Below are 72,089 nucleotides of genomic sequence, written 5' to 3' on the forward strand. Positions count from 1 at the left end.
AGTATCATATTAAGGTACTTGGAGCCCAAAGTGAACCGTTCCAATGATTCTTTAAGTTCTTTGATTTGAAATTTCAAAGTAGAATTTTCTTCCTCAAGTTGTTAAACTTGAGTTGAACTTCTACTTTGAATTTGTTCAGTCAAAGAACTTGGGTTAGTCTTTTCCTTAAGGGATGCTACCTATTTTTAGAGTGACTTGACCCAGACATTAGACTTGGCTAATTTACAAGTTAAATATGATATCATATTGTATAATTTTTCAACTAACGTAGGACTTACAGTGGGGTTTGAACCTTCTGAACTAGATGCGGATCTGTGGCTTGACTTGGACTCAAGTTTGTACTCAATCTTAGATTCGGGTTCGGATTCAGTCTCGGCTCCTTAAGTTTGTGTTGATAGTGCTTAGCTTGTTTGAGCTTGTTCTTCCTCGTTTGACTCTTTCAATAACTTGGACCATGTTGCTTTCAGAGCCTTGTAATCAAAATGATAGCTTTCTCTGCTGGGTGTGCATTAGTCTGCTCATGTAATTCAAACTCAGAAAATAACTTGTCTAATCTAATAGTTGAGATGTCCTTGGAAAATATGTAAGCATCTACCATAAATGCCCACAATGTTGTTCCTAGGAAAGGCATTGAAGGTATACCTGATAACATCATGATTTTCAACTTGCTAAGCAATCGCGTGAAGGTCGTTGAGAAGATCTTGGATTTGAGCATGGAGTTGGCTTGTCGATTCTCCTTCCTGTATTTTTATATTATATAATTTATTCAAAATTAAATCACATTTTGATACCTTGGTCTTGGAAGTTCCTTTGTGTAGCTCGATCAGCTTCTCCCTAGGTCCTTGGCGCTTTTGAATGATCCAATTCGATTCAGCTCTTCTTTGGTCAGATTGTATTAAAGAATCTGAGTTACCTTAGCATCGACCTCAACTTGTCTCTTAGTGGTGTTGTCCCATTTGTCGTAGGCGAATGGTACTCCATTTTCAGTGGGGAGTATGAATCCAGTTTAGATCACGATCCATATTTCCACCTGAGTCTTCAGGTGGTACTTCATTCGACACTTCCAGTAGTCGAAGTCCTCACTAGAGAAAAGAGACAGTCGTGTGATACTGTAGCCTTCTTGATGAGCCATAAAATAAATCTTGCACACGCAAAAATAAATGAGAAGAAATGTCTCAAGACTAGGTCTTGAATTAGTAGTGCGAGAGAAGAGAAATAAGAACAATGAGAATCGGCTCGAGTGGTGTTGCACTCATTTTGAGCAATTAAAAAAAGCTGAAACATTTGACAAAAGATGTGATTGTGTAGGATCGGTGCGTATGTAAGGTGGGGGGGGGGGGGGGGGGGGGGGGAAGCATGTGATTTTAAAAATCTATTTTTTTCATTTTAAAATCAAAGTGTATAGCAGAATAAAACAGAAACAGAAATGAAAATAATACAAATAAGACAAACATGAGGAGTTACTTGGTTCGGAGCCTTCGGCGACTCCTACTCCAAGACTCACGATCCCTCAGACCGTATCGATAGGTAATCTACTACAAACTTCTTCTGGAACTGCCGTAAGAGGGAGTCAAATACATGTACGAAAAATGGGAAAGTGTAACAATCACATTTTCCTTTTGCAAGTAAGAAAGATTTACAACAATATTAAATCGTTACCAACACTATAGAATCTGAATGTGCTTGTATGTCCATGTTGGTCCGCCGACAATGGTCGAATGTCTCGAGCAGTAGCATACAGGCAGAGCATAGTCGAAGCATCGTTTGAAGCTTGTAATTAAGTTGTTTTGAATGCTTGGCCAAACAGTCCTTTTAGCATTGAGGGCACCTCCAAGCTCAATGAGGTCGCCTCTAATAGTAAAAATAATCTCGAAAACTTCAGTATTGATAAGCTCCGCAGACTGTGCTCTTTATCGGCTCTAGGGCGTCTCCCATGCTCTTCGAGGCACCTCCGAAGCACTCTGAGGCATCTCCAACACTGTCTAGGGCGCCTCCCCACCGCGAGAACTTTATCCTCAAAGTTCATCCGTGTGAGGGCGCCTCCCCTGGATCTAGGGTGCCTCCACGCCACTCTGAAGTGCCTCCATGACCCTCCGAGGTGCCTCAAACACTGTTTATCTAAGGCTTAACTTGTTTTTTGCTCTTGCAAAAATATGTTAGACTTACAAAAAATATTTAACTTGCAAAACAAAGTTAGCACAATTTATAAGTATTATTAATTAGATCTTGTCTTCTCGAGACCAGGATATAGTCACGGTCTCAGCCTAGGTTTTCAAAATGGGCCTAAACTGGACATGCACCTAAAGTTTCTAATTGAGACTCATCCTCACTGAAACACTCTCTTCTAGTGACTTACCTTATTTACCATGCAAAATTACTTGACTTGCCTTTAACCCACCAGGTCTTCCCGCCAGTTGTCAAGTCCGCAGACCCAATTAAACTTTGGCCAGCTGGTAGGTCCCAACAGATCCAGTCGGACTTCCCGTCAAATATCGGGTCACTTCTTGACCTATCTAAACTTCTACACCAGCTATCAGTTCAAATAGACCTAGATGGATTTCAGCCTGGTCTCAGGTCCTTCAAATCTGTCAAGTCTTGTACACTTGGTAAAAAGGTTAGATCACACCACACCTAACTTTAATTCATTTGTTATTCATCAAAACTTAGGTTTGACCATTGGTGCTAACTACACTAACAGTCTCCTCCTTTTTGATGCATTGACAACTTGGATTAAAGTTAGAAAAAATATGCAAAAAGAAATAGCAATACAAAAATGATTTAAGAGAACTTAAATAATTTGGATTTGTGTTTTATTTTCTTGATCATTTTAGGGTTAAGATTTTCAGATTTATTTATTTTTCTTATTTAAACTCATACCCTCTTCATTTGACATTCATCAAAAAAAAAAATGCAACTAAGCAAAAGAAAGTATGAAACAAGTAAATAGATCAAGTAAGCATATCAAGCAATTAACTTTTCAAAAGTAAAATTTTTCAACAAAAAATTTACAGGTTTATTTCAAGGAGGATTTTTTCTAAAAAAATTCAAGAGAATTGTTAAGGTTTCATGGTAAATGGCAAAAATTTTGAAAGTAAATTTCAGAAGCATTTATAAGATTTGTCAAAGATACTTGACCAAAAATATCAAAAATTTGTAATCAATTTTAAATACAATTATTTTACAATATAAACTTTTCAAAAGTTTGTAAGCACTATAAAAAGCATTTGTTAAAATAATTTGTCAAGAATTTTTCACAACATTTTTAAAACAAAATAAATTTTCAAGAAATTTTAAAGCATCTTTTAAAGGAATTTTTTAACACATTTTCAAAGCAAGTTTTGAAAGTATTTGTAAAATATTTTTTAAAATAACTTCAAAGCAATTTTCAAACAAATAATTTTCAAAGCAATTTCAAAAATTTTGCAAGAATTTTACAAAATATTTTAAAAAAATTAAAGAAAATAATTTTAGAAACATTTTCAAAATATTTTTCAAACAATTTTTAAAAAAAATTTTCAAAGTACTTTTCAAGGCATAAATTATTTTTGCACAATTTTTTTAAAAAACACAACTCAAAAACTTTTCAAAAATAGTTGCAAGACTTTTAAAATATTGTGAAAACATATTTTGCAAGGGGTTTTCAAAGCAATTTTGAAAATAATTTTCAAACAAGCTAAGACAAATAATGGTTTTCAAAGTGATTTTAAACACACTCGGAAAATATTTTCCAAAACAATTTTTAAAAACAATTTTTTAAATTAATTTAAAGCAGTTTTGAAAATATATCCTCCCCTTAACCTGATATTACTTTAAAAACAATAGTCATCTAAAAATCATCCTTAAATGTTTAACCTGGAGTTACCAACTAGCTACCATAAGATAACAACATTCACTTGGTTAGTCAAGTTAAGTACCTTAATCCAGCTAGTTATTAACTAAGATGGATTACTTAACCTGGTCAATATATTTTTGATATTTAACACCCAGACTTATTTTTGATGCACTGATATAAGCATATGAAGTATAGGTAAAGTCCTAAGCATCTCACATCATTCTATATTTTTGTATACAAAAACATGATAACCCTAGTGTGCTTGTGAGATGTAGACTACCTAAGAACTATAAGTACAAGATTTCTAGGGGGGAAACTAGTCTAAGTCCATAACAAATTTTGAAAAACTAGACAAATTTGGAATTTTAAATAAAAAGTAAAAGTAGAAGTGACCTAGAAGTTGAAAATTGCTTGCAAGCAAGAATGAAGTAAGAGATTAAGTCCTAATCTATTGTGTACATTCCTAACTTTTAATAAGATATTCAAGGACGATCATAAGATTATCAAAAAAAAAGGTAACAATCATGCTTGTATACTCAATAAGTTAAGTAGATAAGTCAGGCAAACAATATGTACAACTACACCCATAAAATAATGTCTAATCGTCATCCGTAGGTGGAGGTGGGGGTTGATCAGTCACATGCAAAGCCCAAAGGATGGCCTTCATCTGCTAGTCTATTCGCCAAAATCCAGTAGTCATCTTGTCATGAAAACTAGTGAACTCGTCACGAAGAGTAGTGAACCCCTCAGAGGTTGACTGCTCGATCCGGGCGGAGGACTCCTCTAGTCTAGCAAGCGCTCCTCTACGGAAAGGACACATAAAGGATATTTTAGTTTGAAAATGGATATTTTAGTTTCCTATTATATGTAATTTTATTTAAGCATCGATTATGTGTGTGTATTGGAGTATCACCAAAAGGAGAACTTCAATATGCATTTAAAGTTCATATGAATATTATCTAAATTTTGTATTATGATTTGTGAATCAAAGCATTGAAGTATGAGCATTCTATATAATTTTGTAGCATTAACAACTGTTTCTCTTCATTCGCAAGTCTAGTCTATTACGAAGTTCAATGGGCTTAATTTTTCTGAATAGAGTGAACAAATCTAGTTCCATTTATGTATTTTGGATCTTGATTTGGCACTTCTTATAGATAAGTCTACTGCACTTACTAATACTAGCAGCACCGAATAAGTATCTTTCCATAAAGTTTGGGAAAGATCAAATAGACTTAGCTTGATGTTTATGCGAATGACTATAGCAAACATCATTAAGCCAACAATCCCTAAAATTGATGATGTTAAGGAATTTATGAAGTTGTAGAAAATTTATCTCAATTTGAGTCTGCTGATAAGTCACTTTGTGGGACATTAATGGGTATGTTGACCACCATGAAATTTGATGGCTCTCATACCATGGATGATCATATCACTCCGATGATGAATACTGCAGCAATATTGAATTCCGTGGGAATGAAATTGAGCGCGAGCTTCCTTGTACAGTCTATTATAAACTCCTTGCTTTCTGAGTATGGTCCATTCCAAATCAATTACAATACTATAAAGGATAAATGGAATGTGAAAAAATTGTAAAGTATGCTTATTCAAGAGGAAGCAAGACTTAAGAAACAAGGAGTTCACTCAATTAATTTCATGAGTCATCCTAATACCAAAAAGAAGTTGGTAAAGAAAATACAAAGGATAATAATGGACACTTAAAGTTAAATGTGTCATCTGTCCAAAATCAAAAGAATGGACAAAAGAATGATAAGTGTCATTTTTATCACAAGCCTGGACACTTTCATAATGATTGCCAAAAACGAAAGGCTTGGTTCGAAAAGAAAGGTAAACTCAATGCTTTTTGTATGTTTTGAATCAAATTTGGAAAAAGTTTCTTATAATACATGATGGATTGATTTTGGTTGTACTACTCATGTTTAAAATATGATACAGGGATTCCTTACGATCCAAACCCTAAAGCCAAATGAAAAGTTTATCTTTATGGGAAATCGAGTTAAAGCACTGGTTAAAGCAGTTGGAATTTATCATTTGATTTTAGACACTGGATATCATTTAGATATTTTCAAACTCTTTTATGTTCCTTCTCTTAGTAGAAATTTAATTTCTTTATCAAAACTTGATACAGTTGGATACTCATTTAAGTTTGAAAATGGATATTTCAGTTTGTTTAAGAATAATCACTCTATTGGTTCTGGTGTTTTTTATGATGGCTTATACAAATTAAATCTTAATAATTTGTTTGTTGAGACTCTACTGACCTTGTATCATAATGTTGGAACAAAACGTGGTCTAGTAGATGAAAGCTTAGCTTACTTGTTGCGTAAACATTTGGGGTCATATATCCAAAAAAATGGTTACAAAGATTAGTAAAGAATGAAATCCTTCATGATTTGGATTTTTGCTAATCTTGATATTTGTGTGGATTGTATTAAGGGGAAATATACAAAACACACAATTAAGAAAATAGCTACAAGGAACACACAACTTTTAGAAATTATACACACCGATATATGAGGATCTTTTGATGTTCCATCTTTTGGTGGAGACAAATATTTCATGACCTTTATCAATGATTATTCACGTTATGGTTATATCTATTTGTTGCATAAAAAATCTCAATCAGTGAATAAGAGGTATTATTAATGAGGTTGAGAGACAATTAGATAAAAAGGTGAAGATTATCATATCTAATATGAATGGTGAATATTATGGTAAGTTTGATAACTCAAGGTAATGCCTTGGTCCATTTGTTAAATATTTAGAACAACATGACATTTGTGCTCAATACACAATGCCTGGGACACTATAACAAAATGATGTTGTAGAAAGGCGTAATCGTACTCTAATGGATATGGTTAGGAATATGTTAAGTTATTCTCCTTTACTCTTATCATTGTAGATGTATGTTTTGCAAACCGTTATGTACTTGTTAAATAGGGTTCTTAGTAAGGCAGATCCAAAAAGTCCTTTTGAACTGTGGACTGGAAGGAAACCTAGTTTAAGGCACATATATATTTGGGGTTGTCTGACAAAAGTAAGAATTTATAATCCACATGAAATGAAACTAAACTGAAGAAAGGGTATAGATTCATTGTCCTAAACATTCTACAAAAATTGTTGAAAATGGGAATGCTAGGTTCATTGAGAATGGTGAAACTAATGAGAGTGTTAAACCATGTGATGTGAAAATTCAAGAAGTTAGGGTACAAATACCTTTGCCCATTACTTCTTCTCAAGTTGTTGTTCTTATGGTTATTGGACATTTTGACAACCTATAAGAACAACAAATGAATGATCAAATACTCTATGACGTTGTTCACAATGAACCTAATATTGATGAACCACAAGCAATAACATTAAGTGTAAGTACCTTGGGTTAGTTTTGATACCCTCAACTAGGTTAAGTTAGGTCCTATTGTGTTTAATCCTTATATCTAAGTGTGTAGGAGCTTAGGAACACAAAAAGTCAAGCGAAAGAGGTAACAAATGAGAAGGATGGCACGAGAATCGAGTCGATAAGTTCGGTGCATTCGAGAGACGAGAAGCTACAGAAGAGTACACAGTTGAGCAAGAAGGACGTACGTGGTGCTTCCAAGGAACGAGAACTCGGAGTAGAAGACTACTCTATGAGAAGGCCGGAGTTGGGTTTAGGTGAGCTTAACTCTGGAAGGCCAGAGGATCACCCAACTGACCAGAGAAGGAGCCAGCGATCGGAGAAGGTGCCGGACTGTCAGTTTGAGGTTGACTGCTCTGAGCGCTTGGACCACCAAGGTGCCTTATCGTAGCATCGTTGTTGTGGATCACTTTCGAGTCCAAGTTAGCAACAGTCCAAGCACCCAGACATCATGAAAAAAAAAATTCAATCTCGAAGCCGTTGAGTGAATATAGAGTTTGCCTCGCTGAGGGTGCCCAGAGAGGGTCCAGGCACCCAGAGTTGCCACATCAGCAAAGGGCTAGTTTCGACCAGTGAGCTATAAATAGAGCCCTAGTCTTCTTCATTAAGTATAACACTTACTGTAATCAAATTTCTATTATGTTCTTCAAGTTTTGTGCTTTCAACGTCTTGCACGAGGCTTCTCTGCCTCCAATTTGTGTCGAAAGAGTCTGCTAGTTGAGCTTCAGTTGCCTTGAATTAGCAACCTCCTTAGTTACAAACTAAATAAACACTTTTGTTTCATACTTATTTTTACGCATTTTAGTTGCATTTATTTAAAGTGTTTGTATTAACTTTAGTTGAAAGTTTCGAGAAGGGTGTTTTTATAATTTCAGGCAATTCACCCCCTCTTGCCGGCCGATCGAGACCAACAATTGGTATTAGAGTGAGGATGCTTCAGAAAGACTAATTGCCGACTGAAGCAAAGAAATCGATTACCAAACCAAGCCTCAACCCTCCAAAATTTGAGGGGGACTTCGCACACTAGAAACGCCGAATGGAGATATTCCTAAAAACTGATTTTAAAATAATTTTAATAATCGAGTATGGTTTTATAGTTCCCAAGGATCAACAAAGAGAAGAGAAAGAAGAAAACATTTGTATGAAGAAGGAACAAAGTGACTTCGTAGCCAATAGCAGAGCAGAATACCACTTTCTAAGTGTATTTCCGCCTCAAGAAGTCAACAGCATCAGAGGATACTCCTTGGCCAAAGAACTTTGGGATAAATTCCTAGAGTTCCACGAAGGCACATCTGAAGCGAAGTTTGCAAGACAGGATACTTTTCGTAGTAAGTTAAAAAACCTCCGCTTAGAAAAGGGTGAAATGGTGGCTCAACTACACGCGAAGATCAAGGAGTTGATCACGGGACTGATCAATCTCGGCGAAATGGTAACCAATCGAGACTCAGTTCGCTATGAGCTCAACGCCTTTCCCAGAACTCCAAAGTGAATCTCAATAATAGACTCCTACAATATATCTAGGACTTAGAGGTAAGTACCTTAGAAGAACTTTTTTTTTACTTTAAAATTATATGAATCTAGATGTGCAGGTATAAGAAAAGAACCGAGTCAGAATCTAGCACTAAGAGCCAATGAGAAGAACGAGGCAAAGTCGAACTCATATCTTGATGGAGACCAAGCACCCAAAGTTTTCATATAAGCAAATGGTTAGTTTTGACCAATGGACTATAAATAGAACCCTAATCTTCTTCATCAAGTACAATACTTACTGTAATTGAATTTCTATTATGTTCTTCAAGTTTTGCTCTTTCAACATGCTGTATGAGGCTTCTCTGCCTCTAACTTGTGTCGAAGAAGGAGTTTGTTAGTTGAGCTTCACTTGCCTTGGATTAGCAACTTTTTCGGTTGGAAAACAAGTAAACACTTTTGTCTCATACTTATTTTTATGTATTTTAGTTTCATTTATTAAAAGTGTTTGTATATTAACTTTAGTTGAAAGTTCCAAGAAGGGAGTTTTTGAAATTTCAAGCAATTTACCCCCCTCTTGTTGGTCAATTGAGACCAACATTAAGAAGATCTGAAAGGGAAAGAAAATCAGTAATTCTAAATGATTATGTTGTTTGTCTACAAGAGTCAGAATTTGATTTAAATATTGATGAAGATCCAACTTCATTTTCATAAGCCATGAAAAGTGTTAATTCTTCCAAGTGGTTTGACTCCATGATTGAAGAGTTGAAACCAATGGATCACATTAAAGTTTGAGATCTTGTTGAATTGCCTAAAGGGTCAAAGATAATTGGATGTAAATGGGTCTTTAAGACCAAACATGACTCTAATGGCAATATCGAATGATACAATTGTTGCCAAAGGTTTTACTCAGAAAGATAGAGTCGACTATAAAGAAACCTTTTCTCCTGTCTTAAAAAAGGACTCATTAAGAATCATTATGGCAATGGTAGCTTATTATGATTTAGAGCCACATCAAATAGATGTGAAATCTGCCTTTTTGATTGGAGATTTAGATGAAGTAATTTATATAGACCAACCTAAGGGTTTTTCAATTAAAGGAAAAGGATACATCGTGTGTAAGCTTAAGAAGTCAATATATGGACTTAAACAAGCTTCCTGACAATGGTATTTTATGTTCAATGATACTATAGTTTCCTTTGGATTTAAGGAAAACACTATAGATCTGTATATATATCTAAAGGTAAGTGGGAGTAAGTTTATTTATTTTTATTCAATATGATGGCGATATCTTGCTTGCTGCTAATGATCTTGTTTATTACATGAGACTAAGAAATTTCTCTTGGAGAACTTTGAAATGAAAGATATGGGTAAGACATCCTAAGTAATAGGTATTAAAATATTCCGTGATAGATCACAAGGAATGTTAGGGTTGTCTCAAAAATCATATATCACTAAAGTTCTAGAGAGATTTAGAATGGAAAAATGTTCTTCAAATATTATACTTATTCAAAAAGATGATAAATTGAGCCTTATGCAATACCCAAAGAATGAATTGGAATGCAAACAAATGGAACAAATTCCTTATGCTTCTATCCTTGGAAGCGTAATGTATGCTCAAACTTGTATCAGACCAAACAACAGTTTTGCTGTTGGAATGCTGGCAGGTATCAAAATAATCCAGGATTGGATTATTTGAAAGTTGTAAAGAAATTTTTGTGATATTTATAAGGGACGAAAGAATACATGCTCACTTATAGGAGATCTGATCATCTTGAGGTGATAGAATACTCAAATTCAGATTTTACTAGATGCTTGTTCCTATTAGCTGGAGAAATAATTTCATAGAAAAGTGCGAAGTAGTCAATCATTACTGTTTCAACTATGGAAGCTGAGTTTGTGGCATGCTTTGATGCCACCATTCATAGATTATGGTTGCGGAACTTCATTTCAAGACTTGGAATAGTCAACAGTATTGCCAAGCTGCTGAAAATTTATTGTGATAATGTCACAGCAGTCTTCTTCTAAGAACGATAAGTATTCAAAAGGGCTAAACACATGGAATAAAATACTTTGTCGTTAAAGAAGAAGTTTAGAAACAAAGAGTGTCAATTGAGCACATTAGCACCAACCTTATGATTGCGGATCCATTGACTAAAGGATTGCCACCAAAGATATTTAATGAACATGTCATAAGGATGGGCATTATGGAAAATTATTAATGACTTCATAATTAACTTTATGCTCTTTTGTATTTGATTCTCTGAGCTCTTTGAATGTTGTTTCTGATACATTAATGCATCCTGTTTTTCTATGTTAATGTATATACATGAATGAATTATGTAATTATTAATAGGATTTATATCTAATAAGAATATTATGGATGGATCATTATGTTATGTCTCATTTTAGTTCATGTTAAGTATAGAACTAATATTGTGATACATGGAAGGTGTTGGTTGATCCTAGGAATATCGTACCGGTTCCACTGTACAAAATTTTGTACAAGTGTCGAACCTTTCCTAACAACCTATTGTGTTCTTTAGAAATTAAATTCGAAATCGCAAATGGAACTTAACATTATTGATTCCAAATTTATCTTATCTGTTCTTAGTGATTTAGACTTGGATCGCAAACGATGCTTAACATTATTGATCCAAATCCACCCATGTTACAAATTCAATTAAATATTAATTTCAGAAATCGACTTCCAGGTTAAACATGGCGAGGCACTAGGCCTTCTTGGATATGGGAGCAACCACCACTTCCTAGACAAAGCCTTTCAATGAAATATAATATTTAATTTCCTTATATAACCCTAGGTTTAACCAAAAAGAACAATCGAACCATAAATTCGAAAAACAAAAAAACACAAACTCGAATCACAAATTCGAAACCTAGAATTATATGCCTCTTGTGTTTGGAATTCATACAAAGAAAACTAGTATGATGCGGAAGATAATTACTAATTATACCTTTCTTTGTAAGCAACAACCTCTTGATCTTCTACCTGTTGGAGTGTATACTAAAAGCCTAGCTTTTGTAAACATTTATTTGTTAAAATAAAAGAATCACATTGGTCAATATCTACATTTATTTATTAAATGTAATTGTTCAATTAATTTATATAGTAGACAACATGGAGTGTGGTGTCACACTCAGAAGATCATGTTGTCGGTTCTCTATAAATTATAAACAGTTGCTCGCGACTAAGATATAAAGGAACAAACTATCAGTATAGTCGTAGTGTAATTAAGTATTAGTTTATCTTGACTAATAAATTACACTGATACACTTTAAGTGTATTGAGTAGGATCATTTAGGTATGTTCTTTTTGTACTGACTTAGTAAAAGAACTAGACCTTAGTTATTATGGAAGTGTGTGCTCTTAATCCTAATATAATAACAAGCACATATATTTAATATTTATTTCTTTGACTTATCAAAGGGTGAGGTTTAGCTCGATAAATCAATATGCCCGATAAGTTGGGAAATGATATTACTTATAGTGTGTGTTGTTGATTATAGAAGGAATCTGTGTCCTAGTTATCTAGGTTGAGAATGTCCCCAAGAGGAGCTCATAAGGATTGTCATGTTAAACTCTACAGGTGGACCTAGTCCGACATGACAATAAAGTTGAGTGGTACTACTCTTGGAGCTAGATATTAATTAAGTGAGTTGTCAGTAACTTACTTAATTAGTGGACATTCGTAATCTTAAACACAGGGAGACTAACACACTCATGATAAGAAGGAGCCCATAATTTAATTTGGGATTGGTGTGGTAGTGCGGTAATAACTCTCTAGTGGAATGAGTTATTATCGATGAACTTGAGTTGTGTGTTTGGAGCGAACACGGGATACTCAAGCTCATCGGAAGGCCAAAACCAATTTCTCCTCTAGGTCCCTATCATAGCCTCATTATAACCTCAAGTCCATCCAAATGTAAGGCTCTTCTTGGTGTCCAAGAAGTGGGTCGGTCCAATGCTTGGTGACCAAGCAAGGGCCGGCCACATCCTCTCCTATAGGGGCCGACCCTTTGCTTGGTGACCAAGCATGAATGGGTCGACCACAATAATTCAAAAAAGGAGGGTTGTTTTGAATTTTTAAAATCTTCTCTTTGTAGAAAACTATAAGTTTTAAAAGAGAGATTTTAATTTTTAAAACTTTCCTTATTTGAATTAGGCCACATGTTTAAATAGAGAGTTTAAAAGATTTTAAAACTTTCCCTTTATAACCATCCTCATGGTTTAAAAAAAAAAGAAAAAGAAGTTTTAAAATTTAAATTTTCTATCACCATGTTAAAAAAGGAAATTTTATAAGAGAATTTTTAAATTTTAAAACATGGTTTTAATTTTTAGAACTTTCCTTTTTTAACTCTTACTTTAGGAAAGAGAGCTTGTAAAATTTTATAAGAATTTTTCTTGTAAAATTTTATTCTCTTGTGGGGGCCGGCTAACCTTGCTTGGTGCCCAAGCAAGGTGGCTGACCATATTAAAATAATAAAATCATCATCCAATTAATTTTGATGATTGATTCAATCAAGAGTAAAGAAAAGGAAAAATAAAAGGGAAAAGGAAAAATTAGAGGAAGATTTTAATTTTTGTAAAAATTCTTCCCTTATTTGCCTTGGGCAAGTAATATAAAAGAAGGGGTGAGGAGGCCTTATGTTATAACAATTCTTATTCTCTTGTTTGGAGACCTTGGTGTGGCCGGCCCTCTCCCTTTCTTCTCTCTTTTCCCTTTTGTTCTCTTCTCCTTGTGGTGGTGGTGGTGGTGGTGGCCGGATTTTACAAGAAGAGGAAGGAGGCTTTTGGGTGGTGTTCATCTTGGAGGATCGTCGCCCACACGACGTCCAAGGTGAGGCGAAGAATACGGCAGAAGATCTCAAGGTCATTAGCATACAAAGAGAAGGTATAATTAGCAATTGTTTTCCGAATCATGCTAGTTTTTCTCTTTGTAAGAATTCTAAATACAAGAGGCAATTAGATCTAGTTTTTTCGAATTTATTTTCGAGTTTGTGTTTTCTTCTTTTTCGAACTTGTGATTCGATTGTTCCTTTTGGTTAACCTAGAGTTATTTAAGGAAATAAATATTAGCTTTCCTTAAAAGGCTTTGCCTAGGCGGTGGTGGTTGCTCCCATATCCAAGAAGGCCATGTGCCTCGCCATGTAGTCCTGGAAGCCAATTTTGGAAATTAATATTTATGGAATTAATAACCTATGTAGATTTGAATCAATAGTGTTAAGTTCTGCTTGTAATTTAAATCTAAACCATTAAGAGCATATAAGTTAAATTTGGAATCAATGATGTTAAGTTCCGTCTGCGATTCCTAATTTAACTTCTAAATAACACAATAGGTTATTTAAGGAAAGGTTTGACACTTGTACAAAAATTTTTGTACAGTGGAACCGATACGATTTCCTAGAATTAACCAACAATTGGTATCAGAGCGAGGGTTTGCCTCTGTGTGTTTAGAATTCAAATAGGTTATGCACATGTCATACATAATTTAGGCAGGAAAATAGTAGGATGTGCTAACTCTTTGGTTGCAGGCTCCAACTATTATGGTTTATTGATATTGTGTGTGATTGGACCCTTGGACATGTCAAGGGCATTATTTGTGTGCATGATTGTATGTATAAAATACAGCAGGAGCTGTATTATTTTTTAGAATTTTATTTTTGTTCGATCTAGAATACATGTACATTCTCTCGTGGAATATAGGATCGATATATGTAAAGTTCTATTTTTGTCGCGGATCGGATTCTTGCGAGGCGTGGTACTTTTGGAGCACCAGAGGCGCAGCAGAATAAGAAGCAAGATGAATGCGACAACTCGACCCGATGGCGGTGGATAAAGATGGCAGCAGCTAGGGTTGGAGCATACTGAAGACAGTGATGGAAAAGGCCATAATAGTTGGAAAATTAATTTCCAAATTTATTACTTTTATTTACTATGATGTTTATATGCATGTGATGTATGCTAGGATAGGTTAAAAATCCTCATTTTTAAATAACTAAGTGAGAGAGGGATTTTAATAAATCCCATGGTCTCCATTACTGATTTGTAAGTGATGCAACAAGCCTGCGTGTTGGCTCTGAGTGCCTCCCTCCACAACAGATAGGTTTGTTGCGGATCACTAGATCAAACTTTCTTTTATGGATGGTTATAGGAAATTATTTAGGAGCGTGTGATCTTCTCCAACTGAAGGGGCACAATCCTATTTAATGGACTTAGTATCAAGTAATGGTATACACTTAGACGCATTCAATAGTATCCTCCCCAACGGAGTCACTGCTATTGTCTTGTGTGACCAAAGTGAAACCAACTATTAATTTTATTTGTCATAAAGTTAGGATGACAAGATAATAAAATTAATGGGTCACACCCTCCTCTTACAAATGATGAATTTGTATACGTCTACACTAACGTGACATGCAATATTCACGGTGATTTGAGGTGTTGGTTAATTTAAAATAGTATTGTTTGAGGAATCAATATTATTCTAAATTTAGAGTCTTGACCAAAGTTTATTTTTGTGATTCTTAGGATGACTTTCAACCCACTAGCCATTATACTGAAAGAGAACAAACTTACTGGTCCCAACTATATTGATTGGAAAAGAAACCTGAACATTGTTCTTACTGCTGAAAGCTATAACTTTGTACTGACTGAGGCTTGCCCTGATGCACCTGACGATGACTCTACCCCAGAGGAGATTGAGTATCATAAGATATGGGTAAAAGCTGATGAGATGGCGCGGTGTTACATTTTGGCGTCAATGTCAAATGTATTGCAACATCAGCATCAAGATTTACCAACAGCTTATGATATAATGAACAATCTCAAAGAACTCTTTGGGCACCAGAATCGGACTGCTAGGCAAGAGGCAATGAGAAAGCTAATGACAACCCCCATGTCTGAGGGGACACCCGTAAGGGATCATATCCTCAAAATGATGACTTATCTGAATGAAATACAAGTCCTTGGAGGAGAAATTGATGGGGAAACCCAGGTCGATATAATTCTCCAAACGCTACCCAGAAGTTTTGAGCAGTTCTGCCTGAACTATAACATGAAAAAAAGAGAGTATACGTTGGCGGAACTTCTGACAGAACTACAGGCAGTAGGAATAATTTTCAGATTCACTATGCTGAAAATTGTTCTACTTCTAAGTCGAAGGCAAGAAGAAGAAGAAACAGTCTTTCAAAGAAGAAGGTGAATAAACCTCAGAGTGCAGGAGCGGGAATGAAGAAGCCGAAGGGCAAGTGCTTCATCCGCAAGCAGTCAGGACATTGAAAGCTGTCCTCGTTGGAACCGAACAATAAAGGTATATCTCATACTCTAGTAGTTGAAACATGTTTAGCGGTGTTATCTACCAAAACCTGTGTGTAGATACGAGAGCCACCGATCATGTCTGCAATTCTTTCAGGGGTTCCAAAACCGGTGACTATTTGATGGAGAGATAAGTCTACATGGGCAATGCTACTAAGGTAGCAGCGGGGAGACATCTACTTATCTTTTGATAGGAATAGAAATTTGATTTTAAGAAATTGTCTTTATGTACCCAGTTTTAGAAAGAATTTAATTTCAGTTTCTAAACTGTATTTGGATGGATATTCAGTTTCCTTTAGTAACAATGTCGTTATAAAGAGAAATAATGTGATTATCTGTTATGGTGCATTGGTTAGCAATTTATACACTTTAAATCTAATTTCTCCCACAAAGCAAAATATGGAAATTAATAACACATCTTCTAACTCTAATAAGAGAAAAGAACCTTCAGAGATGAACCAAACGTATCTTTGGCATCTAAGGCTTGGACATATTAACTTAAGTAGGATTCAAAGGCTTGTAGCCGATGGACTCTTGGGTTCATTAGAGTTGGAAAACTTTCCAACATGTGAATCTTGCTTGAAAGGAAAAATGACCAAGAGACCTTTTAAGGACAAGGGGTATAGAGCCAAAGATGCGTTAGAACTGATTCATTCTGATTTGTGTGGTCCTATGTCTATCCAGGCAAGAGGTGGTTATGAATACTTCGTCTCCTTTATAGACGATTATTCAAGATATAGATACATTTACCTAATGCGCCGCAAGTCTGAATGCTTTGACAAGTTCAAAGAATATAGGGCTGATGTGTAGAAACGTCTTGGTAAAAGTATCAAGACACTAAGGTCTGACCGTGGTGGCGAATACCTCTTTGGAGAGTTTAGGAATTACTTATTAGAAGTCGGGATTCAATCCCAATTGACTGCACCGGGTACACCCCAGCAGAATGGTGTGGTAGAACGAAGGAATAGGACTCTTATGGAAATGGTTAGATCGATGATGAGTTATTCAGAATTACCAAATTCATTTTGGGGATATGCTTTAGAAACAGCAGTGTACATTCTGAATATGGTATCTTCTAAAACAGTTCCTTCTACTCCCATGGAATTATGGAATGAGCGTAAACCTAGTCTGAGTCATATCCGGATATGGGGTAGTCCAGCACATGTGCTGAAGGGAGATACTGATAAGTTGGAATCACGTACAGAAGTTTGTCTGTTTGTAGGATATCCTAAGGGAACGAAATGTGGTTTGTTTTATAATCCTAAAAATCAGAAGATCATTGTTAGCACCAATGCTCGATTTTTAGAAGAAGATTATATAATGAACCATAAGCCCATGAGTGAAATAGTTCTAGAAGAAATTAGAGAGGACATGTCTACTTCAGTACCAACAGTACAAGATGAAGTACCACAAGAGACTGCAACACGTGTCACACATGATACACAACTACAGATAGTGTCTCGTCGTAGTGGGAGGGTTGTAAAGCAACCTTAGAGATTCATGTTTTTGGGAGAGTCTTTGGACTTGATCCCGGGTAAACATGAACCTGATCCCCGGACATATGATGAAGCACTCCAAGATATAGATGCAGTATCTTGGCAAAAGGCAATGAATTCTTAAATAGAGTCTATGTACTCTAATAAGGTCTGGGAGCTTGTAGAACCACCTGATGGTGTAAAAGCCGTTGGATGCAAGTGGATCTACAAAATGAAAAGAGGGACAGATGGGAAGGTAGAAACCTTCAAAGCAAGGCTTGTTGCGAAAGGGTATACTCAGAAAGAGAGAATCGACTATGAGGAGACTTTTTCGCCGGTAGCTATGCTTAAGTCTATTCGGATACTCTTGTCCATTTCTGCTCATATGGATTATGAGATTTGGCAAATGGATGTCAAGACAGCTTTCCTTAATGGAAGTCTTGAAGAAAACATCCATATGAAGCAACCAGAAGGGTTCATTGAAAAAGGCAAAGAACATCTAGTGTGCAAGCTTAATCGATCCATTTATGGATTGAAGCAAGCTTCAAGATCTTGGAACATCCAGTTTAACGAAGTAATCCAGTCATATGGATTTATTCAGTGTCCGGATGAGTCTTGTGTATACAAGAAGTGTAATGGAAACGTGGTGGTATTTCTTGTACTATACGTAGATGATATTTTGTTAATTGGCAACAATGTCAAGGTATTATCGGACGTAAGGGTATGGTTGTCCAAATAATTTGATATGAAGGACTTAGGAGAATGTGCACACATTCTTGGGATCAAAGTTATAAGGGATCACAAGAAAAAAAAATGTTGTGCCTATCCCAAGCTTCATATATAGATACGATCCTTGCCCGTTTTAGCATGCAGAACTCCAAGAAAGGTTTCTTACCTTTTTGGCATGGAGTAGCCTTATCTAAAGAGATGTCTCCGAAGACATCAAAGGAGATGGAGGAAATGAAGGCAGTCCCTTATGCTTCGGTTGTAGGAAGCCTTATGTATGCAATGCTGTGTACGAGACCTGATATCTGTTTTGCCGTGGGCATGGTCAGCAGATATCAGAGTAACCATGGACAAGGACATTGGACTGCGATAAAGCATATATTGAAGTACCTGAGAAGGACTAGAGATTATATGTTAGTTTACCAAGCAGACGAGTTACTCCCTGTGGGTTACACGGATTCGGACTTCCAATCAGATAGGGACAATAGTAAGTCAACATCAGGCTATGTGTTTACTCTAGGAGGTGGAGCCATTGCATAGAGGAGTGTTAAGCAGAAATACGTCTCGGACTCAACCATGGAAGCTGAGTATGTGGCAGCCTCTGAGGCAACCAAAGAAGTTGTATGGCTCAGGAACTTTCTAATAGACTTAGATGTGATTCCTGGTTTGCCCAAGATCATCACAATTTATTGTGATAATAGTGGTGCAGTTGCAAACTCGAAGGAACCACGAGCTCATAAGGCAAGAAAACATATTGAGCGCAAGTACCACCTGATACGAGATATCGTCAAGAGAGGAGAAGTTGTCGTCGCCAAGATTGCATCAGAAGATAACCAAGCAGATCCTTTCACAAAGGCCCTTCCGGCGAAAGCATTTGATCGGCATGTGGAGGGGATGGGAATCAGATGGAAGGCAATAGATATGACAACTTAGTCTTTTAGTATAAGTGGGAGATTGTTGGAGTGTATACTAAAAGCCTAGCTTTTGTAAACATTTATTTGTTAAAATAAAAGAATCACATTGGTCAATATCTATATTTATTTATTAAATGTAATTGTTCAATTAATTTATATAGTAGACAACATGGAGTGTGGTGTCACACTCAGAAGATCATGTTGTCGGTTCTCTATAAATTATAAACAATTGCTCGCAACTAAGATAGAAAGGAACAAACTATCAGTATAGTCGCAGTGTAATTAAGTATTAGTTTATCTTGACTAATAAATTACACTGATACACTTTAAGTATATTGAGTAGGATCATTTAGGTATGTTCTTTTTGTACTGACTTAGTAAAAGAACTAGACCTTAGTTATTATAGAAGTGTGTGTTCTTAATCCTAATATAATAACAAGCACATATATTTAATATTTATTTCTTTGACTTATCAAAGGGTGAGGTTTAGTCCGATAAATCAATATGCCCGATAAGTTGGGAAATGATATTACTTATAGTGTGTGTTGTTGATTATAGAAGGAATCTGTGTCCTAGTTATCTAGGTTGAGAATGTCCCCAAGAGGAGCTCATAAGGATTGCCATGTTAAACCATGCAGGTGGACCTAGTCCGGCATGACAATAAAGTTGAGTGGTATTACTCTTGGAGCTAGATATTAATTAAGTGAGTTGTCAGTAACTTACTTAATTAGTGGACATTCGTAATCTTAAACACAGGGAGACTAACGCACTCATGATAAGAAGGAGCCCATAATGTAATTTGGGATTGGTGCGGTAGTGCGGTAATAACTCTCTAGTTGAATGAGTTATTATCGATGAACTTGAGTTGTGTGTTCGGGGCGAACACGGGATACTTAAGCTCATCGGAAGGCCAAAACCAATTTCTCCTCTAGGTCCCTGTCGTAGCCTCATTATAGTCTCAAGTCTATCCAAAAGTAAGGCTCTTCTTGGTGTCCAAGAAATGGGCCGGTCCAATGCTTGGTGACCAAGCAAGGGCCGGCCACATCCTCTCCTATAGGGGCCGACCCTTTGCTTGGTGACCAAGTATGAAGGGGCCGGCCACAATAATTCAAAAAGGGAGGGTTGTTTTGAATTTTTAAAATCTTCTCTTTGTAGAAAACTATAAGTTTTAAAAGAGAGATTTTAATTTTTAAAACTTTCCTTATTTGAATTAGGCCACATGTTTAAATAGAGAGTTTAAAAGATTTTAAAACTTTCCTTTTTTAACCATCCTCATGGCTTAAGAAAAAAAAGGGAAAAGAAGTTTTAAAATTTAAATTTTCTATCACCATGTTAAAAAAGGAAATTTATAAGAGAAGTTTTAAATTTTAAAACATGGTTTTAATTTTTAGAACTTTCCTTTTTTAACTCTTACTTTAGGAAAGAGAGCTTGTAAAATTTTATATAAAAAATATTTATTTCTTTCTCTTGTGGGGGTCGACCAACCTTGCTTTGTGCCCAAGCAAGGTGGCTGGCCATATTAAAATAATAAAATCATCATCGAATTAATTTTGGTGATTGATTCAATCAAGAGGAAAGAAAAGAAAAAAATAAAAGGGAAAAGGAAAAATTAGAGGAAGATTTTAATTTTTATAAAAATTCTTCCCTTATTTGCCTTGGGCAAGTAATATAAAAGAAGGGGTGAGGAGACCTTATGTTATAACAATTCTTATTCTCTTGTTTGGAGACCTTGGATTGGCCGACCCTCTCCCTTTCTTCTCTCTTTTCCCTTTTGCTCTCTTCTCCTTGTGGTGGTGGTGGTGGTGGTGGCCGGATTTTACAAGAAGAGGAAGGAGGCTTTTGGGTGGTGTTCATCTTGGAGGATCGTCGCCCACACGACGTCCAAGGCGAGGCGAGGAATATGGCAGAAGATCTCGAGGTCATTAGCATACAAAGAGAAAGTATAATTAGCAATTGTTTTCCGCATCATGCTAGTTTTTCTCTTTGTAAGAATTCTAAATACAAGTGGCAATTAGATCTAGTTTTTTCGAATTTATTTTTTGAGTTTGTGTTTTCTTCTTTTTCGAACTTATGATTCGATTGTTCCTTTTGGTTAACCTAGAGTTATTTAAGGAAATAAATATTAGCTTTCTTTAAAAGGCTTTGCCTAGGCGGTGGTGGTTGCTCCCATATCCAAGAAGGTCATGTGCCTCGCCATGCAGTCCTGGAAGCCAATTTTGGAAATTAATATTTATGGAATTAATAACCTATGTAGATTTGAATCAATAGTGTTAAGTTCCGCTTGTAATTTAAATCTAAACCATTAAGAACAGATAAGTTAAATTTGGAATCAATGATGTTAAGTTCCGTCTGCGATTCCTAATTTAACTTCTAAAGAACACAATAGGTTATTTAAGGAAATGTTCGACACTTGTACAAAAATTTTTGTACAGTGGAACCGGTACGTTTTCCTAGGATTAACCAACACAAAGGATCACAGACTTTCCATGTCCGATCCTCGACCCACCAGGTCTTCCTGCCCCTCGGTCCACCCGACCTACTAGGACTTCCTTACCTAGCCACAACTAGGACTTCCTGCCTGGTGTCTGGTCCTCTTGATCCGAATATAGGAGCCCCCAATTTCTTTGTTCGAGGTCAATATTGTACCCACATGGCTCAATCACACCATACCTCTTGTACACAGTCGGCGGTTAAACCTTCTGGAAGTCCGGGCTCTGATACCAATTGTAGAATCAAAAAGAATTTAGATATCTCCACAATAGCATGATATTGTCCACTTTGGGCCTAAGCCCTCATGGTTTTGCTCTTGGGCTCTACCCAAAAGGCCTCATGCCAATGGAGATATCTTTCTCTTTATAAACCCATGATCTTTCCCATGTGTTTTCAATGTGGGACTATGTTTGCAACCTTGCAACACCAACACATAACAGCCACCGATGGACAACAAAGAAGATTTTTCGATATCAGACACTCCGCCGCTAGCCTCGCCGTCCGCCCCGCCGCCTTCCCTTTTTAAAGAAATAGTGGAAAAGCTGCAATACGAATATGCAATGGTAAACGATTCTATTGCCAAATACTTGAGGAATTGCCAAGAAATGAAGCTAAAACTTCAAGCTAAAGAAGTAGAACTCGAAGCTGAAAAGTATATACACAAAAATGAGCAGGTAATTCAAGCTGAACGCATGGTTTAACTTGATAAGAAGGTGCGCGAAGGTAAGCGGATAATAGAAACTAAATGAAATCTTAAAAAGGAAGCTGACAAGCGGGCACGCAAAGATGACAAGCGGGCACACGAAGCTGACAAGCGGGCAATTAAAGCTGACAAGCGGGTATAAGAAGCTGAATGTAGGCATAAAATCGAACTCGAAGCTAAACTGAAAAAACTAAAAGTTGAAAAGTGACTACTTGAAACTGAACGGAAGTTGAAACTAAAAGTTGAGCATCATGTAATTGTAGCTGAATGGAAAGTTGAGAACCAAAAAGATGAAGCTAAATGGAAACGTAAAATTGAAGCTAAGAAGTAGGTTAAGATTATACGCATTGCAGTTGGAGTGGTTGTACTGAGTTTTGCACTACGAATGCGCTGTAGTGATTCTTCCCACTAAGTTTTGTGCTACGGATGTACTATAGGGGTTGTTCTTCTAGGATTTTTCCCTTACCATCTAAAAATAAATGAACTTTGTGAGCATTCAGATTGATCTTTATTTTTTTGTTTTTACAAGTACTTCAATTTATCTGAACATTTCAGCGACTCTGTGTAGATGAATTAAAAGCCGATGAGGCCACGGACACCTATGATGAACCCTGAACCATCTGTCCCATCCTCCGACGCCGCTCCAGAGACTAGCCTATGACCTAACCCTCATCTCACCATTTAGCGGAAGCCCGCCGGTGCAAAGATGGCCGAAAAATGTGGAGAGAAGTTGGAGCTTCTCTCTTTAGAACTAGACCTGAGATTCTGATTAACTGAGAGCCTAATCATTATAGGTGATATTATTTATTGAAGGGGTATTTCTTGAAGGAGCTTTAATATTCGTATTATTGTTATTTTCATATGAAGTCCTATATAAATTGACCCTACCGCCTCTGTGAGTAGCAGCCGCCAGTCTAACGTAACCACCGATGGACAACAACGAAGGTTTTTTGGTATTAGACGCTCCGTCGCTAGCTTCGTGGTTTACCCCGACGCCTACCCTTTTTGAAGAAACCATGGAAAAGCTGCAATATGAATATGCAAAGGTAAACAATTTTCTTCCCGAATACTTGAGGAACTACCACCAATTGAAGCTAAAACTTCAATAAGAAGCAACACTTAAAGCAGAAAAGTAGATACGCAAAGATGAGCAGGTAATTCAAGTTGAACGCATGGTTAAACTTGATAAGCAAGTGCTCGTAGGAAAGGGGATAATAGAAGTTGAAAGAAATCTTAAACGGGAAGCTGACAAGTGGGTATAATAAGCTAAACGTAGACATAAACTTGAACTCGAAGCTGAACCGAAAAAAACTAGAAGTTGAAAAGCGGCTACTTGAAACTGAACGGAAACTAAAACTAAAAGCCGAGCATCAGCTAATTATAGCTAAACAGAAAGTTGAGAACCAGAAAGAAAAAGCTAAATGGAAATGTAAAATTGAAGCTAAGAAGCAAGTTAAGATTATCTGCATTGCGGTTGGAGTGGCTGTACTGAGTTTTGCGCTACGAATGCACTATAGTGATTCTCCCCACTAAGTTTTGACCTACGGATGCACTATAGGGGTTCTTCATCTTGGGGTCTTCCCTTACCATCTAAAAATAAATGACTTTGTGAACATTCAGAATGATCTTTATTTTCTAATTTTGCAACTACTTCAATTTATCTGAACATTTCGACGACTCTGTGTAGTTGCATTAAATGCCGGCACAGCCACGAAAACCTTCGATGAACCTTGAACCACCTATACCTTCCTCTGATGCCACTCCAGAGACTGGCCTAACACCTAACCCCCATCTCAGCGTTTAGCGGAAGCCCACCGATGCAAAGATGGCCGCAAAATATGGAGAGAAGTTGGAGCTTGTCTCTATTGAGCCGAATATGAGATTCTAACTAACTGAGAGCCCTGTCATTTTAGGTGATATTATTTATTGGAGGGGCATTTCTTCATGGAGGTTTAATTATCATATTATTGTTATTTCCGTATGAAGTCCTATATAAATTGACCCTACCGCCTCTGTTAGTAGTAGCCGCCACTCTAACGTAGCCACCGATGGACAACAACGAAGGTTTTCCGATATCAGATGCTTCGCCGCCAGCTTCACCGTTCGCCCCGCCGCCTTCCCTTTTTGAAGAAACGGTGAAAAAGATGCAATATGAATCTACAATGGTAAACGATTTTCTTCCCGAATACTTAAGGAACTACCAAGAACTGAAGCTAAAACTTCAAGCTACAGAAGCAAAACTCGAAGCTAAAAAGCAGATACGCAAAGCTGAGCAAGTAATTCAAGCTAAACGCATCGTTAAACTTGATAAGCAAGTGCTCTAAGGTAAGCGGATAATAGAAGCTTAACGAAATCTTAAACAGGAAGCTGACAAGAGGGCACGCAAAGTTGACGAGCTGGCAATCAAAGCTGACAAGAGGGTACACGAAGCTGAACGTAGACATAAAATCGAACTCGAAGCTGAACGGAAAAAACTGAAAGCTGAGAAGCGGCTACTTGAAACTGAATGAAAGTTGAAACTAAAAGCTAAGCATCAGGTAATTGTAGCTGAACAAAAAGTTGAGAACCAGAAACATGAAGTTGAATGGAAACATAAAATTGAAGCAAAGAAGCAGGTTAAGATTATCTGCATTGCGGTTGGAGTGGCTGTACTGAGTTTTGCGCTATGAATGCGCTGTAGTGATTCTTTCCACTAAGTTTTGTGTTACGGATGCGCTAAAGGGGTTCTTCTGCTAGGGTTCCGTCCTAACCATCTAAAAATAAAGAATTATGTGAACATTCAGACTGATCTTTATTTTTTGTTTTTGCAAGGACTTCAATTTATTTGAACATTTCGGTGATTCTGTGTAGCAGAGTTTAATGCCGGTGAGGCCATGAACACCTCTGATGAACCCTAAATCACCTGTCCCTTCCTCCGACGCAGCTCCAAAGACTGGCCTAAGACCTAACCCTCATCTCACCATTTAGCGGAAGCCCGCCGGTGCAAAGATGGCCGGAAAATGTGGAGAGAAGTTAGAGCTTCTCTCTCTAGAACTGGACCTGAGATTCTGACTAACTGAGAGCCCAGTCATTATAGGTGATATTATTTATTGAAGGGGCATTTCTTGAAGGAGGTTCAATTTTCATATTATTTCTATTTTTGTATGAAGTCCTATATAAATCGACCCTACCGCCTCTGTGAGCAGCAGCCGCCACTATAACGTAGCCATCGATGGACAACAATGAAGGTTTTCTGTTATCAGACGCTCCGCCGCTAGCTTCGCCGTCCGCCCAACTGCCTTCCCTTTTTGAAGAAACGCGAAAAAGTTGCAATATGAATCTACAATGGTAAACGATTTTCTTCTCGAATACTCGAGGAACTACCAAGAACTAAAGCTAAAACTTCAAGGTAACGAAGCAAAACTCGATGCTGGAAAGCAGGTATGCAAAGATGAGTATGTAAGTCAAGATGAACGCATGGTTAAAATTGATAAGTAAGTGCTCGAAGGTAAGAGGATAATAGAAGCTGAATGAAATCTTAAATGAGAAGTTGACAAGCGGGCATGCGAAGCTGTCAAGCAGGCAATCGAAGCTGACAAGTGGGTACAAGAAGCGGAACATAGGCATAAACTCAAACTCGGAGCTGAAAGGAAAAAATTGAAACCTGAGATGCGGCTACTTAGAATTGAACGGAAGCTGAAACTAAAAGATGAGCATCAGGTAATTGTAGTTGAACGAAAAGTTGAGAACCAGAAACATGATGCTGAATGGAAACATAAAATTGAAGCTAGGAAGCACGTTAAGATTATCTGCATTGTGATTGGAGTGGTTGTACTGAGTTTTGCGCTATGAATGCACTGTAGTGATTCTTCCCACTAAGTTTTGTGCTACGGATGTGCTATAGGGGTTCTTCGTCTAGAGTTCTTCTCATACCATCTAAAAATAAATGAACTCTATGAACATTCAGACTGATCTTTATTTTTTATTTTTGCAAGTACTTCAATCTATCTGAACATTCAGACCTGAGATTCTTACTGGCTGAAAGCCCAGTCATTATAGGTGATATTATTTGTTGAAGGGGCATTTCTTGAGGGAGGTTTAATTTTCATATTATTGTTATTTCTGTATGAAGCCCTATATAAATTGACCCTACCGTCTCGTGAGTAGTAGCTGCCACTCTAATGTAGCCACCGATGGACAACAACGAAGGTTTTCCGGTATCAGACGCTTTGCCGCCAGCTTCGCCGTCCGCCTCGTCGCCTTCCCTTTTTGAAGAAATAGTGGAAAAGATGCAATATAAATCTGCAATGGTAAATGATTTTCTTCCTGAATACTTGAGGAACTACCAAGAACTGAAGCTAAAACTTCAAGCTAAATAAGCGGAACTTGAAGCTGAAAAGAAGGTACGCAAAGATGAGTAGGTAATTCAAGCTGAACGCATGGTTAAACTTGATAGGCAGGTGCTTGAAGGTAAGCAGATAATAGAAGCTGAACGAAATCTTAAATGGGAAGCTGACAAGCGGGCACGCAAAGCTAACAAGTGGGTAATCGAAGTTGACGAGCGGGTACAAGAAGCGAAACGTAGGCATAAACTCAAACTCGAAGCTGAACGGAAAAAACTGAAAGCTAGGAAGCGGCTATTTGAAACTGAATGGAAGTTAAAACTAAAAACTGAGCATCAGGTATTTGTAGCTGAATGGAAAGCTGAGAGCCAGAAACACGAAGCTGAATGAAAATGTAAAATTGAAGCTAAGAAGAAGGTTAAGATTATCTACATCGCGGTTGGAGAGGATGTACTGAGTTTTGCGCTAGGAATGCGCTATAGTGATTCTTCCCACTAAGTTTTGTGGTACGAATGCACTATAGGGTTTCTTCTACTAGGGTTCTTCCCTTACCATCTAAAAATAAATAAACTTTGTGAACATTTAGACTGATTTTTATTATTTGTTTTTGCAAGTACTTCAATTTCTCTGAACATTTCGATGACTCTGTGTACCTGAGTTAAACGCCTGCGAGGTCACGAACACCTCTGATGAACCCTGAACCACCTATCCCTTCCTCTGACGCCACTCCAAAGACTGGCCTAAGACCTAACCCTCATCTCACCGTTTAGTTGAATCCCGCCGGTGCAAAGATGGTCGAAAAATATGGAGAGAAGTTGGAGCCTCTCTCTCTAGAACTGGACCTAAGATTCTGACTGAGTGAGATCCAGTCATTATAAGTGATATGATTTTTTGAAGGAGGTTTAAATTTTGTATTATTGCTATTTCTGTATGAAGTCCTATTTAAATTGATCCTACTGCCTCTATGAGTAGCAGCTGTCATTATAACGTAGCCACCGGTGGACAACAATGAAGGTTTTCCGATATCAGACGCTCCACCACCAGCTTCGTCGTCCGCCCCGCTACCTTCCCTTTTTGAAGAAACGGTGCAAAAGCTGCAATATGAATCTGCAGTGGTAAATGATTTTCTTCCCAAATACTCGAGGAACTACCAAGAACTGAAGCTAAAAATTCAAGGTAAAGAAGTGGAACTCGAAGTAGAAAAGAAGGTACGCAAAGATGAGAAGAAAATTCAACCTGAACAGATGGTTAAACTTGATAAGCAGGTGCTCGAAGGTAAGCGGATAATAGAAGATGAACAAAATCTTAAATGGGAAGCTGACAAGTGGGCACGCGAAGCTAACATGCGGGCAATCAAAGCTGACAAGCGGGTACAAGATGCTGAACGTAGGAATAAACTCAAACTCGAAGTTGAATGGAAAAAACTTAAAGCTGAGAAGCGACTACCTGAAACTGAACGTAAGTTGAAACTAGAATATAAACATCAGGTAATTGTAGCTGAACGAAAAGTTGAGAACCAGAAACATGAAGCTAAATTGAAAAAAAAATTGAATATAAGAAGCAAGTTAAGATTATCTGCATTGCAGTTAGAGTGGTTGTACTGAGTTTTGCGCTAGGTATGTGCTGTAGTGATTCTTCACAATAAGCTTTGGGCTACGGATGCGCTATAGGGGTTCTTCATCTAGGGTTCTTCCCTTACAATCTAAAAATAAATAAACTCTTTAAATATTTACACTGATCTTTATTTTTTGTTTTTGTAATTACTTCAATTTATTTGAACATTTCGGTGACTCAGTTTAGCTGTGTCAAACGTCGGTGAGGCCACAAACACTTCTGATGAACCCTGAACCACCTGTCCCTTCCTCCGACGTCGCTCCAAAGACTAGCCTAAGACCTAACCCTCATCTCACCATTTAGCGGAAGCCCGCCTGTGCAAAGATGGTCGGAAAATGTGGAGAGAAGTTGGAGCTTTACTCTCTAGAACTAGACCTAAGATTCTGACTGACTTAGAGTCCAATCATTATAGGTGATATGATTTATTGAAGGGGCATTTCTTGAAGGAGGTTTAATTTTCATATTATTGTTATTTCCCTATAAAACCCTATATAAATCGACCCTACCACCTCTATGAGTAACAGCCGCCACTTTAACGTAGCCACCGATGGACAACAACGAAGGTTTTCCGGTATCAGATGCTTAGCCACCGGCTTCGCCTCCACCTCACCGCCTTCCCTTTTTGAAGAATTAGTGGGAAAGCTGTAATACGAATATGCAATGGTTAACAATTTTCTTCCAGAATACTTGAGGAACTACCAAGAACTGAAGCTAAAACTTCAAGATAAAGAAGCAAAACTCGAAGCTGAAAAGCAGGTACGCAAAGTTGAGTAGGTAATTCAAACTGAACACATGATTAAACTTGATAAGCATGTGCTCGAAGGTAAGCGAATAATAGAAGATGAACGAAATCTTAAACGGAAAGCCAATAAGCATGCACGCGAAGCTGACAAATAGGCAATCGATGCTGACAAGCGGGTACAAGAAGGTAAATGTAGGCATAAATTCGAACTCGAAGCTGAATGGAAAAATTGAAAGCTCAAAAGCAGCTACTTGAAACTAAATGGAAGCTGAAGCTAAAAGCTGAGCATTAGGTAATTGTAGCTGAATGGAAAGTTGAGAATCAGAAAAACGAAGCCGAATGGAAACATAAAATTGAAGCTAAGAAGTAGGTTATGATTATCTGCATTGCGGTTGGAGTGGTTGTACTGAGTTTTGCACTAGGAATGCGCTGTAGTGATTCTTCTGACAAAGTTTTGTGCTACGGATGCGCAATAGGGGTTCTTCGTCTAGGGTTCTTCCCTTACCATCCTAAAATAAATGAACTTTGTGAACATTCAGACTGATCTTTATTATTTGTTTTTGCAAGTACTTCAATTTATCTGAATATTTCGGTGACTCTGTGTAGCTGAGTTAAATGCTTGTGAGGCCACGAGCACCTTTGATCAACCCTGAACCACCTGTCCCTTTCTCCGACGCCGCTCCAGAGACTGGCCTAAGACCTAACCCTCATCTCACCGTTTAGCAGAAACCCACCGGTGCAAAGATGGTCGAAAAATGTGGAGAGAAGTTGGAGCTTCTCTCTCTAGAACCGGACCTGTGATTCTGACTGACTGAGAGTCTAGTCATTATAGGTGATAGGATTTATTGAAGGGGCATTTCTTGAAGGAGGATTAATTTTCATATTATTGTTATTTTCGTATGAAGTCCTATTTAAATTGACACTATCGCCTCTATGAAAAGCATCTTCCACTCTAACATAGCCACCAATGGACAACAACGAAGGTTTTCTGGTATTAGACGCTCCACCGCCAGCTTCGCCGTCTGCCCCGCCGCCTTCCCTTTTTACAAAAATAGTGGAAAAGCTACAGTATGAATCTACAATGGTAAACGATTTTCTTCCCGATTACTTGAGGAACTATAAAGAACTGAAGCTAAAACTTGAAGCTAAAGAAGCGGAACTCGGAGATAAAAAGCAGATACACAAAGATGAGTAGGTAATTCTAGCTGAACGCATGGTTAAACTTGATAAGCAGGTGCTCGAAGGTAAGCGGATAATAGAAGCTAAACGAAATCTTAAATGGGAAGCTGACAAGTGGGCACGCGAAGCTGATAAGCAGGCAATCGAAGCTGACAAGCAGGTACAAGAAGCTGAACGTCAGCATAAAGTCGAACTCAAAACTGAACGAAAAAAATTGAAAGTTGAGAAGCGGCTACTTGAAACTGAATGGAAGCTGAAACTATGAGCTGAGCATCAGGTAATTGTATTTGAATGGAAAGTTGAGAACCAGAAATAAGAAGTTGAATGGAAATGTAAAATTGAAGCTAAAAAGCAGGTTAAGATTATCTGCATTGCGGTTGGAGTGGTTGTACTGAGTTTTGCGCTAGGAATGCATTGTAGTGATTCTTCCGACAAAGTTTTGTGTTACGGATGCGCTATAGGGGTTCTTCATCTAGGGTTCTTCCCTTACCATCTAAAATAAATGAACTCTGTGAACATTCCGACTGATCTTTATTTTTTTTATTTTTGCAAGTACTTCAATTTATCTGAACATTTCGGTGACTCTGTGTAGCTGAGTTAAATGTCGACGAGGCCACGAACACCTCCGTTGAACCCTAACCACCTGCCCCTTCCTCTAACGTATCTATTGATGTGCGTAGATCTTATAATATTTTATGCATGTTTGGACGCACATTCACGTATTTTATTCATGATGGATTTATGTATTCTTACACTCCTTATCATGTTTACAGCATAATTACTCTTATATTTCGGAGATCTGCTCTTTGTGTGTATTTGTGTGGATAGGGATAACTTTTGGAGAAAAAACGGTGATCATCGATGTACTGGGGAGAAAAGTAGAAAGCTAATTGACACTGGCCGTATAACCCTACACGGTCGTGCAACACATCTAGAGGAGAAGGAGAAAACGACGTATGACCCTACACGACCGTGTGAAGCATCCAGCGCTAGAGAAGAACACAGTTGTGTGGATCTCATGTAGCCGTGTCACTTAACCCGCAGCCAAGAAGGAGTTGGTCATGCGATCCCGCACGGTCGTGGCACAGGTCGTGTCGCGCTCGTGCCCTTCCCAATAAAAGGGGTTCTAAACTTCTTCTCAAGGAGGAGGATACGACTGTTCGAAGAAAGATCACCTTGGTGTAGTTCCACGCCATCCTAGACCTCCGTTCGATAATCCGAGGGTTTCTTCATAATCACATCAACTTTGGAGGCAAAGGGTTGGATCCAAGGATCACTCGACGCCATTGGTTAAGCGTTTCTCTTCCTTCATTCTCTTAATTTGGAATTGAATGTTGTATATCATGATGTCTTTGGTTTTTCCTCTTTCATCTATGGAGTAAATTCATTGTTCTAGGATTAGAGAGTAGTTGTGGTTAAGGGTGCGATGTAACAACTCATGTTTATTCCTTTTACCTATTATGTGATATTGACTTGATCTTGTATCTATTCTATTTGGCATGCATGAGAATTTCCCATGTTTGATTGCCATGTAGATTGAATATTTGTGTAGGGATTGAAAATCTCATAGAGAGAGTACTTTAGATTGTATACCCGAGGGGCCCTAGTGACAAGGGTAACCCGTTCACGGACGCCTAGGATATTCCCTTACAAGGAAATCATGCTGAACTCATATCTTTATCTTTATTATTATTAACTAGTCGTGTGTTCCTCTGATCTATGACCGAGGTGCCCTGGTGATAAAGGTTAACCATTATCGGATTTCACAGGGATCATCTCTATTCAATACTTAGAGATAATGACTCTAACTTCCTATAAGGGTGCATTAATTGAAGATAGGAAAATGGTAGATTGTGACACATTAGTACACATCACAATGAAATCGAACTCCTAGAATACTCCCCAAACCGAGATAAACAACTTTACCTCTAGCACTTTCATATTCCTTTTAGGTTTCATATTTCCTTCTCAATAGATAACTACCAACCATTGATAGTTTAGCTAATTCTATGTGAGCGATAGCTAGTGCTTATAACCAGTCCCTGTGGATTCGATATCTTTTGTATTACTGACGACGTAATCGTGTACTTGCGGTACGTAAAAAGTTTTTGGCGTCGTTACCGGAGACTGCGCTTATAACATTAGCGATAATCATATTAAGTTAGACTAAATCTTATTTTCTTTGTTTTTCTCTACATTCTACTTTTTTTCATTTCTGCAATTTTATTTTTGCATTATACTATCTATTTTGAAAAAAACCAACCTTCATTTTCTTATTGCACATAGAATATTCAAACCTTGTTCTTACTTGCGAAAAGCTAATCTTTCAGGAGAACTTCTACCGTTCGACCAGAGATTGATACAACTTTCTTGAGGAGAAGAAACTTGCAAATACTCCAAGCAAAACAAGAAGCATCTGAGATGGCTGACTAACCTTTGAAAGACTACGCAGCACCCTATGCGCGCAGGCTTTGGTCTAGCATCAGTAGACCACCAATTGAAGCTAACAACTTTGAGATAAAGCCTGCAGTAATCCACATGGTTCAACAAAGTCAATTTGGAGGAGGAACATAATTGCGAGTTTCAGGCAGACGGACTCAAAGTCGTTATTTGAAGTACGGGATAAATTCAAGAGTATGCTCTGACAGTGTCCCCATCATAGGCTTGAGAAGTGGTTGGTGCTACATACATTCTATAATGACATCAACTATCACACGAAGGTGTCCCTCGATTCTACAGCAGGAGGGGCGTTAATGAACAAAAGCTTAGATGAAGCCAAAGACATAATAGAAAATGTAGCTTAGAACCATCATTAGTGGGCATCTGAAAGATCTGGAGGCCCTTTCTCTGGAAATCCAATCAGGGCATCAGGAAAATTTGATGTAGATGCAGTCACACTGATGTCTGCAAAGTTGAATGCTCTAACCAAAAAGTTTGAGACCATGGGAAACAACACGACCAATGTAATTATATGTGTGTGTGAGACATGCGGAAGTTCGAACCATGCTCAAGAAACTTGCCCCCTAGGGCCATTATCTGCACCAATAAATCAACTTGAGCAATGTGATGCAATATTCAGTTACAACCAAAGGCAGAACAATCCGTACTCTAACACATACAACCCTAGGTGGAGGAATCATTCAAAATTTTCTTACCAGGGTAATCAAGACCAAGAAACATCTACAGGGGAAAAGCCAAGCTATCAAACTGGGAATCAAACCTATCAACAACAATAGCATTCACAAGGCTATTAGTTGTCCAAGATTGAAAAGATGCTAGAGGAAGTTCTCGCTGAACAAAGGGAAATGAAAAATGATCTCAAGCAATTGAATCAAAGAATGAAGAACTCTGAGAAGCACCAAAAGATGCAAGATAGCAAAATTACTCAGATAGCTCAGATATTTTCAAGAGCACCGCGAGCATTGCCAGGAAAGTCTAATATAAACCCAGTGGAACATTGCAACCTCATTGAGGTAAGGAGCAGACAGACTTTGAGAGATCCCCAAATGACTGCTCAGAAAGGAATCGACTCAAAGGAAGAGCCCTCAACTTTCACACCAAATTTGGTCCATACCAAAAACAAAGAAGAGATCACCAAGAAGGGTGAAGGGACTCTTCCGTTTTTGCCACAAAGTCAAAGAATTCCTTTCTCCCAAAGGCTAATAACAACCCAAAAGGATGAGGAGTTCCACATGTTCCTAAGAAAGGTTAAGGAGATTTGCATTGAGGTACCTCTTATTGACGCCCTTCACCAAATGCCAAAGCTCGCCAAATTTTTGAAGGGAATTCTATCCAACAAAAGATGGAAGGGTGATTTCGAGACCGTAACATTGACAGAGAAATGTAGCGCACTGCTCATGATGGGTATTCCCCCCAAACTCCAGAATCCAGGAAGTTTTTTTTATACCTTACAAATTAGGATCAGAATTTATAGACAAGGCTTTTTGTGATCTGGGGGCGAGTGTTGGCCTTATTCCATATTCTATTTATAACAAGTTAGGCCTAAGGAACATTAAACTGACTACTATGGCACTGTAGTTAGCTGACCATTCATGCAGATACCCTATGGGGATAGTAGAAGACGTGTCAATGGAGATGGGTGGATGCATCATACCCATAGATTTTATTATTTTAGACATAGAAGAGGATCCTCAGATCCCAATCATCCTTGAAAGACCATTCCTTGTGACTGCTGGAGTCATCATTGATGTGAAGAACCATAAGTTATCCATGAAGATTGGTAAGGAAAGACTAGAATTCAATTTATCTAATTATCCTAATTGCGTCCCTTCTTTTCAAGAAAATTTCAGCAAGTCGGATGCTCACAAAATTGAGAAATGATGTTTCCATGGGAGGCTACCTGAAGCAATGTAGGATTCGACAAGATTGGAGAGATCGTCCCCGACTAATTACGACAAGTATATATGCCCTACACGAGCAAGATGAAGAAGAAAACTGAAGTATTAACCCTAGGAGGGGAACTGCCATGTTTCCATGGCTTTAGTCCACATTAACTAAGATAGGGTCGAGCTAAAGACCTAAAACAAGCACTTCTTGGGAGGCAACCTAAGGGTTTCCATTTAGTTAGTTTTCGGTTTGTTATTTTGTTTTCCTATTTAAGTTCATTTATTTCTAATTCTTTTTTTTCAGGTTGCGCATGGCCTCACAAGCTAGCCATGATTATTTCATGGGTGTGAAGGCATCGGAGGAGTCAAAGAGGAGAAAATCTAGCCACTACGCAAGTCAAGAGGTCAGCCGTTCGAAGAAAGATCACCTCGGTGTCGTTCCATGCCATCCGGGCCACCGTTTGATGATACGAGGGTATCTTCATAATCACATCAACTTCGGAAGCAAAGGGTTGGATCCAAGAATCACACGACACCATTGGTTAAGTGTTTCTCTTCCTTCCTTCTCTTAATTTAGAATTGAATGTTGTATATCATGATGTCTTTGGGTTCTCCTCTTTCATCTATGGAGTGGATTCATTGTTCCAGGATTACGAAGTAGTTGTGGTTAAGGGTAAGATGTAACAACTCATGTTTATGCCTTTTACCTATTATGTGATATTTGCTTGCTCTTATATCTATTCTATTTGACATGCATGAGAATTGCCCGCGTTTGATTGTCATGTAGATTGAATGTTTGTGTAGGGATTGTAAATCTCGTAGAGCGAGTACTTTAGATCGTATACCCGAAGGGCCCTAGTGAAAAGGATAACTCATTCACGGATGTCTAGGATATTCCCTTAAAAGGAAAAGAAACCCCTTCATAAAGAAGTAGGAACCCATGCTGATCTCATATCTTTATCTTTATTGCTATTAACTTGTCATGTGTTCTTGTGATCTATGACCGAGGTGCCCCCGTGACAAGGGTTAACTGTTATCGGATTTCACAGGGATCATCTCTATTCAATACTTAGTGATAATGACTCTAACTTCCTATAAGGACACGTTAATTGAAGATAGGAAAATGGTAGATCGTGACACATTAGTACACACCACAACGAAACCAAACTCCTAGAATACTCCTCAAAATGAGATAAACAACTTTACCTCTAGCTCTTTCAACTTCCTTCTAGGTTTCATCTTTCCTTCTCAATAGATAACTACCAACCATTGATAGTTTAGCTAATTTTACGTGAGCGATAGCTAGTGCTTATAACCAGTTCATATTGGTTCGATATCTTTTGTATTACTGACGACGTAACCGTGCACTTGCGGTACGTAACAGCCACCGATGGACAACAATGAAGATTTTTCGATATCAGACGCTCTGCCACCAGCTTCCCCGTCCGCCCCACCGCCTTCCCTTTTTAAAGAAATAGTGGAAAAGATGCAATACGAATATGCAATGGTAAACGATTCTCTTCCCGAATACTTGAGGAACTACCAAGAACTGAAGCTAAAACTTCAAGCTAAAGAAGCGGAACTCGAAGCTAAAATGCAGATACGCAAAGATGAGCAGGTAATTCAAGCTAAACACATGGTTTAACTTGATAAGCAGGTGCTCGAAGGTAAGCGGATAATAGAAGTTGAATGAAATCTTAAACGGGAAGCTAACAAGCGCGCAGTCGAAGCTAACAAGTGGGCAATCAAAGCTGACAAGTGGGTATAAGAAGTGAACATAGGCATAAACTCGAACTCGAAGCTGAACTGAAAAAACTGAAAGTTAAAAAGCGGCTACTTAAAACTGAACGAAAGCTGAAACTAAAAGATGAGCATCAGGTAATTATAGCTGAATGGAAAGTTGAGAACCAGAAAGATAAAGCCGAATGGAAACGTAAAATTGAAGCTAAGAAGCAAGTTAAGATTATCTGCATTGCGGTTGAGTCACTATATTGAGTTTTGCGCTATAAATATGTTGTAGTGATTCTTCCCACTAAGTTTTGTGCTATGAATGTGCTATAGGGGTTCTTCTTCTAGGGTTCTTCCCTTACCATCTAAAATAAATGAACTCTGTGAACATTCAGACAGATCTTTATTTTTTGTTTTTGCAAGTACTTCAATTTATCTGAACATTTCAGCGACACTGTGTAGATGAGTTAAAAGTCGGCGAGGCCACGAACACCTCCGATGAACCCTGAACCACCTGTCCCATCCTCCGACGCCACTTTAGATATTGGCCTAAGACCTAACCCTCATCTCACCATTTAGCGGAAGCCCGCCGGTGCAAAGATAGCCGAAAAATGTGGACAGAAGTTGGAGCTCCTCTCTCTAGAACTGGACCTGAGATTCTGACTAACTAAGAGCCCAGTCATTATAGGTGATATTATTTATTGAAGGGGAATTTCTTGAAGGAGCTTTAATATTTGTATTATTGTTATTTTCATATGAAGTCCTATATAAATTGATCCTACTGCCTCTGTGAATAGCACCTGTCAGTCTAACGTAGCCACCGATAGACAACAACGAAGGTTTTTCGGTATCAGACGCTCCACCGCCAGATTCGTCGTCTACCCCGCCACCTGCCCTTTTTGAAGAAACAGTGGAAAAGCTGAAATATGAATATGCAATGGTAAATGATTTTATTCCTGAATACTTGAGGAACTACCAACAATTGAAGCTAAAAGTTCAAGTTAAAGAAGCAAAATTTAGAGTGGAAAAGTAGATACGTAAAGATGAGCAGGTAATTCAAGCTGAACTCATGGTTAAACTTGATAAGCAGATGCTCAAAGTAAAGGGGATAATAGAAGTTGAACGAAATCTTAAATAAGAAGCTGACAAGCGGGAAATCGAAGCTGACAAGTGGGTACAAAAAGTAGAACGTAGGCATAAACTCGAACTCGAAGCTGAACGGAAAAAACTGAAAGCTGAGAAGCGGCTACTTGATACTAAACGAAATCTGAAACTAAAAGTCGAACATTAGGTAATTATAGCTGAACGGAAAGATGAGAACCAGAAACATGAAGCTGAATGGAAATGTAAAATTGAAGCTAAGAAGCAGGTTAAGATTATCTACATTGCGGTTGGAGTGGATGTACTTAGTTTTGCGCTAGGAATGCGTTGTAGTGATTCTTCCCACTAAGTTTTGTGCGACGGATGTACTATAGGGGTTCTTCATCTAGGATTCTTTCCTTACCATCTAAAAATAAATGAACTCTGTGAACATTCAAACTGATCTTTGTTTTTTTGTTTTTACAAGTACTTCAACTTATCTAAACATTTCGGCGACTTTGTGTAGCTGAGTTAAATGTCGGCGAGGCCACGAACACCTCTGATGAACCTTGAACTACCTGTCACTTCCTCCAACATCACTCCAGACTCTGGCCTAAGACCTAACCCTTATCTTACCATTTAGCGGAAGCCCGCTGGTGCAAAGATGGCCGAAAAATGTGGAGAGAAGTTGGAGCTTCTCTCTCTAGAACCAGAACTGAGATTCTAACTAACCGAGAGCCCAGTCATTATGGGTGATATGATTTATTGAAGGGTCATTTCTTGGAGGTTTAATTTTCGAATTATTGTTATTTCAGTATGAAGTCCTATATAAATCGACCCTATCGTCTCTATGAGTAGCATCCGCCACTCTAATGTAGCCACCGATGGACAACAATGAAGGTTTTCCGGTATTAGATGCTCCGCTGCCAGCTTCGTCGTCCACCCCGTCGCCTTCCCTTTTTGAAGAAACAGTGGAAAAGCTGCAATACAAATCTGTAATGGTAAACAATTTTCTTCCTGAATACTTGAGGAACTACCAAGAATTGAAGCTAAAATTTCAAGGTAAAGAAGCAGAACTCGAAGCTGAAAAGCAGGTACGCAAAGATGAGCAGGTAATTCAAGCTAAACACATGGTTAAACTTGATAAGCAAGTCCTCGAATGTAAACGGATAATAGAAGCTGAATGAAATCTTAAACGGGAAGTTGATAATCTGGCATGTGAAGCTGACAATCGAGCAATCGAAGCTAACAAGTAGGTACAAGAAGCTGAACATAGGCATAAACTCAAGGATGAACGAAAAACTGAAAGCTAAGAAGCGACTACTTGAAACTGAACGAAAGCTGAAACTGAAAGATAAGCATCAGGTAATTGTAGTTGAATGGAAAGTTGAGAACAAGAAACACGAAGTAGAATGGAAATGTAAAATTGAAGCTAAGAAGCAGGTTAAGGTTATCTGCATTACGGTTGGAGTGGCCATACTGAGTTTTGCTCTAGGAATGCACTGTAGTGATTCTTCCGACTAAGTTTTGTGCTACGGATGCGCTATAGGGGTTCTTCGTCTAGGGTTCTTCCCTTACCATCTAAAAATAAATGAACTCTGTGTACATTTAGACTGATCTTTATTTTTTGTTTTTGCAAGTACTTCAATTTATCTGAACATTTCAACGACTCTATGCAGCTGAGTTAAACACCGGCGAGGCCACGAACACCTCCGATAAACCCTAAACCACCTGCCCCTTCCTCCGACGCAACTCCAGAGACTAGCCTAAGATCTAACCCTCATCTCACCATTTAGCGGAAGCCCGCTGGTGCAAAGATGGTCGAATAATGTGTAGAGAAGTTGGAGCTTCTCTCTCTAGAACCCGAACTAAGATTCTAACTAATTGAGAGCCCAGTAATTATGGGTGATATGATTTATTGAAGGGTCATTTCTTAAAGGAGGTTTACTTTTCAAATTATTGTTATTTCAGTATGAAGTCCTATATAAATCGACCCTACCGCCTCTATGAGTAGTAGCCGCCACTCTAACATAGCCACCGATGGACAACAATGAAGATTTCCCTTTTTGAAGAAACAGTGGAAAAGTTGCAATACGAATCTGCAATGGTAAACGATTTTCTTCCCGAATACTTGAGGAACTACTAAGAACTGAAGCGAAAACTTCAAGCTAATGAAGCGGAACTCGAAGCTGAAAAGAAGGTACGCAAAGATAAGAAGGTAATTCAAGCTGAACGCATGGTTAAACTTGATAAGCAAGTGATCAAAGGTAAGCGAATAATAGAAGCTGAACGAAATCTTACATGGGAAGCTGACAAGCGGGCAATCGAAGCTGACAAGCGGGTACAAGAAACGGAACGTAGGCATACACTCACACTCTAAGCTGAATGAAAAAAACTAAAAGCTGAGAAGCGGATACTTGATACTAAACAGAATCTAAAACTAAAAGTCAAACATCAGTTTATTTGAACATTTCGGCGACTCTGTGTAGCTGCATTAAACGCCGACACAGCCACGAACACCTCCGATGAACCCTAAACCACCTATCCCTACCTCTGACGCTACTCCAGACACTGGCCTAACACCTAACCCTCATCTCACCATTTAGCGGAAGCCAACCGATGCAAAGATGGCCGAAAAATGTGGAGAGAAGTTGGAGCTTGTCTCTCTAGAATCGAATCTGAGATTCTGACTAACTGAGAGCCCAGTCATTATAGGTGATATTATTTATTGAAGGGGCATTTCTTGAAGGAGGTTTAATTTTAATATTATTGTTATTTCCATATTATGTCCTCTATAAATTGACTCTATCGCCTCTGTCAGTAGCAACCACCACTCTAACATAGCCACTGATGGACAACAACCAAGGTTTTCCGGTATCAGATGCTCTGCCGCCAGCTTCGCCGTCCACCTCGCCATCTTCCCTTTTTGAAGAAATAGTAGAAAAGCTACAATATGAATCTACAATGATAAACGATTTTCTTCCCGAATACTTGAGGAACTACCAAGAATTGAAGCTAAAACTTCAAGCAAAAGAAGTGGAACTCGAAGCTGAAAAGAAGGTACGCAAAGATAAGCAGGTAATTCAAGCTGAACGCATGGTTAAACTTGATAAGCAGGTGCTCGAAGTTAAGTGGATAACAAAAGCTGAACAAAATCTTAAATGGGAAGCTGACAAGCGGGCACACGAAGCTGACAAGCGGGCAATGGAAGCTGATAAGCGGGTACAAGAAGCGGAACGTAGGCATAAACTCGAACTCGAAGCTGAACGGAAAAAACTGAAAGCTGAGAAGCGGCTACTTGAAACTGAACGTAAGCTGAAAATAAAAGTTGAGCATCAGGTAATTGTAGCTGAACAGAAAGTTGAGAACCAGAAACACGAAGCTAAATGCAAACGTAAAATTGAAGCTAGGAAGCAGGTTAAGATTATCTGAATCGTGGTTGGACTAGCTGTACTGAGTTTTGCGCTATGAATGCCCTATAGTGATTCTTTCCACTAAGTTTTGTGTTACGGATGTGCTATAGGGGTTCTTCTTCTAGGGCTCTTCCCTTACCATCTAAAAATAAATAAACTCTGTGAACATTCAGACTGATTTTTAGTTTTTATTTTTGCAAGTATTTCAATTTATCTGAACATTTCGGCGACCCTATGTAGCTGAGTTAAATGTCGGTGAGGCCACGAACACCTTCGATGAACCCTGAACCACCTGTCCCTTCCTCCGACACCGCTCCAGAGATTGGCCTAAGTAACCTAACCCTCATCTCACCATTTAGTGGAAGCCCGCCGTGGCAAAGATGGCAAGAAAATGTGGAGACAAGTTGGAGCTTCTCTCTCAAGAACCGGACCTGAGATTTTGACTAACTAAGAGCCTAGTCATTATAGGTGATATTATTTATTGAAGGGGCATTTCTTGAAGGAGGTTTAATTTTGATATTATTATTATTTTCGTATGAAGTTCTATATAAATCGACCCTATAGCCTCTGTGAGTAGCAGTCGCCACTCTAACGTAGCCACCGATGGACAACAACGGTTTTCTGGTATCAGACGCTCCACCGCCAGCTTTGCCGTCTGCCCCACCGCCTACCCTTTTTGAAGAAATAGTGGAAAAGATGCAATTGGAATCTACAATGGTAAACAATTTTCTTCCCGAATACTTGAGGAACTACCAAGAACTGAAGCTAAAACTTTAAGCTAAAGAAGCGGAACTCGAAGCTGAAAAGAAGGTACGCAAAGATGAACAAGTAATTCAGGCTGAACGCATGGTTAAACTTGATAAGCAGGTGCTCGAAGGTAAGAGGATAATAGAAGATGAACGAAATCTTAAATGGGAAGCTGACAAGCGGGCACGGGAAGCTGACAAGAGGGCAATCGAAGCTGACAAGCGGGTACAAGAAGCAGAATGTAGGCATAAACTCAAACTCGAAGCTGAACGGAAAAAACTTAAAGCTGAGAAGTGGCTACTTGAAACTGAACGGAAGCTGATACTAAAAGCTGAGCATCAAGTAATTGTAGTTGAATGGAAAGTTGAGAACCAGAAACACGAAGTTGAATGGAAACGTAAAACTGAAGCTAGGAAGCAGGTTAAGATTATCTACATTGCGGTTGGAGTGGTTGTACTGAGTTTTGCGATATGAATGCGCTGTAGTGATTCTTCCCACTAAGTTTTCTACTATGGATGCACTATAGGGGTTCTTCGTCTAGGCTTCTTCCCTAACCATCTTAAAATAAATGAACTCTGTGAACATTCAGACTGATCTTTATTTTTTATTTTTGCAAGAACTTCAATTTATCTGAACATTTCGGCGACTCTGAGTCACTGAGTTAAACGTCGGCAAGGCCACGGACACCTCCGATGAACCCTGAACCACCTATCCCTTCCTCCGACGCCGCTCCAAAGACTAGCCAAAGGCCTAACCCTCATCTCACCATTTAGCATAAGCCTGCCGATGCATATATGGCTTAAAATGTGGAGAGAAGTTGGAGCTTCTCTCTTTAGAACCAGACCTGAGATTCTAACTGACTAAGAACCCAGTCATTATAGGTGATATTATTTATTGAAAGGGCATTTCTTGAAGGAGGTCAGTTTTCATATTATTGTTATTTTTGTATGAAGTCCTATATAAATTGACCCTACCGCCTCTGTGAGTAGCAGCCGCCACTCTAACATGCCACCGATGGACAACAACGAAGGTTTTTCGGTATCAGACGCTCCACCGCCATCTTCGTCATCCGCCCCACCGCCTTCCCTTTTTGAAGAAACAGTGGAAAAGATGCAATAATAATCTGCAATGGAAAATGATTTTCTTCCTGAATACTTGAGGAACTACCAAGAACTGAAGCTAAAAAAGTGGAAATCGAAGCTGAAAAGAAGGTACGCAAAGATGAGCAGGTAATTCAAGATGAACGCATGGTTAAACTTAATAAGCAGGTGCTCAAAGGTAAGCGGATAATAGAATCTTAACGAAATCATAAACGAGAAGCTGACAAGCGGGCACACAAAGCTGACAAGAGGGCAATCGAAGCTAACAAGCGGGTACAAGAAGCGGAACGTAGGCATAAACTCGAACTCAAAGCTGAACGGAAAAAACTGAAAGCTGGGAAGCGACTACTTGAAACTAAACGAAAGCTGAAACTAAAAGTTGATCATCAGGTAATTGTAGTTGAACATAAAGTTGAGAACCAGAAACATGAAGCTGAATAGAAATGTAAAATTGAAGCTAGGAAGCAGGTTAAGATTATATGCATTGCGGTTGGAGTGGTTATACTGAGTTTTGCGCTAGGAATGCACTGTAGTGATTCTTCCCGCTAAGTTTTGTGCTATGGATGTGCTATAGGGGTTCTTCTTCTAAGGTTCTTCCCTTACCATCTAAAAATAAATGAACTCTATGAACATTCAGACTGATCTTTATTTTTTATTTTTACAAGTACTTCAATTTAACTGAACATTTCGGCAACTCTGTGTAGCTGAGTTAAACGACAGTTAGGCCAGGAACACCTCCGATGAACCCTGAACCACTTGTCCCTTCCTCCGACATCGCTCAAGAGACTGGCCTAAGACCTAACCCTCATCTCACCGTTAAGCGAAAGCCCGCCGGTGCAAAGATGGTTGGAAAATGTGGAGAGAAGTTGGAGCTTCTCTCTCTAGAACCAGACCTAAGATTCTGATTGACTGAGAGCCCAGTCATTACAGGTGATATGATTTATTGAACGGGCATTTCTTGAAGGAGATTTAATTTTCATATTATTGTTATTTTCATATGAAGTCCTATATAAATTGACCCTACCACCTCTATGAGTAGCAGCCATCACTCTAACATAGCCACCGATGGACAACAACAAAGGTTTTCCGATATCAAACGCTCCACCGCCAGCTTCACCGTCCACCCCTCTGCCTTCCTTTTTTGAAGAAACGATGGAAAAACTGCAATACGAATCTGCAATGGTAAATGATTTTCTTCCTGAATACTCGAGGAACTACCAAGAACTGAAGTTAAAACTTCAATGTAAAGAAGTGGAACTAGATGCTAAAAAGAAGGTACGCAAAGATGAGCAGGTAATTCAACCTGAACGCATGGTTAAACTTGATAAGCAGGTGCTCGAAGGTAAGTGGATAATAGAAGCTAAAAGAAATCTTAAATGGGAAGCTGGCATCCGGGCAATCGAAGCTAACAAGCGGGGACAAGATGCTGAATGTAGCCATAAACTCGAACTCGAAGCTGAATGGAAAAAACAAAAAGCTGAGAAGCGGCTACTTAAAACTGAACATAAGTGGAAATTAGAAGCAAAGCATCAGGTAATTGTAGCTTAACGGAAAGTTGAGAACCAGAAACACGAAGTTGAATGGAAACGATAAATTGAAGCTAAGAAGCATGTTAAGATTATCTGCATTGCCGTTGGAATGGATGTACTGAGTTTTACGCTAGGAATGCATTGTAGTGATTCTTCCCACTAAGTTTTGTGCTACGGATGCGCTATAGGGGTTCTTCGTCTAGGGTTCTTCCTTTATAATCTAAAAATAAATGAACTCTGTGAACATTTACACTGATCTTTATTTTTTGTTTTTGCAAGTACTTCAATTTATCTGAACATTTCGACGACTGTGTGTAGCTGAGTTAAATGCCGGCGAGGCCACAAACACCTCCGATGAACCTTGAACCACCTCTCCCTTCCTTTAACGTAGCCAAAGATGTGCGTAGATCTTATAATCTTTTTATGCATGTTTCGACGCACATTCACGTATTTTGTTAATGATGGATTTATGCATTCTTACACTTCTTATCATGTTTACAGTATAATTACTCTTCTATTTTGGAGATCTTCTCTTTGTGTGCATTTGTGTGGATAGGGATAACTTTTGGAGTAAAAACGATGATCATCGACGTATCGGGGAGCAAAGCAGAAGGATAACTGACACTGGTCGTGTGACCCTATACGGTCGTGCAACACATCCAGAGGAGAAGTAAAACACAGCCGTGTGACCCTACACGGCCGTGTGAAGCATCCAGAGCCAGAGAAGAACATCGTCGTGTGGATCTCAAACGCCCGTGTCACTTAACCCGCAGCCAAGAAGGAGTTGGTCGTGCGATCCCTCATGACCGTGGCACGAGCTCTGTCGTGCTCGTGCCCTACCCTATAAAAGGGATTCTAAACTTCTTCTCAAGGAGGAGGAGGCGGTCGTTCAAAGAAAGATCACCTTAGTGTCATTCCATGTCATTCCAGACCTCCGTTCGACAATCCGAGGGTGTATCCATAATCACATCAACTTTGGAAGCAACGGGTTTGATCCAAGGATCACTCAATGCCATTGGTTAAGCGTTTCTCTTCCTTCCTTCTCTTAATTTGGAATTGAATGTTGTATATCATGATGTCTTTGGGTTCTCTTCTTTCGTCTATGGAGTAAATTCATTGTTCTAGGACCAAGGAGTAGTTGTGGCTAAGGGTACGATGTAGCAACTCATGTTTATGCCTTTTACCTATTATGTGATATTGACTTGCTCTTATATGTATTCTATTTAACATGCATGAGAATTGCCTGCGTTTGATTGCCATGTAGATTGAATGTTTGTGTAGGGATTGTAAATCTTGTAGAGAGAGTATTTTAGATCGTATACCCGAGGGGACCTAGTGAAAGGGGTAACCCGTTCACGGACGCCTAGGATATTCCCATAAAAGGAGAAGCAACCCCATCATATGGAAGTAGGAAATCGTGCTGAACTCATATCTTTATCTTTATTGTTATTAATTAGTCATGTGTTCCTGTGATCTATGACTGAGGTACCCTCGTGACAAGGGTTAACCATTATCGGATTTCACAGGGGTCATCTCTATTCAATACTTAGAGATAATGACTCTAACTTCTTATAAGGGCATGTTAATTGAAGATAGGAAAATGGCAGATCATGACACATTAGTACACACCACAACGAAATCGAACTCCTAAAATACTCCCCAAACCGAGATAAACAACTTTACCTCTAGCTCTTTCATCTTCCTTCTAGGTTTCATCTTTCCTTCTCAATAGATAACTACCGACCATTGATAGTTTAGCTAATTCTACATAAGAGATAGCTAGTGCTTATAACCAATCCTTGTGGGTTTGATATCTTTTGTATTACTGATGATTTAACTGTGCACTTGTGGTACGTAATAAATTTTTGACGTCATTGCAGGGGACTGCGCTTATAACATTAGCGATAATCATATTGAGTTAGACTAAACTTATTTTCTTTATTTTTCTCTGCATTTACTTTTTTTTTTCATTTCTGTAATTTTATTTCTGCATTATACTATCTTTTTGAAGAAAAAAACAACCTTCATTTTCTTATTGCACATAGAATATTCAATACCTTGTTCTTGCATGTGAAGAGTTAAACTTTCAGGAGAACTTCTGTCGTTCGACCAGAGATTGATAGAACATTCCTGAGGAGAATAAACTTAAAAAGACTCCAAGCAAAACAAGAAGCATCTGAGATGGCTAATAAACATTTGAATGACTATGCAGCACCCTATGCACACAGACTTTGGTCTAGCATCACTAGACCACCAATTGAAGCTAACAACTTTGAGATAAAGCCTGCAGTAATCCACATGGTTCAGCAAAGTCAATTTGGAGGAGGACTACATGAGGACCTGAACCAACACTTGGAACACTTTTATGAGATTCGTAGCATGATGAAGGTGAATGGAGTTCCACCAAAGATGGTGAGACTACTTCTCTTTGGATTTTCTCTGAGGGACAGAGCCAAGCAGTGGCTTAATTTCTTGCCAATGAGCAGTATTTCATCCTGGGAACAATGTGAGGAGTGATTTCTAGATAAATTTTACCCACCAAGAAAAATAATTCACATGAGGAACTTAATAGCGAGTTTCAGACAGACAAGCTCAGAGTCATTATTTGAAGCACGGGACAAATTCAAGAGTATGCTCCGACAGTGTCCCCATAATGGGCTTGAGAAGTAGTTGGTGTTACATACATTCTATAATGACATCAACTATCACACAAAAGTGTCCCTCGATTCTGTAGCAAGAGGGGCGTTAACGAACAAAAGCTTAGAAGAATCCTACGACATAATAGAAAATGTAGCCCAAAACCATCATCAGTGGGCATCTGAAAGATTTGGAGGCCCTTTCTCTGGAAATCCAATCAAGGCATCAGGAAAATTTGATGTAGATGCAGTCACGCTCATGTCTGTAAAGTTGGATGCTCTGACCAAAAAGTTTGAGACCATGGGAAACAGCATGTCCAATGCAATTATATGTGTGTGTGAGACCTGCGGAAGTTCGAACCATGCTCAAGAAACTTGCCCCCTAGGGCCATTATCTGCACCAATAAATCAACTTAAGCAATGTGATGCAATAGTCAGTTATAACCAAAAGAAGAACAATACATGCTCCAACACATACAACCCTGGGATGAGGAATAATCCAAATTTTTCTTACCAGGGTAATCAAGACCAAGGAACATCTATAGGGGAAAAGCCAAGCTACCAACTTGGGCATCAAACCTATCAACAACAGTAACCTTTACAAGGCTATCACTTGTCCAAGATAGAAAAGATGCTTGAGGAAGTTCTCGCTGAACAAAGGGAAATGAAAAATGATCTCAAGCAATTGAATCAAAGAATGGAGAACTCTGAGAAGCACCAAAAGATGTAAGATAGTCAAATTACTCAGATAGCTCAATCCTTTTCAAGAGCACCAGGAGCATTGCCAGGAAAGCCTAGTATAAACCCAGTGGAACATTAAAACCTCATTGAGCTAAGGAGCAAATGGACTTTGGGAGATCCCCAAATGACTGCTAAGAAGGGAATCAACTCAAAGGAAGAGCCCTCTCCTTTCACACCGAATTTGGTCCAGACCAAAAACAAAGAAGAGATCACCAAGAAGGGTGAGGGACTCTTTTGATTTTGCCACAAAGTCAGAGAATTCCTTTCCCCCAAAGGCTAATAACGGCCCAAAAGGACGAGGAGTTCCACAGGTTCCTAAAAAAGGTTAAGGAGATTTGCATTGAGGTACCTCTTATTGACGCTCTTCACCAAATGCTAAAGTTCACCAAATTTTTAAAGGGAATTCTGTCCAACAGAAGACAGAAGGGTGATTTCGAGACCGTAGCATTGATAGGGAAATATAGCGCATTGCTCACGGTAGTCATTCCCCCCAAACTCCAGGATCCAAGAAGCTTTCCTATACCTTGAAAATTAGGATTAGAATTTATAGATAAGGCTTTTTGTGATCTGGGGGTGAGTGTCATCCTTATTCCATATTTTATTTGTAACAAGCTAGGCCTCAGGAACATTAAATTGACTACTATGACACTGTAGTTAGTTGACCATTCATGCAGATACCCTATGGGGATAGTAGAAGATGTGCCAGTGGAGATGAGTGGATGCATCATACCCACAGACTTTGTTGTTTTAGACATGGAGGAGGATCCTCAGATCCCAATCATCCTTGAAAGACCATTACTTATGACTGCTGGAGTCATCATTGATGTGAAGAACCACAAGTTATCCATGGAGATTGGTAAGGAAAGACTAGAATTCAATTTATCTAATTCTCCTAACTGTGCCCCTTCTTTCAGGAAAATTTCAGCAAGTCAAATGTTTACAAAATTGAGGAATGTCATTTCCATGGGAGGCCACCTGAAATAATGCAGGATTCGGCAAGATTGGAGAGATCGACCCCGACTAATTACGACAAGTATATATTCCCTGAATGAGCAAGAATGAAGGAGCAAACTAAAGTATTAACCTTAGGAGGGGAACCACCGTGTTTCCATGGGTTTAGTCCACATTAATCGAGATAGGGTCGAGCTAAAGACCTAAAACAAGCGCTTCTTGGGAGGCAACCCAAAGGTTTCCATTTAATTAGTTTTCGGTTTGTTATTTTATTTTCTTAGTTAAGTTCATTTGTTTCTAATTCTTTATTTTCAGGTTGTGCATGGCCTCACAAGCTGGCCATGATTATTTCATGGGAGTGAAGGCATTGGAGGAGTCAAAAAGGAGAAAAGCTAGCCACTACGCAAGTCAAGAGGTCGGCCGTGTGACCCTAAATGGTCATGTGATGCTAGCAGAAATGGAAATGGCACAGGCCGTGTGAACTCACACGGCTGTGTGATTTTGGTAAGGTAGAGAATGGAGTCAGCCGTGTCAATTGACACGGCCGTGCAAGACCACCCGAGAGGAAGAAGACATGGGTCGTGTCGATTGACACAGCCGTGTGATCGAGATCGAGAAGGAAAAGGGAGAGGTTGTGCCAAACAGCACGGCCGTGAGGCGATACCCTCAACCGAGTCGTGCCCTTAAGACATGGTCGTGACACACACGTGTGCGCTGTCAAGCACCTCCACCTACCCAAATTTCCATCTCCTTTTGCTCCAAATCCTTTTTCTCCCTCATCCCACTTCATCAACCTCAAATACCTAGATCTAAGATTCATCTCTATCAAGATCTCGATCTAGGATTCAATCAAAAAGCCAAATTCAAAATAAGAAGAAACCATCTCCCTACTTTTCTTCTTCTTCCTCCTCCTATTTCTTCAAGGCCCACCTCCACCCACCAAAACTTCCTCCAACTCACCTTGAAAATCATGCCTCACCTCTTGAAAAGGCTCTGACAAGGGAGTGGCGGATCTAGCGGAGGAGATGCACCAGGAGGAGACGAGGGCAAAGGAAAGGCTACTTCATCAAAGGGCAAAGCTAAGGCAAAAGGGTGGCACACGACGAAGGTAACGACAATGAGTTTCATATTATTTTTAGAAATCAAGAACAAAAGTTAGATGTGATTTACTTGTTGTTAGAAAAATTATGTGCACTAGATATATGGATCCAACTACTATGGAGATGTTAGGTATTAGGGACGATATAGATTGGATGATTAGTTCTTTTGATTGGAATGACATTATGTACACACGCCTTTTGACCTATCCCCGCCTAGTCCTTGAATTTTTAAGCTCAATGGATGTCAAATTTTTTTCTGAAGATGATTACATTGAAAACATAAATTTTATATTGATGAATAGGGAATTCCAATGGGCATTTACTGATTTTAACATTTGTTTTGGTTTACCTACTAGTGGTGCCCACAGATTTGATCCATCTATTAACTGAAATGGGTTTTGGACTTCAATCACTGGATCAAAGAACCCTTATGAGCCCTCTAGAGCTAAGGCATCCTGAATGCAAAATCCTGTATTTAAATAACTTCATCGTGTCATGAGTAAAACAATCTTTGGTAGAGGTGATAGTGATGGGATAGTTAGAAAGGTGGAACTTTATTCTCTTTGGGCTATGCTTAATAAAGTTGATTTTGATTATGGGTTTCACTTTTTACAAAACCTTTGGAGAGCAAGAAAGGTATCTTTAGGAATGATAGTCTTTGGCGGTTTAATCACACAAATAGCTATAAATCTGGGTTGTGACCTTGATGGGCTAGAGGTCGTTCATGGTAATGACAAGATCGATATCGATTCTTATCTAGCCATGAAGATGATATATAGGGACGAGAATGGGTTTGGCCTTCCTATAAATGATGGTTTTCCATTACCCCTTCCCTGCCCCAAGCGCATTTCAATTCGCAACCCAGCTAATTGGGTTTTCATTGATTTAGTACCTGAGTTCGTTTCTCCCTCTTAGGAGATACTGAACACCACCAAGAGCCCTCATTGTCTAGACCCCCACAACCATCTGGACATCCAAAACCTACTACACACTCTTTTGCCTATGGTACGGGCCCTTCCAGATTCGACTTTTCTGATTTCTATGCCGCTTTCGACTTCTGTGTCTCTTTGGACTCGCTTCATGAAAAGCACACTGCCCAACAACAACTGTTGGAGGGCTGCTTCAAGTTGTCTAACAACCAGTTCAGAGAGGTATAAGACCATTTTTAGTTTACTAGAGATTTTCACAGCCAAGTGACCAGATTTGTGCGAGATTATATGGTTGACCAGGAGAGAATAAGTAATTTTATAGATGATATGGATATTACTAGACAACAAGTGGACCCCTGGTATGCCTCTTTTCCAATACCATCAACATATTGGTCATCTCCCTGGTATGCCTCGTTTCCCCTCCGACACACGACGAGGACCCCATTTTCCCCCTCCCCCACCAACATATTAGTTTCATCGGGACGATGAAAAGTTCAAGTCTAGGGGGGGGGGGGTTGTGACTGCACAACCTCAGTCATGTCTTTTCATTTTTCTTTTCTTTTCAGTTTCTGTAGTTTTAGTTTGTTTTACTTACTTGCACTTTTAGTTTGTTTTCTTTCCAATTTCATTTCTATTCTAATTTCCAATTTTTTTAGTTTGTTTGTTTTTTAGGCATTATTGAGAGCATCATACTAACCACTTTAGCTGTTGACTTATCTGATAGTAAAATGACTAGCACGTGTATTTATTAATTCATATTGTTGCAGAGATAGTAGTACTAGTATGTTTAGTGTACCTCTTTTCCCTATCTTTAGTAGCATGAAATGAGCTAAGTATTGTGATGTACGTGGATTATATACACTTTTATGCATGTTTGGATGCACATCTACTTGTATTTCATTAGCATAATCTATGTTTATTGCACCCTATTTCTTTATAATGTCATACTTCCATTATATTTTATTCGGAGATCTGCTCTTTACTTGTTTTTATTGACAGGACATTATTAGGAGTGAAAATGGAGCGAAAATGCACACGAGAACAACTTTGGAAGAAATCAAGCCAAGGTCGTGTGACCCACATGACCATGCTCCCCCACCAGAGGTAAGTCAAGCAATGGTCGTGTGAGCCACACGACCATGTCAACTTCCACTTGGACAGGCAGTACACGACCGTGACAAATGACATGGCCGTGTTAATGTTCCAGAGACAAAGAAGACCACGGCCGTGTGACCCACACGGTCATGCCAACTTTCCAAAGGCGAGGAGCCACACGACCGTGTGACTTTGGCAGAAAAGAAGAAGGCCACGGCCGTGTGAGCCACACATCCATGTGACTCAACCCGTGAGGAAGTCGGGTGAGGCCGTGTGGATTCCACACGGTCGTGTGACGAAGAACACAGGGTCGTGCCACGCCAAAACAGAGCTATATTGAATTCTGGGCAGATTGTAGATTGATCATAAAATGGTCATAACTTTGCGCTCGGTTGGAGTTTTGGGATGTTCTTTACACTGAAACATAGAAAACTTCAAGGTATACAACTTTGCTTCAGATCCATCAGAGAGATAGGATTGTCTACCCGTGCTAAATGACATGGTCGTGCCTCCCAACCGCAGGTTCATCTGGACCTCCACCCAGACTGCAGACCAAACTTTGAACCGCCATAACTTTGGGTTCGTTTGGAACCAGGGCTCGATCTAAGTATAAGATTGCAGATAATTTCAAGAGATACAACTTTAGTTCAGGGTGAATCACAAGAAAACTTGATTTAATAGGTGAAAACCCTGGTTTACCGGACCCCTGTAATCCTGGTTTTTCTGGGCAGTGTGGAGGAGGTATAAAAGGGTCAAGATCCTCATTATTTAACTGATCTTGGGTTTGGGACTTCGTCCCTCTCCTTGGGGAAGGGTTCTCCCCTTAGGGGGAAACCCTAGAGCGTCATTCACCTCCATCCCTTGAAGATCCGTCCATCTTCAGAGCAAGGAGGCATCCCCAAGATATCGGAATCATCAGCAAGCATCTTCTTCCCCTTCTTCTCACATCTAAGGTTGTAAGTATGCTTTACTTTATATTTTGGGGTTGGTCTTCCTTTGCAATGGAGTAGATTTTAGATCTAGGATGTACGAAGTATTTGTGATGTGATGGAGATGTAAAATTATGTGGATTTACCATGTTTCTATTCAATGAATTGTTAATACCTTGTTCATGTTTAATGAAGTGTGTGTGTAGAGCTTGTAAATATATCTTTAGCATATTTTATCAAATGATTGTGTAGAATTGTTAATCCCATAGGGGGGATACCTTAGATCGTATGACCGAGGGGCGTCGTGACAGGGATGCCCCGCTAACGGACGTCTAGGTTATCACCTTAAAGGGAGAAGCAAATCTCCACAAGGAAGTAGGGGATCGGCCATAATCACTATTTCTATCTCTATGTTATTGTGTGTTATTGTGTTTCTATGTTGTATGATTGAGGGGCGTCGTGATAGGGCTGCCCCGCTAACGGACTTTATAGGAATCACTTCCATTTAGTAGCATAGGACATGGAATAGGAGATCATGCCGGCTTATCCACTGCAGGGGAGAGTCGGTAATGAATCTAACTTCCTACAAGAGCATGAACATAGAGGATAGGAACTAAGCAATCTATGTAACATCGCCTAGCATCACAAGGAAACCAAAATCCTAGAATTTCACTGATCCTGTCTGAGAAGCTAGGCAAGACGGAGAGCTGGCAAGAAAAAACCTACCGCTGATGAAGAATAATACCTGTAGAACAACGATCCGAGAAACCCAAAGCGGATCGAGAAAAATAGAGTCACCGAATGCCCTCCTTGCACGAAGATCCGATGACGAGAGAGAAATCCAATAGAAGAGAAACCCAGATTCGGAGCTTCCAAGACTTCCTGCGCACAAGAGACCAGCCAACACTATCGTCAGTGACCTAAGACCGGGGTGGGAATCCCTGGCTAGGCCCTCCGACGCTCAAGTCAGTGATCTCTCTTGGTGTGGAAGAAAGAGGAAGAAGATGAACAGTAGTTGAAAAATTAGGGTTATGAATGTGCGCAATGATGTGAACTTACCTAGCCAACGGAGAGGATTCTCCTTTTTATACCACTTCATATAACTCCGTAGTCATGAAGTGGACCCCGGTTTGTTAGAGTTTGTTATGAGATGACGTAAGCCATGTACTTGCACAAAATAGCTTTTAAGGAATCTTCTTTGTACCCCAGATGTACCTTTTTTGCCGCCTAGTGCCTGTAGAAAAGTCTAGAAACATTCTTCCCGCAAAATTAGCAAACCTGTTATACAATCACATACTACAGATATCTTCATTAAGCTATTTATGAATATTCTTAAGATATTTGTTCTCGCCCTGTCTTATAAGCTATATAGAGATATATTTATCGTCCATACTTGCCTACTTTGTTCTTATTATGTTACAGACAACCCGATATTATGTTATGATTTATATTGAACAAGATTGAACCTAAGTTATGTCCGGGCTGGTTATTGCTATTGTTCAATATAGATCCTAATCGCCCAGTAATATACTATAAATTCTGTAAAGTCCTGCATCTTTTTATACCCGGGCGATCATATACACTCAACTAGTCTATGTCTAGATGTGCTAACTCAAACAATCCTAGTTTATCTATCTTAAACGTGTAAACCCGACCGATATTGGCCTATCTTTCTTAAAATATTATCCCGACCAATATTGGCCTACCTTGCTTAAGGTATTATCCCGACCAATATTGGCCTATCTTTCTTAAGGTATTATCCCGACCAATATTGGCCTATCTTTATCCCGACCAATATTGGCCTATCTTTCTTGAGGTATTATCCCGACCAATATTGGCCTATCTTTCTTAAGGTATTATCCCGACCAATATTGACCTATCTTTCTTAAGGTATTATCCCGACCAATATTGGCCTACCTTGCTTAAGGTATTATCCCGACCAATATTGGCCTATCTTTCTTAAGGTATTATCCCCACCAATATTGGCCTATTTTTATCCCGACCAATATTGGCCTATTTTTATCCCGACCAATATTGGCCTATCTTTCTTGAGGTATTATCCCGACCAATATTGGCCTACCTTGCTTAAGGTATTATCCCGACCAATATTGGCCTATCTTTCTTAAGGTATTATCCCGACCAATATTGGCCTATCTTTATATCGACCAATATTGGCCTATCTTTATCCCGACCAATATTGGCCTATCTTTCTTGAGGTATTATCCCGACCAATATTGGCCTATCTTTCTTAAGGTATTATCCCGACCAATATTGGTCTATCTTTATATCGACCAATATTGACCTATCTTTATCCCGACCAATATTGGTCTATCTTTATCCCGACCAATATTGGCCTATCTTTCTTGAGTATTATCCCGACCAATATTGGCCTACCTTGCTTAAGGTATTATCCTGACCAATATTGGCCTATCTTTCTTAAGGTATTATCCCGACCAATATTGGCCTATCTTTATATCGATCAATATTGGCATATCTTTATCCCTACCAATATTAACCTATCTTTATCCCGACCAATATTGGTTTATCTTTCTTAAGGTATTATCCCGACCAATATTGGCCTATCTTTATCCCGACCAATATTGGTCTATCTTTATCCTGACCAATATTGGTCTATCTTTCTTGAGGTATTATCCCGACCAATATTGGCCTATCTTTCTTAAGGTATTATCCCGACCAATATTGACCTACCTTGCTTAAGGTATTATCCCGACCAATATTGACCTATCTTTCTTAAGGTATTATCCCGACCAATATTGACCTATCTTTATATCGACCAATATTGGTCTATCTTTATCCCGACCAATATTGGTCTTTCTTTATCCCGACCAATATTGACCTATCTTTCTTGAGTATTATCCCAACCAATATTGGCCTATCTTTCTTGAGGTATTATCCCAACCAATATTGGCCTACTTCCCTAGATTCTATTATCTCCTTTATTCTTTTCACCAGGGACCTACTAAACCTAACCCATATCATTCACCTTAACCCATCTCTCACATCCTCTTAGTTAAACCCCTTTCAAGATCCATTCTCTCTCTTCCCTCTTTTCTTTTTCTTACTTTCTTTCCCAACTAATATTATGTTTGTTTAGATAATTCGTCGTGCGAAGTTAACTAATGCTTAATCAACAGTCCCTGTGGATACGATATCTTTTTATTATTGACGACGAAATCATGCACTTGTGATTTGTAACAAGTTTTTGGCACCATTGCCGGGGACTGTTTTCGATTAACATTAGTTGATTAGCATATGAGTTACTCTAGATATTTTTCTTTTTCATTTTACATTTTCTTTCTAGCTTTTATTATGCATTTTCTTTATTGTCTTTAATTTAATTCTGCATTTTTTGTTTTTCTTATAATTTTTTTTAGATATCTTGAGCACTAACATATCAAGCAAGTCTTTAAGAAAATTTTTCACACCCATGAATACAAGAGCAAGATCTCCCATCTATAAAAATCATGACTCAGAAGATGATGAATTTGAGTTCCTTTGTGGAGTGTGTGATAGCACATCTCCTCCAGCTGTTATTTATCACTTCTTCCAAAAATCTACTAATACTCCAGAATTTCAGTATTTGGTTCAACCTCAACATCAAGATACATATGAGCAAGTTCCTGATACTTATGGCTATGACTGGGGAGATTATCAAATTCAGAACCTTCAACCCCAGCTAATTCCAGAGTAGAGTGAGTAATCATTATTCCAGCAGTAGATCGTTGACTCGCCTCAACATTACAATCAATTTAGGATAGACCATCAAAATTTGGACTACAATTGCATGCAAAATGTTGAGCATATTTCTCAAGTAAATCAGAATCAGTCAGAGTGTCAGGATGACTCATCATTAGATGGGCCACATCATTCACAACCAGATGAGCCGATTGACGTGGAGGACTCTCAAAACTCAAATATTCCTGCTCCAAGTCAGATGAACACCACAACACAAGATTATGAAGAGCTAATGGTGCAACGGGGGATCCTAGCTTTACGAACATTACTACAAATTTCTAATAAAGCTATTGATCTTTCTATTGATGATATTGATGTTAGTGGACTCTTTACTACTTATGATGATGATGTGGTGGATAAAAGTGTAGGGGCATGTACTATGGAGGAAACGTCCCAAGAATCACCTCCTTTGACCACACAACCGATTGATATTATGGAATTTGTAAGAATGGAATCGGTTAATGATAAATGTTTAGGGACTTATGCAATGGAAGCAAAGCCCCAAGAATCACCACTTTTAGAGTCACTTTCACCTGAGCCAGAACCCGAACCAGTACTTAATTATGAAGAAGTCACATCCACATGTTTAGAATTTTCAGGTATATCTCAACAATGCAAGGTTAGTATTTCTAGTGATCTTTTAGAAAATTTCATAGAGGTACCTATGCTTGATTTTGTTGGATGTGATTCCATTACTTATAACTGCATAAATAAACTTGATATGGTTTTGGTTCTTACTTATTTAACATGTATATGGGAGGTATGTTTTTCTTTTGGGTGTGCAGGTTTTCATGAGGCCTATAATTAGAAGCTCAATCTGAACTGTCTCTGACCGTCGGAAAGGACTCTTAAGGAGACGAAGATGAAGAGAGCGGTGATACATTACATTGTTCTTATAATGGCAACTCTCTTCATAATAAATTGGGCCATTGGAAGAAAAGTCTGGAAGCTTCTCACTCCGACAATATCACGATTTCGATGAGCTTAATAAGGGGTCAAGCTAATGACCTTAAACAAGCACTTCTTGGGAGGCAACCCAAGTTCATTTTTCTTATTTTTCATTTGTCTTTAGTTCTATCTAGTTTCATTTCTTTCTTTATAATAAACATGTATCCTCTATTTAATTTTTGTTGTCAATCTTCTTTTATAGGACTCAAAGATTAGGAGGAGCGTAACTACATGATGGAGAAGTTAATGACATGGCATTTGGCACACATCATTTGTTAACTTCTCTTACTTTAAATATTCTCTACATTGTTTTTAGTTTTCATTGGGACAATGAAAAGTTTAAGTCTGGGGGGTGCATTAGATGCATTTGGTTTAGTTTAGCTTTTTCTTATTTCTTTTTGCATAATAAAATTTTTTTGCTAGTTGCATCATTCATCACATCATGATTGTTTGTTCCTTATTGCAAAATACTAGCACGTTTGTTCTATATTTATGTGGTTTATGGGTTACTTATGGTGCTAGGATGTTTAGTGATCTATCTTTTTCTATCTATGATAGCATGAAGTGAGTAATATTTTTACTGTAAGAGTTTAAGTATTGACCTTGTTTTAGGATCTCTTACACTTTGCCTAGTTTTGATGGTAGATAACTCTGAAAATAGTCATGATTTATAAAACTTAATTAGTACTAGTGTTTCCATGGTGATTTCTCAAACTTCATTTTGGCTACTGGATGAGGCTCAAGTCATGTCAACTCATTAGGAAAATTCAAAATATCCGAACATTTGCATTTATGTGCATTTGTGTACAAGTGTTGCTTCTTGCAATCAATTTAAAAAATGAAATGAAAAAAAATAAATGAATAAGGGATATAAAAAATAGTTGTCATGGGTTGAAACTAGTAAGTTACCCCTTTGAGACCGAGTTAGGTTACTGGGGAAATAATTGCTATGTTTCTCTTGATATCGAGCACGCCTTTGAGACCTTGGGTAGATTGAGAAGGATAAACCAAGCGTGTTGGCAGGTAAGTGCTTATCTCTGGGAGCATAAGGAATATGGTTCTATGACAACTTCACTAGGCTTAGGAATTGAAACTTGATAAACATAGGCCACCATTGCACTGAGCACGAAGGACTACTACTTAGGTCATACTCAAACTACTTTTGTATCTTTCTCACCAACGAAATTATTTGATAGGATTGGAATGACTTGCTAGAGATTATGATGCATTATTTAGCCACATGAGTTTAGATGTTATTTTTGCTTGAGGACAAGCAAAGGTTTAAGTCTAGGGGTGTGATGTGTGTAGATTATATACACTTTTATGCATGTTTGGACGCACATCAACTTGTATTTCATTAGCATAATCTATGTTTATTGTACTCTATTTCTTTATAATATCATACTTCCATTATATTTTGTTCGGAGATCAGCTCTTTGCTTGTTTTTATTGACAAGACATTATTTGGAGTGAAAATGGAGTGAAAATGCATACGAGAACAACTTTGGAAGAAATCAAGCCAAGGTCGTGTGACCCACACGGTCATGCTCCCCCGCCAGAGGCAAATCAAGCCACGGCCGTGTGAGTCACACAACCGTGTCAACTTCCCCGTGGCTAGACAGTACATGGCGTGCCAAATGGCATGGCCATGTCAATGTTCCAGAGACAAAGAAGACCACGGTCGTGTGACCCACACGGCCGTGCCAACTTTCCAAAGGTGAGGAAGGTCACGGCCGTGTGACTTTGGCAGAAAAGAAGAAGGCCACGGTCGTGTGAGCCACACGGCCATGTGCCTCAACCCATGAGGAAGTTGGGTGAGGCCGTGTGGATTCCACATGGCCCTGTGACGAAGAACACAAGGTCGTGCCATGCCAAAATAGAGTTATGATGAATTCTGGGTAGATTGCAGACCGATCATAAAACAACCATAACTTTGCGATCGGTTGGAGTTTTTGGGTTGTTATTTATACTGAAACGTAACTAACTTCAAGGTCTACAACTTTGATTCAGATCCAACAGAGAGATAGGATTGTCTACCCTTGCTAAATGGCACAGCCGTGCCTCCCAACCGCGGGTTCATTTGGACATCCGCCCAGACTGCAGACCAAACTTTGAACCGCCATAACTTTCAGTTCTGTTGGAACCAAGGCTTGATCTAAGTATCAGATTGTATATAATTTCAAGAGATATAACTTTGGTTCAGGGTAAATTACGAGAAAACCTGATTTAATAGGTGAAAACCCCGATTTACCGGACCCCTGTAATCCTGGTTTTTCTGGGCAGTTTGGAGGAGGTATAAAAGGGTCAAGATCCTCATTCTTTGACTGATCTTGGATTTGGGACTTCGTCCCTCTCCTTGGGGAAGGGTTCTCCCCTTAGGGGGAAACTCTAGAGCATCATTCACCTCCATCCCTTGAAGATCCATCCATCTCCGGAGCAAGGAGGCATCCCCAAGACATCGGAATCATCGGCAAGCATCTTCTTCCCCTTCTTCTCACATCTAGGGTTGTAAGTATGTTTTACTTTATATTTTAGGGATGATCTTCCTTTTCAATGGAGTAGATCTCAGATCTAGGGTGTAGGAAGTATTTGTAATGTGACGGAGATATAAAACTATGTGGATTTGCCATGTTTCTATTCAATGATTTGTTAATACCTTGTTCATGTTTGATGAAGTGCGTGTGTGGAGCTTGTATATATATCTTTAGCATATTTTATCAAATGGTTGTGTAGAATTATTAATCTTGTAGGGGCGATACCTTAGATCGTATGATCGAGGGGCTTCGTGACAGGGATGCCCCCTAACGGACGTCTAGAGTATCACCTTGAAGGGAGAAGCAAATCTCCACAAGGAAGTAGGGGATCAAACATAATCACTATTTCTATCTCTATGTTATTGTGTGTTAGTGTATTTCTATGTTGTATGATCGAGGGACGTCGTGACAGGGTTGCCCCGCTAACGGACTTCATAGGAATCACTTTCGTTTAGTAGCATAAGACATGGAGTAGGAGATCATGCCGGCATATCCACTGCAGGGGAGAGTCGGTAATGAATCTAACTTCCTACAAGTGCATGAACATAGAGGATAGGAACTAAGCAATCTATGTAACATCGCCTAGCATCACAAGGAAACCAAAATCATAGAATTGCACCTTAACCCATCTCTCACATCCTCTTAGGTCAACCCATTTCAAGATCCATTCTCTCTCTTCCCTCTTTTTCTTTCTCTTACTTTCTTTCCCAACTAATCTTACGTTTGTTTTGATAATTCAACGTGCGAAGTTAACTAGTGCTTAATCAACAGTCCCTGTGGATACGATATCTTTTTATTACTGACGACGAAACCGTGCACTTGCGGTTTGTAACATATTGTACGGAGATAAGTATAAGTTTTGGTCTAACCTTAAGGATCTTACTTTCACTTCATTTAAGCTTGAATAGTGGATGCGTTTTGGAATAGTTTGATTCATTCAAATTGCTTAGTACTTTTGTTCCCATGGTGATTTCTTATTTACATTTTAGTTACTGGACTACCTCGGATCATGGAAGCTCATTTGGAAAAATCTAAATCCCAAATATTTACATTTATCTTACATGCATTTGTGATTAGTGCCACACTTCTAATAAAAAAGTCATTTGAATAAGGGATTAAAAAATAGTTGTCGCGAGTGAAAACTAATAATTTACCCCTTTGAGACCAAGTTAGGTTACTGGGGAAATAAATGTTATATTTCTCTTGATTCCGAGTAGTCCTTTGAGACCTTGTGTAATTTAAGGAAAATGAACCAAGTGTGTGGAAGGTAAGTGTCTATCACTGAAAACATTAGGAACTCAATTGTATGATGACTTGACTAGGACAGAAAATTGAAACTTGAAAAGATTAAGTCACTTATTACACTGAGCACAAAGAACTTATGCTTAGGTCATACTTAGGTTACTCCACAATCATGCTTATCAATGAAATTATTTGATATAGTTAGGCGAGTGCACCAGGGATTATGAAACACTATAAGGACTCATGAATTTAGATTGTAGCATTGTACTAGAGGACAAGCAAAGGTTCAAGTCTGGGGGTGTGATGTACGTAGATCTTATAATCTTTTATGCATGTTTCGATGCACATTCACGTATTTTATTCATGATGGATTTATGCATTCTTAAACTCCTTATCATGTGTACAGCATAATTACTCTTCTATTTCAAAGATCTGCTTTTTGTATGCATTTGTGTGGATAAGGATAACTTTTGGAGCAAAAATGGTGATCATCGACGTACCAGGGAGCAAAGCAAAAGGCTAACCGACACTGGCTATGTGACCCTACACGGTCATGCAACACATCCAGAGGAGAAGGAGAACATGACCGTGTGACCCTACACGGCCGTGTGAAGCATCCAGAGCCAGAGAAGAACACGGGCGTGTGGATCTCACACAACCGTATCACATAACCCGCAGCTAAGGAGTTAGTCGTCCGATCCCGCATAAACTCCAGAGAAGGCGGCCGTTCGAAGAAAGATCACCTTGGCGTAGTTCCACTCTATCCCGGACCTCTGTTCGACAATCCAAGGTTGTCTTCATAATCACATCAACTCCGAAAGCAAAGGATTGGATTCAAGGATCACTCGACGCCATTGGTTAAGTGTTTCTCCTCCTTCCTTCTCTTAATTTTGAATTGAATGTTGTATATCTTGATGTCTTTGGGTTCTCCTCTTTCATCTATGGAGTAGATTCATTATTCTAGGATTACGGAGTAGTTGTAGTTAAGGGTACGATGTAACAACTCATGTTTATGCCTTTTACCTATTGTGTGATATTGACTTGCTCTTGTATCTATTATATTTGACATGCATGAGAATTGCCTGCGTTTGATTGCCATGTAGATTGAATGTTTGTGTAGGGATTGTAAATGTTGTAGAGTGAGTATTTTAGATCGTATACCCGAGGGGCCATAGTGACAAGGGTAACCCGTTCACGGATGCCTAGGATATTCCCTTAAAAGGAGAAGCAACCCCTTCATAGGGAAGTAGGAAACCGTGCTGAATTCATATCTTTATCTTTCTTGTTATTAACTAGTCATGTGTTCCTGTGATCTATGATCGAGGTGCCCTCGTGACAAGGGTTAACCGTTACTGGATTTCACAGGGATCATCTCTATTCAATACTTAGAGACACCACAACGAAACTTCCTATAAGGGCACGTTAATTGAAGATAAGAAAATGGTAGATCGTGACACATTAGTACACACCAGAATGAAACCGAACTCCTAGAATACTCCCCAAACTGAGATAAACAACTTTACCTCTAGCTCTTTCATCTTCCTTCTAGGTTTCATCTTTCCTTCTCAATAGATAACTACTGACCATTGATAGTTTATCTAATTCTACGTGAGCGATAGCTAGTACTTATAACCAGTCCATGTTGGTTCGATATCTTTTGTATTGCTGACGACGTAACTGTGCATTTGTGGTACGTAATAGCCACCGATGGACAACAAAGAACATTTTTTTGGTATCAGACGCTCCGCCGCTAGCTTCGTCGTCTGCCCCGCCGCCTTCCCTTTTTAAAGAAATAGTGGAAAAGTTGCAATACGAATATGCAATGGTAAATGATTCTCTTCCTGAATACTTGAGGAACTACTAAGAGTTGAAGCTAAAACTTCAAGTGAAAGAAGAGGTACTCGAAGCTGAAAAGTAGATGCGCAAAGATGAGCAAGTAATTCAAGATAAATGCATGGTTTAACTTGATAAGCAGGTGCACGAAGGTAAGCGGATAATAGAACCTGAATGAAATCTAAAACGGGAAGCTGACAAGTGGGCACACGAAGCTAACAAGCGGGCAATCGAAGCTGACAAGCGGGTATAAGAAGCTGAACGTAGGCATAAACTCGAACTCGAAGCTGAACTGAAAAAATAGAAAGTTGAAAAGCAGCTACTTGAAACTGAACGGAAGTTGAAACTAAAAGCTGAGTATCAGGTAATTGTAGCTGAACGGAAATTTGAGAACTAGAAAGACGAAGCTAAATTAAAACATATAATTGAAGCTAAGAAGCAGGTTAAGATTATCTACATTATGGTTGGAGTTGCTACACTGAGTTTTGCACTATGAATGCACTGTAGTGATTCTCCCCACTAAGTTTTGTGCTACGGATGTGTTATAGGGGTTCTTCTTCTAGGGTTCTTCCCTTACCATCTAAAAATAAATGAACTCTATGAACATTCAAACTTATCTTTATTTTTTGTTTTTGCAAGTACTTCAATTTATCTGAACATTTCAGTGACTCCGTGTAGATGAGTTAAAAGCCAGCGAGGGCACAAACACCTCCGATGAACCCTAAACCACCTATCCCATCCTCCGACGTCGTTCCAGAGACTAGCCTAAGACCTAACCCTCATCTCACCGTTTAGCGAAAGCCCGCCGGTCAAAGATGGCCGAAAAATGTGGAGAGAAGTTGGAGCTTCTCTCTCCAGAACCGGACCTGAGATTCTAACTAACTGAGAGCCCAGTCATTATAGGTGATATTACTTATTAAAGGGGCATTTCTAGAAGGAGGTTTAATATTCATATTATTGTTATCTTCCTATGAAGTCCTATATAAATCGACCCTACCGCCTCTGTGAGTAGCAGCTGCCAGTCTAACGTAGCCACCAATGGACAACAATGAAGGTTTTTCGGTATTAGATGCTCCACCGCCAGCTTCGCCGTCTACCCCGCCGCCTTCCCTTTTTGAAGAAATAGTGAAAAAGCTACAATATGAATCTGCAATGGTAAATAATTTTCTTCCCGAATACTTGAGAAACTACCAAGAACTGAATCTAAAACTTCAAGCTAAAGAAGTGAAACTCGAAGCTGAAAAGCAGATATGTAAAGATGAGCAAGTAATTCAAGTTGGGCGCATCGTTAAACTTGATAAGTAGGTGCTCAAAGGTAAGCGGATAATAGAAGATGAACGAAATCTTAAACAGGAAGCTGACAAGCGGGCACACGAAGCTGATAAGAGGGCAATTGAAGCTGACAAGCGGGTACAAGAAGCTGAACGTAGTCATAAACTCGAACTCAAAGTTGAACGGAAAAAACTAAAAGCTGAGAAGCTGATACTTGAATCTGAACTGAAGCTAAAACTAAAAGCTAAGCATCAGGTAATTGTAGTTGAATGAAAAGTTGAGAACCAAAGACATAAAGCTAAATAGAAACATAAAATTGAAGATAAGAAGCAGATTAAGATTATCTACATTGAAATTTGAGTGGTTGTACTGAGTTTTGTGCTAGGAATGTGATGTAGTGATTCTTCCCACTAAGTTTTGTGCGACGGATGCGCTATAGGGGTTCTTCATCTAGGATTCTTCCCATACCATCTAAAAATAAATGAACTCTATAAACATTCAGACTGATCTTTATTTTTTGTTTTTGCAAGTACTTCAACTTATCTGAACATTTCGGTGACTCTGTGTAGATGAGTTAAATGCCGGCGAGGCCACGAACACCTCCGATGAACCCTGAATCACCTGTCCCTTCCTCCGACACCGCTCCAGAGACTGGCCTAAGACCTAACCCTCATCTCACCATTTCGTGGAAGCTCGCCGGTGCAAAGATGGCTGGAAAATGTGAAGAGAAGTTGGATCTTCTCTCTCTAGAATCGGACCTGAGATTTTGACTAACTGAGAGCCCAATCATTATAGGAGATATTATTTATTGAAGGGGAATTTCTTGAAGGAGGTTTAATTTTTGTATTATTGTTATTTCCATATGAAGTCCTATATAAATTGACCCTACTGCCTCTTTGAGTAGCAGCCGCCACTCTAACGTAGCCAATGATGGACAACAATGAAGGTTTTCCGGTATCAGATGCTTCGCCGCCAGCCTCACCTCCGCCTCGCCGCCTTCCCTTTTTGAAGAAATAGTGGAAAAGCTGCAAAATGAATCTATAATGGTTAACAATTTTCTTCCAGAATACTTGAGGAACTACTAATAACTAAAGCTAAAACTTCAAGCTAAAGAAGCGGAACTCGAAGTTGAAAAGTAGGTATGCAAAGTTGAGCAGGTAATTCAAACTAAACGCATGGTTAAACTTGATAAGCATGTGCTCGAAGGTAAGCGGATAATAGAAGGTGTATGAAGTCTTAAATGGAAAGTCGATAAGCGTGCACGTGAAACTAACAAGCAGGCAATCGATGCTGACAAGCGGGTACAAGAAGCTAAACGTAGGCATAAAATGGAACTCGAAGCTGAATGGAAAAAACTGAAAGCTCAGAAGCGGTTACTTGAAACTAAACGGAAGCTGAAACTAAAAGCTGAGAATTAGGTAATTGTAGCTGAATGGAAAGTTGAGAACCAGAAACACGTGGCTGAATGGAAAAGTAAAATTGAAGCTAAGAACTAGGTTAAGATTATCTGCATTATGGTTGGAGTGGTTGTACTGAGTTTTGCGCTAGGAATGCGCTGTAGTGATTCTTCCGACTAAGTTTTGTGCTACAGATGTGTTATAGGGGTTCTTCGCCTAGGGTTCTTCCCTTACCATCCTAAAATAAATGAACTCTGTGAACATTCAGATTGATCTTTATTATTTGTTTTTACAAGTACTTCAATTTATCTGAATATTTCGGCAACTCTGTGTAGCTGAGTTAAATTCCTGCGAGGCCACGAACACCTCCGATCAACCCTGAACCACTTGTCCCTTCCTCCGACGCCGCTCTAAAGACTGGTCTAAGACCTAACCCTCATCTCATCATTTAGCTGAAACCCACCAGTGTAAAGATGGTCGAAAAATATGGAGAGAAGTTGGAGCTTCTCTCTATAGAACCGGACCTAAGATTCTGACTGGCTGAGTGCCTAGTCATTATAGGTGATATGATTTATTGAAGGGGCATTTCTTGAAGGAGGATTAATTTTCGTATTATTGTTATTTCCATATGAAGTTCTATTTATATTGACCCTACCACCTCTGTGAGAAGCATCTTCCACTCTAACGTAGCCACCGATGGACAACAACGAAGGTTTTCTGATTTTAGACTCTCCACCGCCAGCTTCGCCGTCCGCCCCGTCGCCTTCCCTATTTGCAGAAACAGTGGAAAAGCTGCAATACGAATCTATAATGGTAAATGATTTTCTTCCCGATTACTTGAGGAACTACCAAGAACTCAAGCTAAAACTTCAAGCTAAAGAAGCAGAACTCGAAGCTGAAAAGTAGGTACGCAAAGATGAGCAAGTAATTCAAACTAAATGCATGGTTAAACTTGATAAGCATGTGCTCAAAGGTAAGCGGATAATAGAAGCTGAACGAAATCTTAAACGGAAAGTTGATAAGCGTGCACACGAAGCTAACAAGCAGACAGTCGATGCTGACAAGAGGGTACAAGAAACTAAATGTAGGTATAAACTGGAACTCAAAGCTGAATGGAAAAAACTGAAAGCTCAGAAGCGACTACTTGAAATTGAACAAAAGATGAAACTAAAAGCTAAGCATTAGGTAATTGTAGCTGAATGGAAAGTTGAGAACCAAAAACACGGGGCTGAATGGAAAAGTAAAATTGAAGCTAAGAAGTAGGTTAAGATTATCTGCATTGTTGTTGCAGTGGTTGTACTGAGTTTTGCGCTAGGAATGCGCTGTAGTGATTCTTTCGACTAAGTTTTGACCTACGGATGCGCTAAAGGGGTTCTTCATCTAGGATTCTTCCCTTAACATCCTAAAATAAATGAACTCTGTGAATATTCATACTAATCTTTATTACTTATTTTTGCAAGTACTTCAATTTATCTGAACATTTCAACAAATCTATGTAGCTAAGTTAAATGCCTGTGAGGTCATGAACACCTCCGACGAACCATGAACCACCTGTCCCTTCCTCTGACGTCGCTCCAGAGACTGTCTTAAGGCCTAACCCTCATCTCACCATTTAGCTGAAACCCATCGGTGCAAAGATGGTCGAAAAATGTGGTGAGAAGTTGGAGCTTTTCTCTCTAGAACCGGACCTGAGATTCTGACTGACTGGGAGCCCAGTCATTATAGGTCATATGATCTATTGAAGGGGCATTTCTTGAAGGAGGTTTAATTTGCGTTTTATTATTATTTCTGTATGAAGTGCTATTTAAATTGACCCTACCGCCTCTATGAGTAGTAGCTACCACTCTAACGTAGCCACCGATGGACAACAACGAAGGTTTTCCGGTATTAGACGCTCCACCGCTAGCTTCATCGTCCGCCCTGCCACCTTCCCTTTTTGTAGAAACAGTGGAAAATATGCAATACGAATCTACAATGGTAAACAATTTTCTTCTTGATTACTTGAGGAACTACCAAGAACTCAAGCTAAAACTTCAAGCTAAAGAAGCAGAACTCGAAGCTGAAAGTAGATACGCCAAGATGAGCAGGTAATTTTAGCTGAACGCGTGGTTAAACTTGATAAGCAGGTGCTCGAAGGTAAGCGGATAATAGAAGCTGAATGAAATCTTAAATGGGAAGCTGACAAGTTGGCACACGAAGCTGACAAGTTGGCACGCGAAGCTAACAAACGGGCAATCGAAGATGACAAGTGGGTACAAGAAGCTGAACGTCGGCATAAACTTGAACTCGAAGCTGAACGGAAAAACTGAAAGCTGAGAAGCGGCTACTTGAAACTGAATGGAAGATGAAACTAAAAGCTAATAATTAGGTAATTATAGCTGAATGGAAAGCTGAGAACCAAAAACATGAAGTTGAATGGAAACTTAAAATTGAAGCTAAGAAGCAGGTTAAGATTATCTGCATTGCGGTTGGAGTGGTTGTACTGAGTTTTGCGCTAGGAATGCGCTGTAGTGATTCCTCCCACTTAGTTTTGTGCTACGGATGCGCTATAGGGGTTCTTTGTCTAGAGTTCTTCCCTTACCATCTAAAAATAAATGAACTCTGTGAACACTCATACTAATCTTTATTTTCTATTTTTGCAACTACTTTAATTTATCTGAACATTTCGGCGACTCTGTGTAGCTGAGTTAAACATCGGTGAGGCCACAAACACCTCCGATGAACCCTAAACCACCTGTCCCTTCCTCTAACATATCCACTGATGTGCGTAGATCATATAATGTTTTATGCATGTTTCGACGCACATTCACGTTTTTTATTCATGATGGATTTATGTATTCTTACACTCCTTATCATGTTTATAGCATAATTACTCTTCTATTTTGGAGATCTACTCTTTGTGTGCATTTGTGTGGATAGGGATAAGTTTTGGAGTAAAAACTATGATCGTCGACCTACTATGATCGTGACCCTACATGGTCGTGCAACACATCTAGAGGAGAAGGAGAACATGACCGTGTGACCCTACACAGTCGTGTGAAGCATATAGAGCTAGAGAAGAACAAGGTCGTGTGGATCTCACACGGTCGTGTCACTTAACCCGCAGCCAAGAAGGAGTTGGTTGTACGATCCCGCACGGTCGTGGCACGGGTCGTGTCGTGCTCGTGCCCTACCCTATAAAAGGGGTTCTAAACTTCTTCTCAAGAAGAAGGAGGCGGCCGTTCGAAGAAAGATCACCTTGGTGTCGTTCCACGCCATCCCAGACCTCCGTTCAACAATCTGAGGATGTCTTCATAATCACATCAACTCTGGAAGCAAAGGGTTGGATGCAAGGATCACTCGACGCCATTGGTTAAGCGTTTCTCTTCCTTCGTTCTCTTAATTTGGAATTGAATACAGTATATCATGATGTCTTTGGGTTCTCCTCTTTCGTCTATGGAGTAAATTCATTGTTCTAGGATTAAGGAGTAGTTGTGGTTAAGGGTAAGATGTAACAACTCATGTTTATGTCTTTTACCTATTATGTGATATTGACTTGCTCTTGTATCTATTCTATTTGACATGCATGAGAATTTCCCGTGTTTGATTTCCATGTAAATTGAATGTTTGTGTAGGGATTGTAAATCTCGTAGAGAGAGTAGTTTAGATCGTATACCTGAGGGGCCCTAGTGACAGGGGTAACCCGTTCACGGACGCCTAGGATATTCCCTTAAAAGGAGAAGCAACCCCATCATAAGGAAGTAGGAAATCGTGCAGAACTCATATCTTTATCTTTATTGTTATTAACTAGTCATGTGTTCCTGTGATCTATGATCGAGGTGCCCTCGTGACAAGGGTTAACCGTTACCAGATTTTACAGGGATCATCTCTATTCAATACTTAGAGATAATGACTCTAACTTCCTATAAGGGCACGTTAATTGAAGATAGAAAAATGGTAGATGGTGACACATTAATACACACCACAACAAAATCGAACTCCTAGAATACTCCCCAAACCGAGATAAACAACATTACCTCTAGCTCTTTCATCTTCCTTCTAGGTTTCATCTTTCCTTCTCAATAGATAACTACCAACCATTGATAGTTTAGCTAATTCTACGTGAGCGATAGCTAGTGCTTATAATCAGTCCCTATGAATTTGATATCTTTTGTATTACTGACGACGTAACCGTGCACTTACGATACGTAACACATTTTTGGCACAGTTGCCGAGGATGCGCTTATAACATTAGCGATAATTATATTGAGTTAGACTAAATCTTATTTTCTTTGTGTTTTTTCTGCATTTTACTTTTTATTTTTTTTTCATTTCCATAATTTTATTTCTGCATAATACTATCTATTTTGAACAAAAAACAATCTTCATTTTCTTTTTGCACATAGAATATTCAATACCTTGTTCTTGCATGCGAAAAGCTAATCTTTCAGAAGAATTTCTGTCGTTCGACCAGAGATTGATAGAACTTTCCTGAGGAGAAGAAACTTGCAAAGACTCCAAGCAAAATAACAAGCATCTGACATGGCTAACAAACCTTTGAAAGACTACGCAGCACGCTATTGCACGCAGGCTTTAGTCTAGCATCAGTAGACCACCAATTGAAGCTAACAACTTTGAGATAAAGCTTGCAGTAATCCACATGGTTCAGCAAAGTTAATTTAGAGGAGGACCACATGATGATCCAAACCAACACTTGGAACACTTTTATGAGATTTGTAATGAAGGTGAATGGAGTTCCACCAGAGACGGTGAGACTACTTCTCTTTAGATTTTCTCTGAGGGGCAGAGCCAAGAAGTGGCTTAATTCTTTGCCAACGAATAGTATTGCATCCTGGGAACAGTGTGAGCAGTGATTTCTAGATAAATTTTACCCACCAAGCAAAACAGCTCACATTAGGAACTTAATGGCGAGTTTCAGATAGACAGACTCAGAGTCGTTATTTGAAGCATGGGGCAGATTCAAGAGTATGCTCCGACAGTGTCCCTATCATAGTCTTGAGAAGTGGTTGGTGCTACATACGTTCTATAATGGCATCAACTATCACACGAAGGTGTCCCTCGATTCTGTAGTAGGAGGGGCGTTAATTAACAAAAGCTTAGATGAAGCTGAAGACATAATAGAAAATGTAGCCCACAACCATCATCAGTGGGCATTTGAAAGTTCTGGAGGCCCTTTATTTGGAAATCCAATCAAAGCATTAGGCAAATTTGATGTAGAAGCAGTCACGCTCATGTCTGCAATGTTGGATGCTGTGACCAAAAAGTTTGAGACAATGGGACACAGCACGGCCAATGCAATTATATGTGTGTGCGAGACCTGTGGAAGTTCGGACCATACTCAAGAAACTTGCCCCCTAGGGTCATTATCTGCACCAATAAATTAACTTGAGCAATGTGATGCAATAGTCAGTTACAACCAAAGGCAGAACAATCCGTACTCCAACACATACAACCCTGGGTGGAGAAATCATCTGAATTTTCTTACCAGGAAGAGCCCTCTCCTTTCACACCGAATTTGGTCCAGACCAAAAAAAAAAAAAAAGAGATCACCAAGAAGGGTGAAGGGACTCTTCCATTTTTGCAACAAAGTCAAAGAATTTCTTTCCCCTAAAGGCTAATAACGACCCAAAAGGACGAGGAGTTTCACAGATTGCTAAAAAAGGTTAAGGAGATTTGCATTGAGGTACCTCTTATTGACGCCCTTCACCAAATGCCAAACCTCACCAAATTTTTGAAGGGAATTCTGTCTAACAGAAGATAGAAGGCCGATTTTAAGACCGTAGCATTGACAGGAAAATGTAGCGCATTGCTCACGGTAGTCAGTCTCCCCAAATTCCAAGATCCAGGAAGCTTTTCTATACCTTGCAAATTAGGATCAGAATTTATAGATAAGGCTTTTTGTGATCTGGGGGTGAGTGTCAGCCTTATTCCATATTCTATTTGTAACAACAAGGCCTCAAGAACATTAAGCTAACTACTATGGCATTGTAGTTAGTTGACCATTCATGCAGATACTCTATGGGGATAGTAGAAGATGTGCCAGTGGAGATGGGTGGATGCATCATATCCACAGACTTTGTTGTTTTAGACATGGAGGAGGATCCTCAGATCCCAATCATCCTTGAAAGATCATTCCTTATGACTGTTGGAGTCATCATTGATGTGAAGAACCATAAGTTATCCATGGAAATTGGTAAGGAAAGACTAGAATTCAATTTATCTGATTCTCCTAACTGTGTCCCTTCTTTTCAGGAAAAAGACAGCAAGTCAGATGTTCACAAAATTGAGGAATGTCATTTCCATGGGAGGCCACCTGAAACAATGTAGGATTCGGCAAGATTGGAGAGATCAACCCTGACTAATTACGATAAGTATATATGCCCTGCATTAGCCAGAATGAAGGAGCAAACTAAAATATTAACCCTAGGATGGAAACCGCTGTGTTTCTATGGGTTTAGTCCACATTAACCGAGATGGGGTCGAGCTAAAGACCTAAAACATGCGCATGTTGGGAGGCAACCCAAGGGTTTCTGTTTAATTAATTTTCAGTTTGTTATCTTGTTTT

This window comes from Zingiber officinale, chromosome 5B, assembly GCF_018446385.1.
Source record: "Zingiber officinale cultivar Zhangliang chromosome 5B, Zo_v1.1, whole genome shotgun sequence".
Classification (NCBI taxonomy): domain Eukaryota; kingdom Viridiplantae; phylum Streptophyta; class Magnoliopsida; order Zingiberales; family Zingiberaceae; genus Zingiber; species Zingiber officinale.